This window comes from Oculina patagonica, chromosome 12, assembly GCF_052425735.1.
Source record: "Oculina patagonica isolate OP01 chromosome 12, crgOcupat, whole genome shotgun sequence".
Classification (NCBI taxonomy): Eukaryota; Metazoa; Cnidaria; class Anthozoa; order Scleractinia; family Oculinidae; genus Oculina; species Oculina patagonica.
In genome coordinates, this window is record NC_135769.1 from 4319545 (window position 1) to 4390463 (window position 70919).

Below are 70919 nucleotides of genomic sequence, written 5' to 3' on the forward strand. Positions count from 1 at the left end.
TTGCCGAATAATAACAACTCAATTCACAATTCACCTGGCACGAGAGAAATATATTCAACTTATTTTCTCTTTTTATACAATTTGTACATTGTTGACATAATTGGCGTCACGTTGTCAAGCAAACTACATATCAATCGAAGCGATTGTCCGAGAAAATTTACTAATAGAAGCCTTTTACCCGTGTTATTTGAACAAATTTCACGGTGTTCGGTAGAAAATCGTAAAATATTAACACAGTTATTACAAATTTGGCTTTCGTTTCTATGCAGATTTCGGTCATTGCACCTGCTATATAAGAACGTGAGATTGATATATTTTTGATGGTAAGCCTTAGCCAATCGGTTCGAACCTCCTACGCAAAATTTAAATGCAGACATGATGCTTAATAATTAGAGCCTTTGCAGTCAAAGTGAAATTAAACACAAGACATATTCAGTGTATTGGTGATAATTATTGAAATGATACGCAGCATAAATTCCGCATGGTTTTAAAGAACGACACATCAAAACGACGACAGCAAAACATTCAAGTTTGCTTTTTACAATTTGGCTTTTGAACAAAAAAAAATTGACAAAAAATTCAGCTTTTTGGATATGTAATTAACATTTGATCATTCTTTAACTAAACACCAAATGGTGTGTTTGTAATCCCTTGAGATCCTTTTAAATTTCAATTGTGAGTAACTAAGATACCTTTTAGTCAAAACATAACGTGGCTTCTTTGACAATATATGTGATAAAACCCATGCCCCTCGGGCCATATCTTTTGTGTTCAGATGAGTAGCCTGCGAATACAGCCGTCTCTCATTCGCGTCCCGCGTCTCTTCGTTGCGGGACGCGAATGAGAGACGGCTGTATTCGCAGGCTATCAGATGAGTAGATAAGATAATTTTCAAAATTTCGTGTTTAGAGATAAGTTTATTTTGTCCTATTTTGGCGCGTAAAACCAGTTTATGCCAGTTATTTTTTTAAATACACGTAAACTTACGCATCAGTCCATATCCACCTCATGCCGTAGAATCCCGAATGTAGCGATAGTCGTCACTTGGGCTTTTCCAGCTTCTCAGGAGCTTTCGAAATTACTTAAATTCCTTACTTTCGAATATATTAAAGGATATTCAAGTCTTGTTAACAATTAGCCCTGGTTGCTCAAAGGGTGGAAAACGCTATCCTTGGAAAGCGATTTAGCTTTGCAGTAAAGTTCTGTTATAAAGTTTATATTTTCCTTAGACAAATTATCAAAAGCAACATTATTGCCCATTTTGCCCTTCTTTTAAGAGACAAACTGAAGGTGGAAGAACTTTTGCAGTTCAAACATGCCAAGCATGGAACAGCCTGCCACTTGAGCTAAGAAAAAACCTTCACTTAACAGTTTTCAAAATAGTTTTTGCAGTTCAATTTTAAGAAAACAACATTTTATTGACCATTTTTTAATGTAAGATCTTATTTCGAATACAGAATTATTTTTTTTTTAAATTAGTTTTTAATAAGAAGTTTTTATTTGGTAATTCGTTTCTTATATATTATTTTATATCGTAGGTTTTTAAATGTGTATCTTAGATTTTTTTTTAATACTTGTAAATAGAAGGGCCACGAGTTTGTTAGCTTTATAGCTATTAAGTGCTACCCTCTATAAATAAAGACGTTACTTACTTACTTACTTACTTACTTACTTACTTACTTACTTACTTACTTACTATTGAAAAGATAAACTACAAGATAAAAGTGCGAAGGCGCCGCAGGTTTGAAGGTATTCTGTAAACTAGGCGTTGGGGTGATTTTTGGCAACTGAAGTAATACCTTTAAGTTACAAAAGCAACGACCCTGTTGGTTAGCAAAAACGTGTACCATTTGTGTGCCGATCCTTCTACAGTGGAACCTCGATTGTTGTAGCAACCATATTTTGTCAGTCCTCTGGCCCTTCGTTGTATCGAGGTTCTACTGTAATAAAAATAAAATTGTTTTGATTAAATCTCTGCGAAAGTAGACAGCGCAATGGTCGTTTTTTAACTCGGAAAATTCCGAGTTGTAGTGAGCGGAGTCTATTTTACTCATTTGACCCGGGAGGGGGGGGGGGGGGTACTCCCATAAATTTCGGATAGGGATGTGCCGCGAAGGTTCTTAAACCCTGACCCTATTTAAGGATAAAGAAAGCGAAAATTGATACCCTTTTTAAGGCCCAAAACTGAAAAATGACACCCTATTTAAAGGGAGGAGAACTGTTCCGTGACGACGCAAATAACGGCTAACCAAAGGGAAAACACAAATCTTTATAAAATCAAAATCGCTTTACTAACACTTGAACGGATGCCTTTTTACGTTTAGCTGGGCGTTTATTTTAGCTGATAGAATTAAGGTACCCTATCTAAGGATCACACCGTGGACACATTGCCCAAAGGAGCAAAAATGATACCCTATTTAAGGACTGAGAACCTCAAAAACCATACCCTAGCGGGCGGCACATACCTATATAGCCCATTTATTATTCAACAAATGCGCGCGCTGCCCATATATGGTCAAAATGTTAACGTTGTCTGTCATCTGTACATAACAGATATCCTGCGATATACGTAGATTGCAAAGATTCGTCCGAATTCTTGTAAAGCGCTGCATAATTACAGTTTTTCTTTCTGCAGAATGTGTTTCATTGACAATTTGTTGAATAATAAAACAATAATCCTGCTCAATCTTGCGAAATATCGTCTGATTTTAGCCAACTCGGCCTACGGCCTCGTCGGCTAAGTATCAAGCGATATTCCGCGCGATTTCGCAGGATAATTGTTAAATATGGGAGTACCCCCCCCCCCCCCCGGGTCCTTTGACTCCTGTTAGACATGCACGCAATGCGTGCAAGTTGTAAGGCCTCTACAGAATCAGACCTGTTTCTCTGATTACCTACATTTGTAGTTATATTAAGCAATTATTGGATGAGGCTAAGTATGATATGAAGAATTATGCAGATCGAGGAGGGTGCTATCCGCTGAAGCCGAAGGCTGAGATAATTCTTCAGAGGTCTGCCTAATTCTTCATATCATACGAAAGTCGAATTCAATAATTGTTTTATTATTCATTCAAAATATTTCCAAGAGCTCTAAAAACACAAAATGAATTAAAATGGCTACTAACTTTGACGTAGAATTTTCGCTTACAGTGGCCAATTCCTCCGGTGTCGCTGGTATTTTGATGTTTCTCTCCTGAAGATAAGCTTTAAAAATCAAGTAACTTCCCTTCGAAGCTTTTTTGATGTTTTTGCTATCTTTATCATCTAATATTTTGGCCATTTTTTCGTCACAATGTTGAAATTTAGCGACCATTTTCACCTTCGGCTGAGCTCTATACAAAGCCGTTGTTTCGTGACGTCAATCGTCCAATAATTTTTCTATTATTGGACGATTGACGTCAATCGTCTAATAATTATTACGTCATTTGTCCAATAATAGAAGCGTCTTCCAAATTTGGTCGGTGCTAGCCGGTTAGTTGGAATTAGCTGGGGATTGAAAGCCAATCAGAAACGAAGAAATATTTTGAATGAATAATAATGCTTAATATTAACATACCTAATAACCTAAGATATTTAAGTTGCCTTCTTGCAAATTATCAATACGTGACTATGACTCTGTAATAGAGCCGAAATATTTTTTGTATCAGTTTTCTTGAAATAGACCAAAACTTTTTTGTTTTGCCTTGCCTTCTTAAAAAAACAAAACAGAAAAAAATAGACAAAAATATAGACCAAAACTTAGTTTTTAAAATGATACTTTTTTTTTTGTCTTGCCTTCTTTAGAAAAACAAAAAGGAAAAAGAAAGAAAACAATTTACAACGGACGGGATCACGGACTAGATCCCACGGCCTTCGGCCTGCTCTTGATTAGCAGCTAAATGAGTAAGTTCTGGGTACAAAGTCGTGACAAGTTGACAACTTTTCACTGAAATGTTGAAGCTTCTTTCCCTTTTTTTGGAAGTATTAAACTGAATGAGGTGAACTGAGGTGTGGAAAATTTTCTTTCAACCAAGGTCTATAAATGGTACCAGAGGCCTATTCTGGGACCCAAAGTCGCCGTAACTTTGGGCGACTTAAGGCGACTTTAGGCGATTTTAGCTTATTTTGTCCAAAATTACGGGCGATTTTGAGCGATTTAAGGCGATTTTGGGCGACTTTAGGGACTGGTCAATAAGTATCAGGGGGGGTGGGCCGGAGCAATTGGAAAAGTGGTGGCTCAAAAATTTGTGACCCACCCCTTCCGTCTGGCTCAAAACCGACTAACCCACCCCTGACAGGGGGTTGAAAATTACATGACCCACCCCCTTTGCTAAAAAAAATCAAGGGACCTATCATTTCTTTATCATCTGTTAGGGGTTGGAGATTTTTTATTTGACTTCAGCTTTTTAAGTGAAATTCCCTATATAGACATTTTCCCTGATGAACACTGCTGTTCCATGTACGTCTTTTTCCATTTCTTGACACACCAAAGAAGGATGAATTTATCACTTCTCATACTAGCCTTTTGTAAGTTTTCCACATATTTGTGTGTAAAGTCCATGGGGAAATTTAGACACAAACATATGCAAAAAAACTGAATCAGTATATGATATTAATTCATAATCAATTATATATTGAAGAGTTCATATTTTTATACAGAAATTAATAACATAAATAAAATACAACCACTGTCCATCATTCATATTTGCAAATTGTTTGAGAAATATATCTTATTAACCACGCGCGAGGGCCGTACTGGGCGAATATTAGCCCGAGGTCTTGACAGTACGGTCCCGAGCAAGCTTGGTTAATAAGAGATTTATTACACGACTAGAAACTTTGTGTAGTGGGAATTGCTACCCGGTAGATGTCCTGGAAAACAATGTGCGGCAGAACTTTTACGCTCGCTATTTATTTCTGTGTTTAAGGTCATTTCATTTTCAAAGCAATAAAAACTCCGAAAAAATCTTGCAAAAAAATCTAGCAAAAATCTTGCGCTAAATCGCGAAGGAATTAGCGCGGGATCATCCGGGACAAAACCCGGTCCGATACTTGGAAAATATCGGCCCTCGCGGGACCGGAAATTAAGTAATCTGATTGACTGATTTAGTTATTAGCCCTCGGACCACCTTAGTTGTGTAATAAAAGAGTTTACTGGTATTTAAAGGCCTAAAGCCCAGCGTGAATCTATGCAGGTTGAAGAGAGTCAGGTAAAACTAATGATATGATTACAAGCCATCTAGGGGGGTCAGGGGGTATGCTCCCCCGGGAAAATTTTATATTTGGGCCTTTTGAAATCGCTAGAAATTCATTTAAAACTGCTTACATGGAGAAATTTATCAATTTTATATACTGATGAATACAACTTTTCTTGGAACTATAACAGTTAAAAGTAAGTGAATAAATAAGATGACCCACCCCCTACGTGTAGATCAAAATTACATAACCCACCCCTTTTCGAGGGCTCAAAAACTGATGACCCACCCCCTTTCTGCTCCGGTCCACCCCCCCCCCCCCCCCCTGTACTTATTGACCAGTCCCTTAGGCGACTTTGGGCGACTTTAGGCAATGTTAGGTGACCTTTTAGGCAATTTTAGGTTACCGACCTAAGTACAGTTTTAGTTTTACATAGTTTACTATTAATATATAAACTATATACAACGGATTTACAGCGACTTAGAGCGACTTTAGGTGATTTTAGGCGACTTTAGGCGACTTTAGGCGATTTTGGGCGACTTTGGGCGATTTTGGGTCCCAGAGTAGGCCTTACCAGCGACCTAAGTGCTGGTGTAGAAATACTTCAATGCTCTGTATGCCTCGGAAAACCGAGATTAACACCTGATAGACCATTACGCTCGAAAGCAGACTTTACTTTAGCCTGCGAGCAGGTTCACCTTGGGGCACGCGCGAGAGCGACACAAGAGTGGCGTATCGCTTTGCCGTGTCGCATCACTCGCCAGTCGCGCGTTCCCTAGAGGTATATTCACGCGTGCCCTAAGGTGAGCCTGCTCGCAGCCTTACTTTACTTTACCTTTATCCGGTGAAAACAAGCTACAACGTGGAATTAGTGGACAGCATAGACAGATAAATGAGCTAATAAAAAGCTCATTTCCAGTCCTTCATAAAAGAAAGAAAGGTCTATTCGCAGTGAAAATTTGTGAAAGTGTTTGTTGTAGTTAGTGCTTCAAGGTGTCCCAATCATTGGAACTTGTCACATGTGGCTGACAATCAAAATTTTGGTTTTTGTACTTGTGCGAAAAACTGAAAAAAGGAAGGCAAATTGTTTCTTTTCCTTAACTGTAAACTGAAATATTTTCTGCAAATGCTTAGCGGCCGGAAGAAGAGAACGGGCCGTTTCTGTAATTGTCATTTTTGGGTCAAGTTTTGTTTCTACAATTCATCAAAAAATAAGAACAATAAATTAAATATTTACCCACCGCGCTGCAAACACTAGTGCACCTTAGTTTAAGTTTATAAAGTAATCGAATTTCTCTCATAAATTCACTCTCGCGTTTTCAGTGGCACACGCGCGCGCTTCTATTTTACAGAATCGAACAAGAGGTTTTATGTCAACTTAAATTTTAAACTGAACCTTTTTTCGCAGTTTTTTTCGCTCCGTGATAAAACTTTATTTCTATTTTTCTCTTCATTACCCGGTGTTTACGGAACTTGAGCAGACGAGCAGGATGTTGTTCGGCGGTCAAATATCTTGTATTCTTTTAATCATAGTTTGTCTTGTTAAATTCACGATAAATTGGTGGGGTTGTTTTTCAATAACTTCATAGGAGATATTTCTGTCCCTTTTTGTGATTAACCTTTGTTTCTAACTGCGCTCTGTCGTTCGCCAAATCTTTAATTTTAGTCGTTGGTTGACATGCCAGCTATTGAAGTAAAAAATAGTATTTTAATTTATATCCTGGCGTTTTATTACTGTTCAAGCAAGCAATTTACTCTATCGGGCCGGTCTTGTGCAATAACCTCTTTGCAGCTGGTCGATTTCGCTTCATCATTTTCCTTTTTTACGCTCAAGTATCTTAAGAATATAGAATTTCACAGAGACAAATTAAAAGTAAACGAGACAGCTTTTTCCACTTCAGACACTCCAGTTCTTTCACTTAACTCCGCTTTTTGTTCCTTTTCATTTGTCTCTATTCTTTACCTCGTTCTGTATGTATTATGTAAAATTAACCGTGTGAAAACGTGTTATTGAATTTGAAAAAGATAAGGATTCGCTATCAACATAACAAAAGCAAAATTTCACTGGTTGCCAAAGACCTGCTCTTAGGATCGCCTGTACATATGCAAGATAAATAAAGTCGATTTTCTCAAACTTTGTCAGGATAAAGGCTTTTACTAACTTGTTTCAAAAATGTATCTTTGAGATTGTTTCGATTTTTATTTTTTTCGTCGAGACGACTCTTCGGATTTGGCCGCTCGAAGCGCCAAATTCGGCTCTAAATTACCACTTTTTTCGAAGGCGAGCATAAAAAAATATGATCCGTAGCAGCAAAGGCTGGTACATAGTATTAAAATATCATCTTTCAACAGATATTTAACGCTCTCAGATCCGAATAAAATTTAAATCTGAATTTTTATCAAATTTTCAAAATTATACGCTTCGGCCATGTTGCATCACGCTTAAATTTAGGTTAACTTCGTGAGCCAAAAAGTCAATCTGGTACATAGATTAGGCTGTCAAAACTATTTTTCTGAATAAAGGTATCACTTCATCTTCGATTTTATCCAAACACTAGATTAGGTAAATAAAACGGAAAAAATTGAGAGCGGCTTGAAAATATGATACTTGAGCTAATTACTTGGCGGTTTGACCTTTCATGTTGCGATTGTTATCGCACGCATTGATCTAAAAAAGTTCGAATTTGGGTCTTACCCCCGTCAAATAGTATTTTTAGTCTCCCAAATAGCCGAGAGAATTCATTTATTATATTTTACAGTAAAAAAAGGCCTCAAATGAATATTCTTAGCACGTTTATTTTGAGTTACAAATTCTGCAAATTACGGACGACACACGGCAAGCTATACTTGAACAAGTGCAGTTGCGGCATCCAATCGTGTATGACAACCTTGATATTTGTGCCATGTACAGGGAAAAGCGGCTGAAGCAACTCAGTATTGCAATGCTCAATACAGTGTGCATTTATTTTGACATTTCTACAGAGGGATTTAATTCCAAGCGCAAAGTAGAGTACATTGCTGTTTTAAGTGAGGTTGCCCTCGCTTGTGACTGTTGTAAGTGAATTAATATGTGAAACTGACCTGTCCCCAGGCCCCTGTGTGTAAGGCGAAAAAATCTTTTATTGAACGAAGCATGAAAAATTTCCAGTACTAAAAAAGGTTGTGCTTCTGATGTTAGTGAAAGTAAGAATAATCAGTTACTGCCTTCAAAAGACTAGACAAAGAAATGCGTGTTTGAAATTACAAGAGGACAAACATGCTTCCTTGATTTTAGGATATCTATCATATTGAAGAGAAAAAATGCATTTACGGAGAACGCGCATGTAAAATTCCCAATACCGGCGGTATTTTTCCTACAGTTTGTTAGGTATCTATTTGCCCAAGATGCGAATTAATTTATTGAAGGCAAAGATAACACAATCGTGTCAGGTGGAAAGAAAAAAGGAAAACTAAACTAAGGATGATTATCATTATAAATATTATCCTGTGTCGCACCTTTTTAGAGTAAAGAACTGGGGACAAGAAAAGTAAACCGAAAGCAAAGAGTTTTTTCATTGTTAAAGCAAAATGTCCACTATAACTTGCTTTATAGCCTTTAAATTTAGCCTTTTCTTTTTTTGAGTCGTTTTTCTTTACACATTGTACAAAACCCATCCCCCACTTCCCGGCCCAGTCTTCAAGGGGTGCTTGGGTACCCTGTGTCTGTGGTTAATATGTAACTTGAGAACATTCGCCGACAGTTTATGGATTCGTAGAATGGACGCATTTACGTTACCACTTCTCGTCAAAATAGGCTCGATAAAGGTAGGAAAATGTGTTATTAATTTAGTTTACTATCTATTCTTCGATTTTTACAGTCAAAACACCTGAAGCGTCAAGGTTGGATTATCCAATCAACAATCAACAATCCAATCAACATTCATGTCGCCGTTTAAACATTGCAATATTCAATTCAAGAATGGAATATTGAAACGAATAATAAAATCAAATTTGCAATAATGGAATCATTAATCCAACCTTGACAGGAACGCTTGAGGTGTTTTGACTGTAAGGAAGATTTATCTCGGTGGTGATTTATAAACTGATATTTTCATTGCGTGCATTGTCGGACCTCGCCAAACCGCCAGATGTAATTTGCAGAATTTGTAACTCAAAATAAACGTGCTAAGAATGTTCATGTTGAGGCTTATTTTTACTGTAAAATATAATAAATGATTTCGCTCGGTTATTTGGGAGACTAAAAATACTATTTGACGGGGAATAAGACCCAAAGTCGAACTTTCTAGATCAATCTGTGCGATAAACAATCGCAACATGAAAGGTCAAAATGTCAAGTAATTAGCTCAAGTGTCAAGTTTTCCAGCCGCTCTCGATTTTTTCCGTTTTATTTACCCAGGCTAGTTTTTGGATAAAATCGAAGATGAAGTGATACCTATATTCAGAAAAATAGTTTTGACAGCCTTATCCATGTACCAGATTGACTTTTTGGCTCACGAAGTTGACCTAAATTTAAGCGTGATGCAACATGGCCGAAGCATATAATTTTGAAAATTTGATAAAAATTCAGATTTAAATTTTATTCGGATCTGAGAGCGTTAAATAACTGTTGAAAGATGATATTTTAATACTATGTACCAGCTTTTGCTGCTACGGATTATTTTTTTTATGCTCGCCTTCGAAAAAAGTGGTAATTTAGAGCCGAATTTGGCGCTTCGAGCGGCCAAATCCGAAGAGTCGTCTCGACGAAAAAAATAAAAATCGAAACAATCTCAAAGATACATTTTTGAAACAAGTTAGTAAAAGAGTTTATCCTGACAAAGTATGAGAAAATCGATTTTATTTATCTTGCATATGTACAGGTGATCCTAAGAGCAGGTCCCTCTTAAAAAGAACATTTTATTGTGAGAGGCAAAAGTTTAAGTAATATGCCTTTAAAAATTCAAATAATTATGAGTGTTTGCATAGCTTTTGGGATACGGTAAAAGGTCCATGGATCCACTAACAAAACTTTCCGTGCACTCGTAAATATTTCACTCCTTTTGAGTATAAAAGTACTTTTTTTAAAAGGGCTGAAAGGTGTTCTCGCGTCTGCCGACTAAACGCCATCGAAGTACGTATGGAACATCGCTCCAAAACATCTGAATAACAGCGTTTTAAGATCGAGGGAGCCAGAATGATGCGACATTTAAGTCCAATTATACGAGTCCTGACTCCATCCTTCCCATGCACTCTTTATTATATCGTGCCTTTTGAGTACGAGTATAAGGATACCTTAAGACTATAAAAGTTGTTCTCGCGACTGCCAACTAAACGCAACCGAAATACATATGGCAGTTCGCTCCAAATCAGCGATTAAAGCGGATCGAGGGAGCCGGAAAGATGCAACATTGAAGTCCGATTATGCGAGTCTAAAATTGTTCATATTTTACCAGGCGAATTATTCGCCAAACTGTTAGCGATATCATAGCGCTTTTCATAATTAAAGCCCTCCCTAATGTAAAGCTATATTTAGAACTCAAATAAGCCCTGGTTAATTGTTACACATGGCTGACTAAACAAGATTGACAGGTGTCTGTAATACTATTGGCTTAGCCAGTCATCTTTTAATCGTAACGACATAACCAGTCTACGTCGAATAAACGCAGGTATAACAAGCAGTTTGCAGCCGGATTATTTTAATAAGTGTTTATAACTGAGCTACTGGATGACTTACTTGAGCTCTGCACGGAACACTCATGTTCAACCCAATCGAATCCCGCATTAGTTTGTTGTAATTGAGACGGCAACGGCCTTCTTACGAAACTTCATCTTAATGTTGCAGGATGTTGTTAGGCGCAGAGGACGGTTTTAGACGCTTTTACCCTGAAGAACACAGTCTACCTGAATTAACATCTACTGAATTTGACAAAGATTGGCGTAATTATTGACATGGCATCTCTGAACCGCTTTAGCAATGCTTCTTCTACAACGGACAATGAATATACCTGTGACAAGGCACAAGAAATAACGTTTTTGGTGTCTTATGCAGTTGTTGGTGTCTTGATGTTTTTTGGCAATTGCTTCGTTTGCGTGGTTTTCCTAGCCTCCAAGAAACTGCGGCGCAACTTTATGAATATTTTTCTCTTGAGCTTGTCAATTTCTGACATGTTAATGGCGGTACTTATCGTCCCTTTTTACACCGTGCACTGTTTTCGAGACTGCACGCATTTTCTAACCCCGTACTGCTGGCTTGTGAGAAAAGCGCGGGACTTTGTGTTGACCGCTACGACGCTAAACGTTTGCGCCATAACGTACGATCGTTACGTCGCCATCCTGCGCCCGCTACAATATGGCGCGCGGATGACGCGGCTTAGGGTTGGAGCCATCTTAGCAGCCGTATGGGTCATTCCAGTCGTGGTAGCCGCGACGCGAAACTTGTGGTACCATTCAGCGGAAGACGAGGAGCGCCGGCATCTTACGGTGAAGCTGTACGATATAGCCGTGATGATTGTACCGGTTATTCTCTTCCAGACCATAATGTTAGCGGTTAACATTCAGATTATCCGCAAAATACACCAACACAAACACAAAAAAGCCGCCGAGATGTCTGATGTCAACTCGTCACAGAGCCAGCTGAATCGAGATCTCAAAGAAATTTCTCGACTTCGTAAAGGAACCACATCGTGTGTTGTGGTCGTTTTGACATTTGTTATATGTTGGCTGCCAAAAACTGTGCATAATTTCAGCTATGTGGTCGATCCTCCAGATCCTATCTTATCGAGTCCGTTGTTCTTTCGAATCTGTTTTCTTTTCTTATTTATACAATCTTCTTTTAACCCATTTATTTACACGGTCTATAGGTCTCAATTTAGAAAAGCCGCTCGAAGTATTATTGCGAAGTTGTGTGGTTAAGCCGAATAGATCCAACTTCATTCGATGTATTTGACAATAGGTTGTGTTTCCCGCCCTTTCTCAAGCTTTGTACATATAATACTAAGAATTTTGCCACGAGCAAACGTTTTTACAACGAGGTTTGTTTCTACCGATAGCAGACACAACCGGCTAAGCCAATGCAGAGCGCGACCGGCCTCTTGGCTAACAAGTGCACAGCTAAAAATATTCCTTATTTAATGATTTCTTAGCTAGTGTATATCCATTTAATTTAAAAGAACTGTGTTCTATGTTGCTAAATTTTAATTTTAACTACCGCAGTGAGTGTTTTAACAGAAACGAGTCATATAGGTATTATTAAAAACAACGAACGAAGCAAAATTATCTTGCTTCGTTTGTAAATCAAATAAACAGAATGCAAAATTACTGAGTTAATTATCGTGTGGTTTGTGTTATCTTTTGTTCGTTGCTCGGTGCTGTACATGATTTCGTGTTAAAGTAATACAGTAGTGCAATGGTCAATAAATAGCCAAATGAGAACAGTAGCTTGAAGACAAATAAAAATCCGAAATGCTGTGAGCACTTTTAAATTAGGTCAGTACAGTGACCTTTATGAGGTGTCTGCCTGAAGCGTTTTTCACATTTCTTTTATTGAAATATGAGACTTTCCGTTTGTGGCTACATTTGTAATTTGTTTTACAAACACTTCGTCCCCCCCCCCCCAAAAGGAAATAATTGATTATTTCATCCAAGCAGAAATGTTAAAGCAAAAGAAGTTTTCACAAAGGTGTTCCTTCAATCTGGTTGCCATGGCGGTCTAGTTCCCCTATTGCGATAAAGATCATTTTTTGTTCCCGTTTGATTTTTTCGATTGACGTAAAATCGTTAAATATCTCGAATGTATATGTAAATTGTCTACAATGTTTAAATACTGCAGGCTAACTGTCAGTTTCGCAGTCATGATAGGGGAATTAAGGCTACCTAATTAATTTAGCCCTTCGCAGGTGATTTTTTTATTGGCCGCGAAGCTCGTTGCAGCGTAATGCACACGAGAGATCAAAGTTTGGCTCACTTGATAATATCCTGAATTTGAACCATCTTCCCTGGCCGCGCTTACTCCCAAGAAAGACGACTTCTCTTTCTGGAGTTAGCGACCAGAGAAGGTTGAAATGTATCCTTGACAACCTCTTTCCTCGGTAAAATTTAATCATACATGTGAGGCAACCCCGCACCTTAAAGGAGTCAAAACCGGTTTCCATGACAAATTTTTCACTTGAAAAACTTTAAATCTTGTTGCTTCTTTGAAACAAACTTCCATTGAATGAACAGGCTAATTTTCTTGTGTGTGTTGCGGAACGAGGGAAGTCTTTCCTCATCACGTCACCGTGTAAGAAAACTGCCATGTGACTGTCAGTTTGAACAATACAAAGAAAATGCTTGTGAAAGCGTACGTGTGTACAGTTTTCAACTGGCAAGTACCTTGTGTACACAATTATTACTTTTAACTGGCATAAGCATGAAAAACTCGTCAAGTACCCAGAAATGCTCGTCCTTGCGTGTACAGCTTTTAACCCGACAAGGAGACTTACCAACCAAAAAATTAAAACGCGCCTCGTGTTTTTTGAGTACACGAGCAACTGAAATAAAACCAAGAGATATTCAAACTTTCATTGCCCTACAAGGCTTGACAACCCTAAATGATATATTCAGAAACGAAAGCCTATTGTCGTGCATTATATAAAAAACAGTTTACCAACGAAATTACGTGCTTTTAACGCCTTAGCTATTCGTCAATTTACTGTACACTGAAAAGCTTATACACTGGCGTTCAGATTAAGTTGCCATCTTGAATTTGATTGCCGGAGAAGACCCTGAGACCAAGGCTGCTTTTGGTTTCAGGAGTCTGGGAACCTGTCTTGCCGACGTGGCGACTTGGCGACGTCTTGGCGAGTTTGGGATGACGAGGATCGTGTGATGCACGCGCTTGGGTTGTTAAGTGGTGGTAGAGGCTAACATTTGGGCTGTGCATGGTTTCACAACCAAATATTATAGAGCTAACACTCATACGTGGATGCAGAAACCCGGCGCAAGGTTAGGTGCAAGGTTAGGAGTTTTCAGTCGACCTTGGAATGAATAAATGTCTCCTCAGGCGCTACAAATGTTTGGTAGTTGGTAATGAAAATAGCCAAGTCTTCGTGCTTGCAATTAAAGGAGGCCTGCATGGCTTTTTTTTTTTTCATTTCAAAAACCAAACTATCTAGAATTTTTGTTTTTCAAAATTTAACTGCAAGTTCCCACGCCAAAATTCGGACGCAGAGTACAAGTTCTCGACCTTGTACTCGGGCACTTAATCAATCAATCAATCTTTATTTCGCTCTACAATTAAGCCTAATTACATGTCGTTGATACATTTATTATTATTAAATATGATGGAGTAGAGCAGGAACTCTCGACAAACCCTTGTGGGCTTAACAAGGAGAGCCCTCTTATATGTTTAAGGGTATAAAACAATTAATATATAATCAACATGTAAACGGCTTGTACAACTATTATACTTATATACCTACAAAGGCTATATAGATAAATTAAGGTAGTAAATCAAGATAATATTTTCTAATTTTTTTCTTAAAAATAACAAATGATTTAGCGTTTTTGATTAATATAGGAAGGTTGTTCCAAATTTCACACCCTTTAAATTTAATAGAATATTTCTTATAGTTTGTACGTGCCTGTTCTTTGTGGATTTTTGAAGATGATCTTGTATTATGGCTATGGAAATGATTATTTGGCTTGAAAAAATGGCTGAATGTTGCTGGAAGTGCTTGCGTAAAATATTTAAAAACAAATAAAGCTATGGCTTCATTGTTCAAATCATCAATTGGTAAAATAGATAGATTTTTAAAGAGTGGACGAGTATGATCTCTAAAATCTGAAAATGAAATAATTCGGATAATCTTTTTTTGTAATTTTCTTATTGATTCTAATCTCGAGGGGTATGTATTTCCCCATATTATATTACCATAATTAAGATAAGGATAGATTAACGAGTAGTAAAGAGTTCTCAGCGTATGGGAAGGAAGGAAGTGCCTTGCTTTATACAAAATACCGATTGTTTTAGCTATTTTGGTTACAATATGGTTGATATGTACTTTCCATGTTAAGTTAGAATCAATATATATTCCTAAAAATTTGGTTGATTCTACATGTTTTATTTCAGTCTCATCTATTTTGACTGTTATGTTTTCCGCTTTTTTCCTTCTAGTTTTAAAAATAATAACGTGGGTTTTCTTTATATTTAATGAGAGCTTATTTGCTTGTAGCCATAGGTTAACTTTTTTTAATTCATTGTTAAGAGTTTCCATTATAACTTTGATATCTTTATGTTGGTAAAATATGTTGGTATCATCGGCAAAGAGGATAAATGATAATTTTTCAGAACTTTTAAAAATATCATTTACATACAACAGAAATAAAAGTGGGCCCAAAACTGACCCTTGAGGTACACCACATTTGATCATTTGTTTCTCAGATTGACTATTCTTAAATTTGACGATTTGATATCTGTTTAATAGGTAGTCTTTAAACCACTCAAGTGCAATTCCTCTTATCCCATAATGTTCTAATTTTGAGATTATAATTGAGTGATCAACAGTATCAAAAGCTTTTGATAAGTCTAAGAAAATCCCTGCTGTTAATTTGCCTTCATCTATTGCATCGGTTAATTTGTTTGTTAGTTCAATTATGGCCATCTCTGTTGAGCGTTTTTTCCTAAATCCATATTGTTTATCATAAAAAATGTTGTGTCTTTCTATGTAGTCCATCAATCTTTTATACATTATTTTTTCTAGTATTTTTGAGAAACATGGTAAGACAGCCACAGGTCTGTAGTTTGAAAACAGAGACTTATCTTCATTTTTAAATACTGGTGTAATTAGAGAAATTTTTAGGTCATCCGGAAAGATACCAGTTGTAAACGATTTATTAAAAATACTTGTTAGAAGCTGCTTGATATAGGGTGCTATTTCTCGTATAACTTTTGGATTGAATGAATCATAGCCAACTGATTTACTTGGATTTAAGCCCAGCAATTCTTTTTCTACTTCTTCCTCTGTAACAGGATCGATGAAGAAACTTTCATGATAGTTAGTTTTGCTCATAAAAGCTTTGAATGATGGATTTACGGTTGGTATTTTACTAGCAAGATTTGGTCCTACATTTGTAAAATATTCATTAAATTTATTTGCTATTTCAACTGGATCTGTTATTTCTTCATTATTATGATTGAAAGCATCAGGCAAGATGCTTGCTGACTTTTTTTTGTTTATTACCTCGTTAATAAGAGCCCATGTTTGACGTGTGTTGGTCTTTACTGCCTCAAATTTTGTTTTGTAATACCTTTTCTTGGCTATTCTAAGTAGGTGATTCAGTTTATTTCTATATCGTCTAAACTTAAATTTGTTTTCCGCTGTTGGAATTTTGATTGATTTTTTGTACAATTTGTCTTTTGTTTTTAGAGATTTGAGTAATCCCTTTGTTAGCCAGGGTTTAGTTTTCAGTTTGTTCTCTTTTATTGTAGAAAGTTTTAGCGGAAAGGCCTTTTCATAATATTCATTTAATTTTTGGTGGAAAAATGAATATGATTCATTGGGATCATGTAACACGTCAATTTCCTCCCAGCTTTCTTGGCTAAGATCGTCTATCATCAAAGTTATGTTTTCAGGTGTGATTTGCCTTTTTTTAACTTTTTCAAACTTTTGATTCAATTTTCTATCTCGTTTTATGGTAAAGATGGGTAAATGATCTGAAAGATCAGTGTAAAGAATTCCACTTAAGTCGTCTTCACTTAGCCTGTTTGCTAAGATATTGTCTATTAAAGTCGCACTTTTGCAGGTTATTCTTGTTGGTTTTGTTATTTGTGGATAAAAGAACGAGGAGATGAATTGATTAAGAATATTCTGAATTGTTGCATTTTGGTTAACTTTTAGTAAATCTATATTTAGGTCACCCATTAGATAACATTCTTTCCTTTCCTTATTAATCTTATAAAGTAATTCTTTAACGAATTCTTCAAATTCTGTTAAATTACTATCCGGGGGACGATATAATACACCTATTATAATAGGAACTGTTTTGTTACTTGTTTTAAATTCAATAAATAGAGTTTCTACCACATCCTCCTTGGCTGTTGAAAGATCTTCTCTAACTTTAAATTGAATATGGTCTTTAATATACATCCCCACGCCTCCCCCAAGTTTGTTTTTACGGTTAACGTTTAAAAATTTATATCCAGGAATGTCGTATAGATTAGCGCTATTATCTGTTATCCATGTTTCTGATATACCAATTATGGAGAAGTTTAATTTAAGTAAATGTAAATATGTGTAGAAATTATCAAATTTGTTTTTAATGCTTCTAACATTTAGATGGAGAAGGGTCAATTCATTTTGTATCTGTTTTTCTTTTAAGAGATTATTGAAAGATTCTTCAGTGTAATAATGGCATCTGTCATTACTTGAGGTTTGTCTAGTTAGATAATTATTGTCTGGATCGATATCATCATCGTTGCAGTTGTCGCTAAGAATGAAAGGATTGGATTTTAAATCGTTTACTTTTGTCAGTAACGTCAGGTCATTAATTATAAGGTTGCCATTAGTATTAACTTCCTCATAGAAATCAGGATCTTGCAGGTTATTAAGAGGTAATGAAAGACATTTAGCGCAATACCATGTCTCATCTGCCTGTTCACTGCAGGGATTCTCGTTGCTTGAGTTATTTACGCAATTTAAATGAAATGACTGATGGCAGATGCTACAAGATATTTCGTTGGCGTACGTTTCGTCTACATTAATTCCCTTTAAACAAATCTGACAAATCATATAACTTCTTTAAATTTTCAATAATCATTAAATTCATTAATCATGAATGTTTTGTAAGTCCATCCAACCTTTCAGTTCCCGGATCCTCGAGTCATTTCTCAGCTTGAATTTAATCTTCCCATTACTAAACCAAGATGATTCTACGGACCTCTTTTCCTTTAGATTCTTTAATCTTTTCGCTATATCATGCGCCATATCTTCCTGGATGACCAGCTTCTTTCCTTTTAGTTCCCTTCGCTTGTGAAGAAGACGCATTTTCGTCTTGTTTGAAAGGAACTTCACAATAATTGGTCTCGGTTTGATTGACCTTTGACCACTCGCGATGCTCGCCCGCTCACTCTCTGCTGTTGGTTTGCCAACTCTATGAATGATCTCGATATCATCGGCTTTAATATCCTCTTGGAGGTGCTCCTTGGCAAAACTGACTAGAGTGATACTTAATGATACTTGGGTACTTTGGTTTTCTGTGTGTGAACTGGACGCTATTTTTTGCTGGTGCCCAGGTTCCAGTGCTCGGGCACTAAGTGTGAACACAGTCTTAGATAACTTTCTTACCTCACCCATAAAACGAAATGAAAAACTCATCACTTAATAACACTTTATTGAGCTTCGCGGAAGTAATACTTTTAAATTTAGCCATTAGGTGATGTTTTTCTAGAAATGCGCGCAAATAACATTCATTTATTTTTTTCTCAGCGCGTGAGCGGGCAAGATGAACCGAATCCTGCAATCTGATTGGTTCCGGGAGCGGGCGGAATTTTCCGATCTTGACCGCGGTCAACGGAACGGGATGCAGTTCCGTATGGCGTACGATCCCCGCCAAAATTCATTGTTTGGATTTTAACTTCATCATTTAAATTTTCAACTTCAACAATTGAATTTTACATCTCAATTAAAATTTTTTTACACCCTTCTTTCAGATTTCACATTATTGGAGATGTGTTGTACACGTATCTTTCCGTTTTCTAACTCAATGTTTGCACTTGACCTTGCTCGCTGTACATTTTTAACAAACGTAAAAACATAGGCACGCTAAGCGTGCAGGAGTTATTTTTTCAATTTATGGGGTGGCTTGGGGTGAAACTGGGTGATTGTCCTGTTGGGATGGTTTATGCCATGAGCTATTTGTGTATGGCGGCCCACGAAGTCACTTTTTGCACAAAATTTGCTTGCAAACAAAATAACTTTTACGTGCATTTTGATACATCAGAACTGTTTTATTCAATACGTAAATTGTCATCATTTAATTGAAAAACAAAAACTAATTCAATTATCAAAATGTCACAAAATGGCACGTTCTTATCCTGTTTAAGCGGTTATTTTGTTGCTAGCTTTGTTGCAACCGTTACGTGTTACTTTTGTTTGTTACGGAATACTTTTGGCTTTTTGCCAAACACTGAAACATGATATTGTTGTTTTTCTCACTTTTGTAACATGAGACCTCTGTTTTTTAAAAACGAACGTAACACGATACCCTTGTTTTTCTCGAAAAAGCCACGATTCCATATAGCATTGAACGAAAAGTACTATAATAAACGAAGTAATAAACGCATCAAATCAAAAACCACTTTCTTCGGGAAAGTTCTTTAAAGCGCAATACACCTGGAGTATTTGTTTTCTGTCAGAACTGTTCGACAAAGATTTTCGTTCATTCACAACCTAAATTCTATTCAACAAACAAGAACTAATTGAGTTATCGAATTGTCACGGAATGGCACGCTCGTATTCTGTTTTTGCTCTCGATCGTAGTTGCTTTTAACAGCAAAGTTAATACTTGTACCGGTTCATTAAATGTTTGAACGAGATGTTTTACAGTTGATTTCAGTTTACTTTGGCCGCCCGCTTTGCGAAGTTTGTTGGGAAATTGGAAACTTTGTTATGAAGTTGCCAATTACGTTGCGAGTTTGCGAATCAAATTGCGAACTTCGATAAGTTCCCAACTTCGGCCCGACTGAACTTTCGAAGTTTTGGTTGTTGAGGAGAAACAAGACATGTTGCTCGAAAGTCATGGCGATTTCTGAACTCGAAGATTTTAGAGCTTGTCAAGGAAAGTTGAAGTAGCATGAAGTGCAAGACAACGTTTCGCATCAGCGATCACGCAAGTGATTTGGCGATAAATAAATCTTATGCAGGTAGAAATTTGGTCAAATTTTAACCTTTTTGTATGAAAACACATATTTAACGATTTCTGTGAGGCATAATCTTCACTGTCTTCAATTTCAAGTCTTCTGCGTTTGTAAACCGGATGAAACTGGATGGTTTATTGATTTTAATCGAAGCCGACGCGACGCCGACAGACTAATTTGTTCGAGACAACGTGTTTACGGCTCGCTGAACATAAAAGTTTTTTATTTTTATGACATTTGTTTCCAACAGTTTAGCGTAGAAAGCTCTTTTTGATAACATAATTATAGAAGGTTTTATTAATTTCGGGCCGAAGTTGGGAACTTTGTATCGAAGCTCACAATTTGATTCAAAAACTCGCAACCTATTTGGCAACTTCAAAACAAACTTTCCAATTTCCCAACGAACTTCACAAAGCGGACGGCAAAAGTAATGACCACATTATTCTTCAAATCTGCTTTGTGCAAATGGAAAGCTAGCCTCTCCAAACGTACGCTCGAATAAGACGAATAACAAGTTATTGTTGGGCCTTTTGCTCACGGCGTGTGCGTTGTAAGCAGGCGGGCGTTACGAAAAACGTTTTTAATCCAGGGTTAAATCACAACTCACCGATTCCGCCTCCTTCTAATCTAAAAACTTAGAACGAAATTGCTGACTACGTCAGATTGCTTCCCCTTTATAAACTGCAATTTTATTGGTTCTGATAGTACCTGAAATCTGATTGGTGTGACAAACACACATACTTCACTGACCCACCGACTGATTACAAGGACACGACGACTAAAGAGCTATTTTTGAAAAAATAACTCAAAAATTTCAACTCGACTTTTTAATTTTTGTTTACGCTTCAGTGATCATTGGTCTAGACAATAAGCCTTTGTAGGGGAGGGAGGGGAGGGGATAGACCTCCTCCCCAGGCTCTTTCGGTTAGATTCCTGCCAGGACGGTGATAAAAGTGGAATGTTGCTTCGATTGGAGCATTTAAATCGTACTCTTATAAATTGTGGGGAATTGCCTGATTCCTGATCAGGATATCAGGTGAGCTATTAGGTTCTTGGTCTTGTCACAGTTTTCACTAGTTTGACAGAAAAAAAATTGTTTTTTTTTGTGATATTTGTAGCCTCCAAAGACTTTAAATACTCTGTTCCAGCAGGTTTACCTTTGACATCTTTAACATAAAGACTACATCACAATTTATTTCTTTGTTATGGTATGAAAGCGTAATAAATGATGATCAAATTAGTCCTTTTTTATGAATAGAGTGCACTAACAACTACAACATCTTGCACCATGGATGTTTATCACATATACATGTACCTTATAGTAATTTTTCTGGATTCAATTGTTTCCGATGAGTTTTTCTACTACATTTTAATTTACACTTTGATGTCCACCATGCTGGTCTTGCAAAGGTACGACAGCGACGGATATAAAATGGCCGCTGCAAAAACATATTCAACAAACTACAGACGCCACAAGTCGCTAGTTGGGGAACAAACAAATTAAACAACTGAGGAGCGGAAACGTAGACTAACGGAATCAACCTAGTGAAAACTGTGACAAGACCAAGAACCTAATAGCTCACCTAAAATCATGATTCCAGACATAGGTATCCTCCTTTCCACCGTCCATTTTTAAAATTTCCAATAGCTCACTGATTTTAGGTACTGTAAACCCATTATCTACTAGGAATATCAGTTGATCCTCTGATACATTAAAAGGAGGGCGACCTTTGCGCCCAGTGAATGAACGGTCTGTCCTGTATGTTGGAACGCTCGATTGCTGTGCACTCGATAAACATGCTATGGCGGATCCTATACCAGCCACGATGGAATCAGGCAATTCCCAGAATTTATAGGAGTACGATTTAAATGCTCCAATCGAAGCAACATTCTACTATAATCACCGTCTTGGCAGGAATCTAACCGAACGAGCCTGGGGAGGAGGTCTATCCCCTCCCCTCCCTCCCCGAGAAAGACTTATTGTCTCGACCAATGATCACTGAAGCGTAAACAAAAAATTAAAAAGTCGAGTTGAAATTTTTTTTACGTGAGTTAAAAATGTACAGTGAGCAAGGTCAAATACAAACGTTGAGTTAGAAAAAGATAAGTGTACAACCGATAAGCGTGCAACACATCTCCAACAATGTGAAAGAAGGGTGTAAAATTTTGAATTGTGATGTAAAATTTAATTGTTGAAGTTGAAAATTTAAATGATGAAGTTAAAATCCAAACAATGAATTTTGGCGAGGATCGTACGCCATAGTTCCGCGCGAAATCGAAATCAGTTTGAAGTGAGACGAACAAACACATGAAAGTTTTGCTCTCCAAAATCGAAATAACTGTTCACCAACCGTTGTAAATTTGAAAGGACTAGAAAAGCAGTGGAATTAAAGGCCTCAAAGTTCTTCAAAAGGCGAGTATTTATTTATTTCTCAGCAAAATTGAGTTATAGTTTGCCGTTCGTAGTTTGCCCGTGTTGTTTGTGCATTTTGCAATGATTTTCACGCCATTGCGGTAAACTTCACCGCGCGGTTTTTAGACTCTATCTATGAGTTTAATTGCCATGTTTATCTGTCAAGTTTTGCTAAAACAGAAACTATTTGTCATCATTCAAGGAAATGAGATTCTTTGATTAAAAATGGACAATTTAATTATCACAATATTGTGCCGTACGTAGACACTACGCATTTCATTCAGCTTGGCACTGTTTATCAGAATAAAATTCTGCTGGGAAAAGTGCAGGGATTATTAATTTGTTAAATACAAGTGTGAATAGCTTAAAATACTGTTTTCGAGTCAAAGAGTATTTTTGAGTCAGAGAAATAGGCTTAACACCCTGCGAGCAAAGATTATTTCAAGTCGTTTCAAAACATTTATCGAGAATTGTTCGGGAAGCCGACTGAAATCGATTTAAATGTGTTAAGTTTTGCGGTATATTCGTTCAATATTTATGACTTCATTTGCTTTCCTTGATTCTCTGCAGTGTAAATTAAATATGCTGAACCTTTTTTTAGTACGGTTCATTTTAAGTGAAGCTATTTTATTCCGAATTAAATAGCAAACAGTATTCTTCACTCTTGCTCGTCGATCGAGTCGGACTCAAATCAAATCAAATCAAATCCGCGCGTATACAAACAAAGATTTTGCGACACATTTTTCCTTGGTTAGTTTTCCAAATAAATTAAAGTAGAAAAAGATAAAAACGTTATTTGCCGGCCTAGGTCGGTCCGTATTGGGAAAAACTGTACCCTCGGTCTTGAGTCTTAGACTGTTCAAGGGCCCCGAGGGTCGTGAAATATATGTTATTTGCCGGCCGGGAGGTCCGTATTGGGAAAAACTGTACCCTCGGTCTTGTACGGACCTCCCGGCCGGCAAATAACATATATTTCACGACCCTCGGGGCCCTTGAACAGTCAAATTTAAAATCTGCTAATAGAAATAAAACATTTTGCGACAAGCTATCATTTTTGACAAAAATGAATTTCATAGATTGCCGGTATATTTTTATAACTGGTTATTTGTGAACAAACTCAACTTGGGTAGTTTGAAATTGCTTTAGAGCTAAAACTCGTTATCTTAATACCATCAGGCTGCTTAGGAAGGGGGGGGGGGGGAATTAATACATTTTTAAAAACTCTCATGCCTACCTTGATGTTAAAGCCTGAGATAACAACAAAGCTTGCTGAATGCATGTTGTTGTCTTGATTTGAGACATTCATGAATCAATTTGAATCATAAAAACGTAGTTTCCTGTGCTAAGCTTGTAAAGCACGCCTTGAATTGGTAAAATCTTCCGTGCTTTAAAATCAGTTATCATTCTAACCTTTTTTTCTTCTTTTTGATTGGTTTAGAGACCTGGTTATCCGCATTTATGCACTGTTTTTAGCTGTAAATATATTCATGTATAGTTTATTTATTTTCCGTGAGCATGAAAACAAAATTATCGCACATGGTATATATTTTTTTTAAAACAGCGCACATAAGTCGAATGATAATCAATTATTGATTACGGATATATCGCAAATATCGTGATTTGTCAACGTCTCACACATCAAATATCTGCCTCCACTTTCGTCATTGACAGTAAATTGATTGCTCGCGGTTGACAAATCACGATATTTTGCCCAACGTCGTTGGATAATTGCTAATTATTGAATGCAAACTTTCGTGATCAATTTTTCAGTTTTTGAAATAAAACAAAATTGTTTGAAAACCTTATTCTATATTTGCCACTGACTGTTTACTAAATTTCGATTTAATGTTTACGTGCCCTAATTTGTGCAATAGTAATAGAGGTTATTGAATTGGCTCTTGCCTTACGTAAATTGTTACAGACCAAGATAATAAATATTAGCTAGTAAATTCGAGTGGCGATCCTTTTTCTCTTTAATACAATGCCGTTTTAATGCCTCTGAGTTTTGTTTTTTTAGAAATACATTCTGCGTATACAGATTTTTTTGTATCTACTTTCAGTATTTAAAATGTACTTATGCTGCAAGCGAAAAGCGGAAAAAAGCGTTTACTTTCTTTCATTAGCGTGCTTTCTGCATATATTTTTATTTATATTTGATGAAGATGCGATAATTCACTCGTGCTTGTTTTCACAATAACATTAACCGTGCTTCTTTCGATTTTGGCTTTAATTCTTTTCGTGGAGTGAAAATATATTTTCTTCATTGAATTTTGACTAATAGGTTTTTAACTAGTGAATATAGTTTTTGCAACAAATGCTGAATGCTATTTGCCGCATTTAAGCAGTCGTTTGGCGGCTTGTCGAAAATCCGCCCTGTAAAATGAATATATGAATGGATTTACACACGACTGCAGAAGGAGAAAAAACATTGACAGTTTCACCAAAAGTGGTGTGACTAGGTCAGCTCGTCCAAACACATAGGCAAAGTTGTAGACGGAACGAGGTATCCATGACAACACAAATACCAAGACAACCGCAGCGCAAGCGATACTTCCTCTTCTTTTCCGTGAGGTTTCGGCTCGCGTTTCCTCGCAAGAAATTTCTTGATTTACAGAGCTAATTTCCCTCAAGGGAAACGTTTTTCGTCTCTGCGTTTGAATGGCACGAACGATCATGACGTTTACAAGAGCCATGATCACTGCCGGTAGCATGACAAGGAGAAAAACTAAAATAACGTTGTAAACTTTGTTGATAGCTTTGGCCTTTTCCTCTGACTGAGTGTGCCACCATATGTTGCGCGCTGTCGCAATAAGGGCAGGAAAAACCCAAGTTAAGATGACCATGCAGGTCACCTTGTTCCTCGTCATTTTACTACTGTACTGTAAAGGACACAGAACAGCCAGGTATCTGTCATACGTGATGGCCAACAAGCTGAAAAACGACGAACTGAAAACCAAGTCTTTAGTCTGTGCTAAGATCCAACACGTGTCGGAAGAGAGGTATGGCTTACACCCCGCGCAAAATGAGGTGTAACCCGGTACTACCATGACTGCCATCAAAATGTCGCTCACTGCCAAGCTGACAAGAAAAATGTTCATGTATTGCTGTCGAAGCTGCTTTGTTGAGAGAAAGATCACACAAGTAAGCGTGTTTCCTGCCAAAATAATCAAAGCTAGGACCCCGTTGACAAACCAGAAGATTTTTTGTAATGTCTCATCACAATATGCTGTTTCGGTGCCAGTTGAGTTGGTATCCATGGAAGTGTCGTTTGACGAGAGATCCTTCATGTTTTATCTGGTTGAAGAGAAGCTTCCGTTGATGTAGTTTAGAAGGTTGATGTAGATATTGACCGTGACTGTGGTTCGAGCTTCTTTTATATTTTCCTTGTTGTATAATTACCAGCTGTGTAGCCTTTGACGTTAGCGGATTTTCTTAATGGCCAATACCTGTCAAAATACATACAAATTCGGATAATTTCCCTTTATTCGGATTTTTAATGAGATATCTACGTCGCCCTAGGGGAGCCAAATCATGGTTATTATCTCATGCACATTGTTCAATAATAAACGAGATTTTTATTCTCCTTTGTACAGAGTTGATCCTAGACGTGGCGGATCTGTGTATCCCCCCTTTTGCTATTGTTCCAAGCTGAAGTTAATCTTGTTTGTTAGGAAACCCCAGAGAATTGCTTGCCTGCGTAGGTAGTTGTTTGGCCTTCAGAAATGCGCACGCTAGCTAGCAAACTCTTTAAGGGAATTCCCTAAAAAATAGAGCAATTTTAGATTTTGTTATGGATTTACCCAAAGAAACCATACAGACAGACCCACTGAAAAGCTCAGTAAACCACGAATTTCTTTTCGTCGTGTTGCGTGAATTCCTTTTTAGTTTGTATACCTCATGTTAAACTGACTAATTTCCCTGCTGTGTTCGGACGCCAGATTTGACTGGGCAATTCAATAACTGAAATTTATATTGGACTTTTATTTAAACGAAGGAAAAATTATTTTCTTAATATTGGTCACGCGAAAAGAACTGTTTGAAACTGATTTATAGTTATGGAAATCAGCAATCATTGTTGCGTTGAAATAAATGGCGTTCTAGAAAATACGTTTCATTGGCGCTTTTTTTTTTGTACGCTGAAAGATACAGGTTGCTTATCTTATAAGCGTCAAAAAAATCACCTACTGACTTTCCCGTAATGAGAATTAACGTCTTCATGGCATGGAACTAAATTACCAAATGAGAACCAATATATCATTCAAAACAAAGGTCAAGGATAATCTTTTTACATATTCTTGCCTGCAGGAATAAAACCTTATGGTAATTTTTGCCCCTGAAAGGTCAAAGCGGTGAAATACACTTAATCCTTTGTGATTTCTTGGCTGTAAATAGATCATACATTTTTTGTATCTGTTTCGATACCCGTCTCATTTTGTCATTCTAGAAAAGAAACCGTTTTCGAGGGTAAACTGTCATTCAGTTTCGGCTTGTCTATTTAAAAATCGATTTCTGCTTGAAGTTCATACATAGAGATTTATTTCAGTTTTTATTATATTCTGGCCAAGAACTTCTAGAGATTTCTAGAAATTTCTAGAGCCGTGTTTTCCCATAAATATTGCTCAACATGTACAACTAAATAAAACTTCTGCTATCCAGAGAAAGCGTTTTTATTTTTAGTTTTTGACGCAAAAATAAAGATGAAAATGACAGGCTAAATTGTCCTGACAATTGTGCATTGTGGACTTTACCGTGCGTCAGATCGGAATTACGATTAATATTTACTCACAGGAAAAGAAGTCTAATTTTGGAATTCATGAACTGCATTCGATCTTTTAAGCTCTTTAACATTAACTTTGGGATATATTTACTCACCTAAAATAAAGCCCGTGGGTGTTTTTGCAATTTTGAAATTCGTGTTAACGAGTTAACTCTTTGAAGTTTCTTGAAGTAGTCTCACTGACTATAACGAATCTGAGCTACTCTTTATATTTTTTCGCGGTTGCTTAGGACTGAGCCAAGTCTGAGTGCAAGAAATCTACTAAAACGTCCTCTTTCCTGATGATAAAAAGGCATATTTGCTTAAGAATGATAAACAAGAACAGTTGAATAGATGGTTGACAGGAAAACGTAGCCGAAACAGGAAATTATAAACGCCGCTAATTGGACATGACGTTAGTAATGTTTTGATTTGAATCAATGGAGGTGGCACAACTTGAAAACGGAATTTGTTGCGTGGGCTCCGGTCTTAAACATAATTTGGTTATTTAAATTAAAATATCACGTTTTCAAAGAGTTGTTTCTTAATTCTGTCACGACATTGTACAAAGCACAACAAAGAAATTGAACGCCCGATTCAGCAACTCTACGATTCAGTTCTGACGAAATTTGTCGAGTTTGGCATTAAGGTTTGAATAATTATTGTGCAGTTTTTAATATTGAAATAAAATTAAGAAACAAGGATTTCTTTTTGAACAAATAATTCTATTTTCGTTCTAATTATACACGCTAAAAACTCCAAGGAAGCATTCTGTATGATAGCGAGATAAGTGCTTTATTTTTTTTGCCACGATAAGTTATTAAATAAAATTCTGTATTTTGAAAGCGTAAATGACGTCATTCGTTCTTTTATTAAAGTCAACTGAATGTGTGTAAGTAAGTGGAAATATTGAAAAAAGATGACAGAAACTCAACATGAAATTGTACAATGTGCGCTTTGATGACGTCTGATGTGAAAGGTTTTTTACATTTCTAAGTATTACCTTTTATAGTACTCGATGAAAACGGGTTTATAGTTCAAATATGATTTTTAAACGTAAATAAGAATTCTCGATCGCCACAAGGTCTGAATTTAAAGCAAACGAAGCTTTCGATCCTCTATATCTCACCTTGAGACGAGAATTACTATTATTAAAATCAACCAAAGGTCAAGAATAAATATACATAGTCGTAAACTGAGGCTGTATTTTGACTCTTGCTAATTCCTAGAAAAATTATCCTTCAGATTGTTCCATGGCAGGGCCGTAACCAGACCTTTGCCATGGACGAGGCAAGATCTTGCTAGTGGGTTCTGGGGGCATGCCCTCCAGAAAATTTTGAAATCTAGAAGCTATAAATCTCTTTTAGAGACATTTTTCATGCAGTATTTTTTGATAAAAATCAATCTTGTTCAAATGAAGATTGATTTTTGGGTAAAAACTTAGACGAGGCAAGTGCCTCGTCTTGCCTCTTGCTTGTTACGGCCCTTCATGGAATTGCAATTTTTGTTTTTATTTCGATCAGTCTTTAAGCAGCTAGACCACATTGAAATTTTGGTAGCCTTCAAATTCAAAATGTTATAAGCTGCTGATGTTAAAACAGGTCTAAAACAGGTGTTGAAACAAGTATAACACAGTAATTTTTGGCGATGACAAATTTTGGCGGGAGGAAACCTCGACAAGAAGCACGTATTCCTTATTATATTATTATATCTTATCGCTGTTTCTATTTCTGAACAACAAATATCTTAATTTTGCAGCCTTAAGTTTGGAATAGGCCTAATAATTGATGCTATTACTTTCGGCCAATGAAAAGTTGGATCACTTGGGATTGACCGACGTCACCGTCACGTGATCATCGATCTCAACTGAAGTGATTGATGTTTTCAGCAATACAATAAAACGTTTAAGCAATACTATGACGAAAACGCATCTAAAACGTCAATAAAACGACCAATCATGGCTTACGTTTTGAAAATATTACGTTAGGCTGTGATTACTTAAAAATGTTCAGAACATTTATTTCAAAACTAACATCTTCAATGTATGTAATAAGCAGTGCGGTATTAAATAGTCACTGAAATCTGGTGAAAACGTACAATTGATGACCGTCAATAACTTCATGCGATAATACGGTATTGAAAATGGAAAAAGTGTGGATTAATGACACCAAGTTGGCAAATCTCGTTGACTTTGGCGAAGATGATTCAAACACAAAGACAGATGGTCACTGCATCAGGACAATCGAACTCGCTTTTTGGATCTTGTATTCTTTAGTCGGAATCACGATTTTTATTGGAAATAGCTTCACTTGTATCGTTTTTCTAACATCGAAACGCCTTCGAAAGAACTTTATGAATGTTTTCCTGGTCAGCTTAGCGTTCTGGGACGTCCTAATGGCGATTTTTGTTGTTCCTTTTTATGCTACATACTGTAGCCGCGGTTGCAAATATTCCCTTACTAAATACTGTTGGCTGTTTAGAAAAGCAAAAGATTGTGTTCTTATTGCGGTGACTTTTAACATCTGTGCAATCACATACGACCGGTATTTAGCAGTGGTTCAACCGCTTCACTATGGCGCGAAAATGACCAAGCGGCGTGTCACCGCTATTTTGGCCGGAGTTTGGACGCTGCCCGCTGTGGTGGCGGGAATCAGGAGCGCTTGGCATCACACAAAGAAAAACGATGACTTGCGTTACGCCAACAAACTGTACGACACTATACTGGTGGTAGTTTTCGTCATGTTTGCGATTTTTGTGCTGTTAGTTGTAAACGTGAAGATTATGAGAGCTATTAAGAAGCACAACGAAAGAGAACTCACTGAGCAAAGTAGAAGAACGGCTTGGAAATCCCGTATGGAGAAAACCAAGCGAAGAAAGGGCACAAGGGCCTGTATCTTAGTGGTCTTTGTTTTTATGATTTGCTGGCTTCCGAGGATTGTCTATAACTTTAGCTATATAATCAAACCTCCTGGATTAGCTAGCCCTTTGTTTCTTAGGCTTGCTTTCTTTTGCCTTTTCTTGCAGTCTTCTGCAAATCCTTTTATTTACTCATTCTACAGATCTGAGTTTAGGAGAGCGGCCTTGAGGCTTGTAAGATGGCGCAAATCCGGAAGTAGGATTTACCCATTTGCCGAATTACAACTAAGTAAATCCAAAGAAACAAATGACCTCGCTCAATCCGAGGCTGAGTTAACGAAAATGTGACGTTGAATTCATCGATTTAGAGAAGCGCCATAAATTTTACAGTCTGTGCTTATAGTGTTTTTTTTTTTTTCAGAAAAACAAATGTGAATTTGCAATGTAAATGTTTTGTCAAAAGGTTAACATTTAAAAGCATGCAAAATGTGACAGATATTTGTTGAAATATTTCATACAGTGAATGAATGATGTATGTATATGTCAGTAATAAATAACGGACTAATCTTTACAAAATCGCTTGCATGTGTTGTTGTTTTAACATTTTCACAAAATTAAAGGAAGCCTCTCTTTCAGTATTTTAAAGGGGCCAACTGTCAACTAGTATACAGGGCTCCTCCGTAAAATATATATTTAATGCATTTAATGGATGGATGAAAGATTAAAAGTGATCCCCCATTTTTTTTCTCTTTTCTCTTTTGTTTTTTTGCTTTTTGGCACGGTCAACCGATGCTACCACCCTCTCCTATCTATTTTCTGTCAAAATTAGCTTTAAAATTTTCAAAGCAATGTGTTCCTTAGTCAAGTTCCCTTTTGACGAGAATACAAATCACCCTCGAGATATGTAAACTGAGAAGAACTCTATATATAGATTACCTGCTATTCTTAAAGAGTTTTCCAGAGAAAATGTGGATTTTTAATGTGAATGTTCTGCCAAAGAGTTAAAATTAAACAGAGCTTGCATTGCAAAACATGACAAATATTTGTCGACATGGCGGCAATCTATGAATGTTTGTACATATATTTACAAAGAAGTAAGAAAATGATCTTGACGAAATAGCTTGTGTTCTCGTTTTAACTTTTTCGCAGAAGAAAGCCTTAATTCGTGATCAAGGGTTTTTATTAAATGTAGCCACGTATTAACTCCGTATGTTTAATTAACGGATGGGTGAAGGTGAAAAAATTCACTGAAACACAATACCTTTTTTGGCACGATCCTGGCCTGTTTGTTGCTTTTCAGAATCAACTTTAAAATTTTCACGGCAATATGCTCCTTAACCAAGTTTCTACTGGATGAGAAATAAGCTAAATGACCATCGGTGGTATAAAGCCAATTTGCAACTGACAGGTTGACACTGATGCGAGAGAGTTCTTAACTGCGGGGGTTTTTTGTTTATCTCCTTCCCGCGCGGTCCAGATGTTGAGTGAACTAAATCGCGCAATCTGATTGGTGAATCGAACGCTCCAGGTTATTTCATCTGGACCGCTCGCTCACACAGGCTATTTTTGGGCAGCCTTTTTCCTTGTTTCTTTTTATTTTATTTTAACCACAAAATAACTCGGTCAATGCGTCCACTTTTAGACCTCACGCTCGCTCAATATCAGTCATTTTTCCCAACTGCATAACCGGTGGTTAATGGGTTTTGGCCGGTTTTGGTTGGCATTTATTCATCCGCGAAATTAATGCCTGTTTGAAGTTTTCCGGAGCGGAAGAGAACAAAAACAAGTAAACAAATAATGCTGTACGAGATGGCATAAATGTATCAAATAGGTTGTGCCGGCGAAGACAACTGAAAATTTTTTCAAATGCCCATTTATGAGTTCACCAAGTGTTTTATATCTAAAACGTGATGGTTAATTTCTTACTGTGTTAAAACAGAATTGAACGAGCTTAGTCAATTTCACCTGCCATCTGTATTTACATACGATTATGGAAATGCCTGACTTTTGCTATGGGTATTAGTTAAGAGAAAGAAAGCTGTCAAAATATAATTTAAAAACAATATTTCTTTTTGATCACGAAAACGTTTTAATGCACTCTATTTATTTACTCCTGGTCGGTTTTGTGGACCCGTATGTAAGATTTAACGCTTCGTTTAGCCATAGAACTTGCTGGAAGACATTATTTTGGAGTTTGGTTGCTTTAATAAAAAGATTCAGTGCCCTATTGTTGGGTGGTTATTTGGTTTATGAATAATACAAAATTTGTCAGTATAACTAACATGGCTCATAAAATACGTCCTAACTAGCAAAAGCTTATCTTTGCCTCAGTAAAGAAAAAATAAAGGTCCTATCTGTTAAAAATACATTAAATGATGTTTTTTGGTGTAGGCTTAAATAAAGCGTAGCTATTGCCTCGTTTATTTCATTTGAACCCTTTCAAAGGAAAAGCCGATGAAAATTAAAGTATATGATATAAGGCAGCGCAAAAAATTAAAATTCTATTTTTGCACAGTTTTGTACGAGGTCAGAAGAATATTTGGCTTGGCGTGGGTTTTCTCCGATCTTTCCACGGTTCCGGCATCAGCTTGGATTTGAGCATTTTCTGAAAGAAAGGACAAAGTTCGAAGAGCCGATAACATTGACTCTGCTCTCTCGACGACAAGATGACATCTTAATAAACGATATGCCGCTCGTCTGAACTCCGATCTGTAAAACCAATAAATCAACGGATTAACCGCGGATTGCACAAATAAAAACAGGAAGCATATTCGGAAGAACAACGGACTTGCCAGCCCCGGGGGTTCAACAATAAAACTGAAATTGTAAACAGCGCGCGGAAGCCAGCAAATTACAAACACGAGAACTACTGTAACACATGCAATGGTCCCTTTGCGTCCCTGAGACGACATTACCGTTACATTGTTTTGTAAGTCGCGTTTTTCTCGTTCAGCTTGTTTTCTTATCGCTCTCAAAATCTTCAAATTTGTTCTCAGCATTAGAACAACCAGTAAAACAACAAAACCGAGCACAATTATGCTGTCGTAGAGTTTATTTGCAAAGCGAGGGTCTGCTCCACTGTGTTGCCAAAAGTTGCGAATTCCCGCCAAAATCATCGGCAAACACCACACGACAGCTAGCATGGCGGTAACTCTTTTCGAAGTTATTTTGGAGCTGTATTGAAGCGGTTTTAATACTGCAATGTAACGGTCGTAGGTGATGGCGTACAGATTTAGGGTTGTGCCGATTTTGACGCAGTCCTTCGCTCCTCTCATGAGCCAACAGTAACTACGAAAAGAGTACTCGCACCCACGGCCACAGTAAATGGCATAAAATGGAACAACGAGCACGGACATAAGTATGTCCCACACGGCGAGGCTGACGAGAAGGACATTCATCTTGCTTTGGCGAAGTTTCTCGGTGGTCAAAAACACAACACATGCGAAAAGATTACCAGTGAAGATTACAACGCCAATAACGCCGTATAAAATGAAAAACAAGGTTTCTGTTGACGTATCGCAGGTGGTGTTTCCCATGTGTACTGTGTTGTGCCAACGCTGTTTTTTTCTCAGTTCGGTGTAATGCGGAAAATATCACAAATACGCGCGAGGTGTTGCTAAGGAGCTTGTCTTCCTTCGCCAAAAAGGTGAAGAAACTACCCGCAAAGGTCGCGCAAAACACTTGAAGGTTTTTCACCGCCTTCTTGATGTTGGATTCTGCCAAAACACACAGTAATTGTCCTACAGTTTTGAATTAATCATGTCATGTCGAACACTTCTGAGACATCTTCTGTTCTCACACAAAGCCAGTTTGACATTAGTACTTGTGACAAGTTTGTCACCAGCCTTCATAAATACTAAACGTACGCATTTATCAATGACAACCTAATGGATCAAACTTACATCTTTGAAATAAAATTATAAAAATAAAAGTAACTGTGGTTTTATTCGAACAATTAATCTTCCTTTTTTCTGAGCTTAACTTTTGTAAATATAAGTCAATCGTTTGTTTAACATATGTTATCAACTGAGGACATCAAAACCAAGGATTAATAAATAGAAAATCGTTATGAGTCTCTCTACCTTTCATTAAGTTTTCATTGGCTTGTCTGTGTACACATTGCTTTCAAGTCACTTTCCTGTATTGTGAAATCATTTTATTTGACCTAAGTCCTAATATACATATTGCCTCTTTGGAGGGACAACATTTTGCTCCGAAAAACACGCACAGTTGTGCAGGATTCTGATAAAAAATTTAGACAGGTTTTTGGAGTTCTTTGTCAATCTAATTCATTCTAAAGGTCGTTTCAGTTCTGTTGTCGTGTAATTTTTTTACGAATAAATTGACAGCCATAAAGTGAAAAATATGAAGAAGTACGGACGGCTTGCGTCTGCAAAAAACTGAGTTATGCCACGTCTCACTCACTCTCGCATGTTCTCAGCGAAAAACAGTTGCTTTTTGTCAATATTTTGTGCATGAGGCAAGCGCTCAAACGCGCACGTTTACATAGCGGTTAGACCCATTTTGCACAAATGTAGGTTTGAGTCACGAAGTCCATAACTAATTTATCTTTTTTAAGAGACGAATATGCCCAGGTCACGTTTAGGTGGCAATTTATATAGAGAAGAATTATTAAGTGCTCATGTAACATGAATAATGACCATAGTTTATCCGACAGCTTAATTATCCAATGTGTGATGATGCATATGCACAACTTTTATACATGCGACCTGAAAGGCAGCTGAAACATTCAAATGTTTTTTTTTTTCTGGCAAAATGTCATATTCCTTATTCTAAAAAAACTTATTTAATCCATTGGTATCTGTTGAAGTATCTTTTCTTAAATAAAAAAGGTTAAAAATTATGATCATACTTCTTCTAAAATTGTCTTGACGCAAGTCTGATGTATATTTCGCGGGATTTTCAATATCAGTTGTTTTTACCGACTGTATTTAGTTTCAGTTCACCTTATGTGATGTGATGGATAAGATTTTAACTCTGACGTTTGATCATGAAAACGAAACCGCTTCCATAACCATTCGAATGGAAGCTCTTGAGCAGTACTTTCATGTGGTCAGTCTTAATTTATACGTTCATGTGGTGCGGTTAATTATGTTGCACAAAGAGGTTTTAACTTTTAATCCTCTTGAGCCTTTAAAATCTATTGAGCAGTACTTTTATGTTCTTTCTATGCTGTACAAGGTGGCTTTATACTTAACTTAAGCATGGTGCCTTTTTCTCTTTAGTATGTGGTTTAAAATCAAGAGAAGCGTATAATATAACCGTTAATTTCGTTTGAACTGTGTATTTTTCAAGGGGGGCCAGTTTTACGTAATTCGAGCTTAATATAAAGGACATTTATGGTTGCTAAACTTTAATTTTTTTCATGTTTTCCAAACTTTGCTAACACAAAATTGATTCTTAACAAAATATAAATCTCACCTTGAATGGCACTTCTCTGAACAGTTAATCCTTTGGAAACACTTTCTTATCTCTCAATACGTGAGGTGCTTAGCTTTTAAAACTCGTGTTGACCATAAGGATCCAGATGTTTTCTTGGGTTCCTTGGGTAACCAATCAAATGGTGAAACGGTTCGAACTCATTTTCTAATATAGTGTTTTAGTATGACGTCTTCGAAATGCCGAAATGTAAACTAATTAGCCTAAAAAGCCTCTCTCTTAATATGTTTCCGATATAAGTTATGGTCATGTTCATAAAAAGTTTGTTATTCAAAACCACTTTGAATAATTTACAAATACGTGCGGTTTGAGTTCACTTTTATTAATAGAACATTTAATTTTTTTAGTAACTACAAAAATATTTCGGGACAGTTAGCTGTATTTTGGAGAACTTCTTACTTAGACTTCTACGAGGGTCTGGATGAGGTTTTTATTTAACAATTAGACTACGAGCCCAAGTTTTCTATGAGCAATTATAGTTCACCACTAAATTTTCTCCGATTCTGATTGGTTTAAATTGAACACGTGACGCGATAGTGCCCGCGCGCCGGAGGGCACTATCAGCCCATAGTGCCCTCCCGTGAAAAATGCCCGGATCGATAGTGCCCGCCCGAGCGCACCCGTGCCATTTTTTGTAAACAAACGTGCCTGCAGACAAAAAAACCCAACCAAATTCACTGCATTTGGTGAGTTTCTCGTCTGGTTTTGTTTCGTTTGTCAAATGTCGGCTTTCAATTGAGTTTTTTACCCCCAAAAGTAAAAATTATTCACGATGCTTGTTTTTGTATGTGCGCGCGGAAGATAATTTAGTGGTGAACAATAAAGACAATAGAGTGTTTCTGTCTCGGAACTATCGGTCTGATATTTGCCCCTTGGAAATTTGATGTTCTTAAAACTAGCATATTTGCCCTCGAAGCTTCGCTTCTCGGGCTAATATTTGTTTTACATACATACATACATACATACATACATAAAACTTTATTTATCAGCCGTTAGCATAACCACACTGACCTACTATCGGTAATCGCGCAATCTGATTGGCTACACAGGTGCCTACTATCGATCCGTACAAGGCTCTCGGAGCGCGCGCTTAGTTTTCGCATAATTTTATCAATCAAAACCTTCAATAAATCAATTCTAGTGATATTCTGAGTTTAATAGATCGGTCAGTGGGTTATGCTAACACAATTAGACGGCTCGCTCTCGGTTTCTACCGGCTTTTGATAGTTGACTCGGGGCTTCGCTCCTCGCCAACTATCAGCCGATAGAAACCTCGAGCTTGCCGTCTAATTGTTAAATAGTTCCTCGACAGAAACACTCTATTGTTAAAATAGTCAACGAGGCGCAGCCGAGTTGACTATCGCTCATAGAAAACGAGGGCGAGTAGTCTAATTGTTTTAGTAGAAACTCTAACGGATTGCAGTCCAAAACATACATATTGTGCACTTTGAAGACAAAAATCAAGAAAATTTACCGCTTAAAGAGCTACGCGAGCGCGCGACTGTTTTCTATCGGCGAATAGAAATCAGTGGGAGAACCAATCAGATTCACGGATTTCCAATAGAACACAGCTGAGTTTCTACTAATAATTGATAGCTGGGATATGGTCGAAATTGTAACTGTCAACTGGGAAACGAAGCGTTTTTTAACCGATAGCTGAGATCTAAGTACGCAAAATTTATTGATAGCTGAGAAATTGGTTAAATTTTAACTGATGGCTGAGAAATCGCCGAGAGTTTAAGTGATACCACCTGTTGGTATCTTTATTTTACGCATAAATTATACCATCTGAAAACAAATTCCAAGATAATTCAAAATTCCTCTTGTAGATTTCGATGAAACTCCGCAGAGCTGAAGGCAAACACCCAAGGTATACGTAGCCTGGAGGATCTCGAGAGAAAATGCGGTTAAGGGCTGAAATTCGATTCAGAGCAAAAACCTGTGTGACGTCATGGTCACGTGATATTCATTCCGATCTCCCAAAAATTTATATCATATTGTAGTTCAGTCTATGTGTAATCCATGTGATATAGTAGATATGTCATTGACATCAATCCCTTTAAGTATGAGGGTTTCAAAGTTGTTAGGTATCGCTAGAAAAAAAACTGGGTCGAGCCACCTTAATTCGAAATGTTCTTTCTGCAAATGTCCAGTTAATGAGACCACGTTTACATAGGAGGAAACTTTGCCTGATTTGAAACGAATCGGGAACATTTCGCTGCATTAATATTCGTTGCGCCGTTTTCACAATTGTGGACGAATCCGGCGCTGCTATTATACTTAAAAGGCTTTGTCACGGTTTTTACGAGACTTTTGAGCAGCCAAAATTTATATTTTTCCGCAGGAAACCTAAAAATAATAGTCCATTTTTATTACAAATTGCTATATTAGAGCACTGAAACTGTTAACAAGCGTCTTTGGCTGCGGATGGCTAGGATGGAAATGGGTTGCAACTTGAAAAATTAAAGCTTAACTTTTCAAGTTGTTTCCGCGCGTCTTTAAAAAATCGATATTTATAGCCGTAGCTTGATTTCTATTCGCAAATTAAGGTTATACAGTATCTTCCTTAAGATGTTCAAAGACAGTGTTTTTCATGGGTTAAGTTGCCTACCACTAATTTCAGAGCAATACCGTATTTACTCGAATAAATTTTTCGTCCCTCAAGTGCGGCGCTTATTCGAGGGAGCCGCTTATTTAAAATTTGGACGCCACAAAATTTTTTATCTTTTACAGTAACTGAAAAGAGCGTTTTTTGTTGTCAGTATTCGTCTCTTGCTGTGACATAAGAAGCGCTAGCTATCCTGACAAAGTTTGCAGCGTTCATAACATTTACAGAACTACGTATTGTAAGAATGTTGAATAGAAAAACTAATGAGCAAGAGGTAAATCAATCACTTTGAACTGCAAAACGTCGCTCTTGATGAAAAGAAATGTTGAAGCTTGTTTTAGAGTTGCTTTGTAGTGCCACTTATAGTTAAACGAAATTCATCAAATAAGCGCCGCATCGGGACTGCGGCGCTTACTCGGGGGCGACGCTTATTGACTTTTTTGTCCCAAATGCGGCGCTTATTCGAGGGCGGCGGTTATTCGGGGGCGGCGCTTATTCGAGTAAATACGGTATAGACAAAAAATCTGTGAAATCTCCGTGACGTGCTCATTTAACGACTTCTCCCGGGTGAAGGTTGCAGACATTAGGGTTTTTTCTTTTCATCTTGCAGTTGATACAAGCTCAGTTTCTGATGCCATAGTACTGTGATTGCTTTTGAAACTCCTCCGTGATGCTTTCGGGAATCAGACTAGTTAACAACTATTCACCGAAGTGGAGATGGCTAGTGGTGGATATTTACCGAGCCACGAAGCGGCAAGGTGAATATCCACCACTAGCCACCGACACTGAGGTGAATAGTTAGTATACACTTAAGCAGTGAGGTAATATATCCCAAAAGGATGACTTTTGATCAGGTTATTCTGTTAACGAGTGTAGTTTTCGCGCGCGAGTTGCTCGGAGGTGAATGGCAAAGGATATTCGGAGTTTGAGTAGCCAATCAGCGCGCGCCACTAAAAGCAAATATCCACTTTTCGGAAGTACTTCTTTTTCATCCTTCATCCCAACTTCTGTGTAGTAGTATCTGAATTTGTTCTATACCCATCTTTGGGTGGCATTTGTTGTCTTTCGGGGTTTAAAAGTCGAATACAATTAGTGGAAACGCTTATAAACACCCCTCTGTAACAGACCCAGTGGAATCTGAAAAGGTCACTGGGTTGGCCAATTTCCCACTGGGTCGGCTTATTTGGGCTCGTTCTGTATAGGTTTATTCGACATAAGTCACAACGCACAGTCACTGGGGAAGCACAAAAATAGGCGGGTAAAATCGAAAAATTCGCTGGGTACCGGGGAGACTAAATTTTCACTGGGTAGATGGAAATAATCCACTGGGTCGGGTTTCACTGGGTCTGTTACAGAGGGGTGTTTATAAATTTATTGACTGCCTTAAATGGGCAGTATGACGAGAATTCTTATAAGTTTTTGTGTAAAATATGATTGAATTATGAGGGTGCACTCAGTGATCAACGAAATAACCTTTGAACAACAAAGAAAGGCATATATTTATTCTACAACATGGGTGTGAATAAATGTAATCAATGGTTTATAAGTGATTTTCCCTCATGTAGCACTGTCAAACTTGTTAACGTCGGCCCGACTTTTTCAAAGTTGAGGCCACTACTGCCTATCCGTGCATAGCCAAACCACCTTTTTACAATTTTCCTGACTAGTAAAGTACATTTTAGCAATGTCAGGCCACTATAAGTGGATTTCTAATTAATACCAACACCTTTTGGCATTTTCAAGTACCATTAAATTATGGTGACACTGTCCCTTTATAGGTCGGTGAATCCAGAATGATTTGTGAATCAGGAAACATTTCCTCTAGTGCAATGTCAGGCCACTATTAGTGCTTTTTTCAATTAATACCAACACGTTTATGGCATTTTCAAGTAACGCTAAATCATATGGTGACACCACTGTCCCCGCTTTAAATGTCGGTGAATTCAGAAAGATAAATGAATCCGAAAACATTTCCTCCAGTGCAAACGTCGTTTCAGCAGGTGTTAGCTATTGCTAATTAAATATTGAGATCATTAAGCGACGTAGTGGCGACTCTTCTAGATCCTGTAAATTTACAACAAATTAAGGCAAGCCCAGCTTGCCTGAAATCCGATCTGCAAAACGAATAAATAAACGGGTTGGCAGAAGATTGCATAAATAGCAACAACCATGCAATCTTCACTAAAACATCACTGACTAAATCAGGCCTGCCGAGCACGAAACTAAAATTGACAAAAGCTAATGGCAGCCAGCTAACGAGAAAAACGAACACGACTAAAACGCACGATATTGTTCCCTTCCTGGCTTTTGTTCTTTCAAATCTAGTGTCCTGTTCTGTTCTCGCTTCGCTCACGCTATTTCTTTCTTGGCGCACACGTTGATTTTGCCGTCGTATCGCTTTGATTATCTTTACATTAATCACAAGAATGACAAGAATAGGCAACAAGGCAAAGGCGAAGATCAATGTACTGTTGTAAATCTTGTCTATTTTTCGCGCCTCCTCTTCGGACTCTGTGTGAAGCCATACGTTACGTAAAAGAGCAACAATAGAACTTAAAACCCAGACCCCAACCAAAATAAAGCTGACGGTTCTCTTTGTCATATAGTTGTGGTAGTGTAAAGGACGTAGCACCGCCAGGAATCTGTCAAAAGATATCGCAGCTAAATTAAACACTGTTCCTCCAAAGGCAATGTCTTTTAGTCCAGCCATCAACCAGCAGTGCTTGGACAGATCATATTTGCAGCCGTTACAGAAAACGGCATATCCAGGAACAACAAAAACCGCCATCATAATATCAGCTACTGCCAAGCTAACTAAGAAAATGTTCATGTAGCTTCGTCGAAGCCTTTTCGTTGTGACGAAGACCAGGAAAGTAAAGAGGTTTCCCGCCAATATAACAATGCCCGCGCTGCCATACAGAATCCAGAAAACCATTTCCAAAGTCTCGTTGCAGAGAGGGGTGATTTGAGTTGGTTTACTAGTTTTAACCGCTTCCATTCCGTTCAGAGTAATGACTTTTCGGCTCCTTTTGGCTGAGCGAAGATACTGAATGTGTTCTATCAATTAAGCTAGGTAAATAATGGACTCAGTGGTATTACATGTCAGTGTATAATATCAGAAGACTGCTGAAATATCTCACTTTTTAAGCCAATGAAATGTCCCGATATTCTACTTAATTTTGATGTATGCGTTTGCCTAATTATTGGAGAAAATTACCGCCTTCACATCTTAACTACATCGCCGCCAGATATTTAGATAAAACGATATGGGACATGGTTGAAATGTTACGGTGACAAGAACTTTCCACGGAGAGTAACTGAAGTCAAGTTTAAAAAATTAGGAGTGAGTTGATCGCGTATTTCGGTCGTTCTTCTATGAATTAAATTTAATTTTAGCAATGACTCATAGTGAATCATCAAGAAAAAAGACGGAAATTAATTGCAGCTGGCCACGGAAATGCACTCAGAATTTGCCTTTTTTAACTTTAGACGGGGAAAAAGATAAAAGCCCATATTGTAGTGAGAATGTTTTCCGTCTTGTTTCGGAAGCCTTTTTTTAGCTAATTTTTACTTTTATTAACTAGAATTTGCAATTGCACCAAGAAGTATTTTAGGATGTTAAGTACTTTTTTAAGTTTTTTTTAGTTGTTTTAATGTTTTGCAGACATTGTAATGCGCAGGTGAAAATCTCCTATTTATACTTGCGCAATATAAGTTAATTTTTATTATTATTTTTCATTGTCTTGTAAACGTGGTTTTGACTAAAAAGAAGAGAAAAAGGTGGTACTAAACAGAATAATAATGATGTTATTTAATTTAGATTAAGAAACCCACCGCCGGTGTTTTGTGCTCTTAGAAACTTCGAAAGATAAGTACTGCGAATTTAATCATCTTTGTTTAAAAAGTATTAAATTTAAGCGTGTAGTATGTGTTTTAAGTTTCTTTTCAAAAGGAAACGTTTAACAGTGTTAATTGTAATCTTTATTCATATACGGTACCTGAATAACTTATTTCTTTTCCATATTATTCAAGCTCGTAATGGTCTACAACTTAGCTATGATTATAAACATTTCTTTATAATTTAGAAAGTTTTACTGTATACACGATAATAAACAACGTTTATATCCTTTACTCTTGCATGTGTACTTTGTTGATAAAAATGGAAATACTTCGAAAATTACATAACTCTTGCTCTATTTATAATTAAATGTGATTTTAGATTCTATTTTGTCTAACCTCCAGATGTAAGCATGCACCGTTCCATATCATCCTGTATTTGTCATGTTCTGAAACAGTATCTACAATGATGTTGTGTAATTTTGAAATTGTCTGTCAATAGAGATGGCTATATTCGACCAATAGTGATCAGTATAGTCATCCCTTTTTTGGTTAACAGCATAAGAAGCGCTTGCGTCATGACAAACAAACCTAAGATAAGAGACCTACACATGACGCAAATTCACGCAGTCATTTCACCGCCATAGCCTGGGTGAAACGGACGATTAATTAACTACGGCGACGCTGATGCATGTGTATAGGTGTCAGAACTATCTTCCAGCTTAAAGCGTAAACACTTCGGACCCGGCATTGTTGGATTTAAACTGAGATATGAAAACTTTGCCGTCGCTGTCCACACTCTCCAAACTACGTATTGTATTTGCAGACCATTGCACACTGTTCGTTAAATCTTTTGTTTAACACCGTTCTCGTTGTTATTGCTCTAGGTCTGTGGTGGTTTTCAAGCTCATATCTGCTTCATATGGGTATCGGAGGGGGAGGGGGTTATCTTGGAATAATTGTTTTGCTGTTTGTAAAGTTGTATCGACCTATCATCTTGAAAAGGAGGGATGTGCTTACATTTGGGCTTAGAAGAGCAGTTTTGTTTGAGTTTCTACGGGTAATACTTTATCACCGCACGCGCGCGCAAAGGATACGTTCAACATTTGAAATTAATTATCTTACAACCCATTATCATGTTTCCAAATTATAAAAGACTTCAACAGACCATTTCTCAGTAACCGTCAAATCAATTAAGATTCAACCGCAAACCGTTAAAATCAATGTTTAAAGTGCGCCGACGAAAGTGCCCCTCTTACCCCCCCCCCCCCTCGTTTATAAAAAGCAAATAAACTGTTTGTTTCCATCTCACCAAAAGTAGAAATTCGGGTTTTTAATACAAGGACGTGCGCATTTTCAAAATCGCCAATTTTCAATGTGCAGGTGTTTACAGCAATTTCCCGCCAAATTTATAGCCAATCGCATTATTCTAACTGAACAAACGGAAATTTGAAGGCGATACAATGAAGTTTTCAATTGTAATGCAAAACCCGACACTTGGAAGCTATTGAGACTAAATGCTCGACTTATAGTACTTTGCACTCTAGGCTATTGGTTTAAGAATTGTAAGCAATTTGATGGTTAGTACATCGTGCTTTTGAAAAGACGGTAAATAATATGTGTCAAAGGTGAAGCCGAAAAAAACCCATAATGTTTTGGATATTTTCCCACCAACACTGATAATTTATGGATCAGACAAAATAAGATAGCCCTATGTAAAACCATAGTTAGTTGAGGGGACCCTTCTACTAACTATGGCAACACCTGCTTTGCTCCAAGCTAGGAAAAGTACCCACTAAAGCAAGCATGCACACGGTCCCACAATTTAAATTTGATTTATTAACGTTTTGGTCAATTAATTGGAATTTATCTTAAAAACTCCGAAGACAAATTTTAACGCTATCGGCGCAGTGTCGGTCGACCATGTTTGCTAGCTCGGCCTTAAATCGTTATCATTTGTGTGAGAATAATGAATAATTATTTTACATAGTTTATTATTATCATTATTAGTTTTACTTCGTAAGGTTTACGTCAGTTTATTTACAGCTTCAAAGCATTATATCGTCTTGACAAGTCCATTATTTTGTTTTTCGGGATGAAACCATAATTACAGATATATTATCATCCGATGAGTTTTGACATCGCAGTAAACGAATGGCAGCTTGCCGAAACTCTACTCTGTAAAATGAGTAAATAAATGGGTTTAAAGACGATTGAAGAAACAGGAAAAACAAGGATAACTGGATTAGTATTGGACTGACTAAATCTGCACGGCGAAACAGAAAGCAAAAATTGTAATAAATACGAGGAAGCCAGCATAAGATGTAAACTAACACTACTACAACACACGCTAAAGTGCCTTTCAGTTTTTTAACATTGTTTACTGCTATACGGCTGTTTCTTCTTGAAAAACTTAAACGCATATTGGTAGAATTGGCGGCCTGGATTCTTTGAACTTGTTTTTTGATAACGTACAGGATCCTGAAGTTAATCACCAGTAATAAAAAGAAAGGGAATATGACAAAAATAAAGATAAGGATATTTGAGTAAATTCTGTCAATGTGCAATGCTTCGTCTTTAAATTTACTGTGCTGCCAGATATTTCTTACGCCGGTAACAAGAACTGGTATTCCCCAAACTGCTGTCAAAATTAAAGTCATTTTCTTCTTTGTCATACTAGAGGCATAACGTAGAGGGCTGAAGAAGGCTTCGTGTCGGTCGAGTGAAATAGTCAGCAAATTGAGTATATTTGCTCCAAATGTGACTCCCTTGAGCGCTCTGATCAGCCAGCAGTGCTGAGTCAGCGAATATTTACATCCCTGGCAAAATACGGAGTAAAAAGGCATAACCAGTGCACCCATACATATGTCTGAAATGGCCAAGCTCACTAGATAGATGTTCATGTAGCTGCGACGTAGATGGCGCGTTTTCAGGAACACCGCGCAAGCCAGGCTATTTCCCGCCAAAATGAGGGCAGCAAGGACGCCGTTTACGACCCAGAAGATCATATCTAATGTCAGGTTGCATGGCAGGCCCAAAAATCCTTTTGTTGCGTGAAATGATACGTTGGTAGCCGTCCCAACATGAGAGGTGTTCATGTTTATGTGACTGCTCATCTCTATGTAATACGCCTCTTTGTAGAATGTTTGCTTGAACGTGTTTGCTCAGATCGGAATATGACAACATACTGATTTACGGACGTGATAACTACAGCTTATAGTGAGGTTAATAATCTTTGGTATTACAATTGACATGATATCGGCTATCAATCAGATAAATCCCTCAAAGAGCCTACTTTTCAGACTTTTATTCGTAGCATCTTAAGTTACGAGCCATCCTTTATCTTTTTTTTTTCAATACTAAATGAACTCCATTGTTGGCAAAAATAACATCCGGCCTTATTAAATTCGAAATGACCGATGTGCTAGGAAAATGCACTTTTTATTGCGCCAAACCTGATCTTCTTTTGATATATTTGATGTAGTTTTTCCTCAACGGTATCTCTTTAACGTTTGGGAACCTTTTGTACAGTAAAAAAAGCTGAAAAGTACACAGTTGTGCATTCAATGAAGCTTCGCCGCTTTTTGTGTATTTTTTCCCCTTTTGTAACACAATTAAGACTGTGGAACATTTCTCCCGCACTGTAATATAAAGGCAAATTAAAAGTCACAATAATAAAAGGGGGAACAGAGATTACATCCCTAATTATTTCTTCTTTGGTGAGATAACAATGCGCGTATATTTATTACATTTGAGCCTTTTTAAAATTCAATTTTAATCTCGGACAGTTAATATCAGGTAAAGCTACAACTACCAATGTAAATAGTACATTTATTAATTTTATCCAGCGGGGAAAATCAAATAGAAGCGAACATGGAGGGGTCTTTTTTATCTTGTCCGTTCAGGAAATGTGTAACGATATCATTTTCTCAATCGACACTTGAAAATTGCTTGTTATTTCGCTTTTTATTTCAATGTATTTAGCGCTTTAATGAACTCGCACTTGATTAAACAATATATGGATCAAGAGTACCACACTGCTTGAAAGGCATGAATAGGACACAAAAGGTTGTATTATCATTATTCTAAAGTTCTGTCGTAGATTTTGAAGCCTACGCAATCAAAAGTTAAAAGGAGTTAGGATTATTAACATAACAAAATCTTTTGATCCTGAGGACCAGATTTGACTGTTTTAAATGTGGGAAGGAAACTGGAAAAGCCCGAAAATTTCAAACAATCTAATGCAAATTCTGCATTTTAAACAGCAGTTGAATTACTGATTCGTGAGTTTTCGAATTCATCTAAGTTAAGTGCTGTTTTTCCTGTTTAATGATGCACTCTGTCATACAGTTTCACATGAAGTAACCCTACGTGAGGCTCTCTTGTGATTATTATAGCCTCTGCAGCCGCTTGAAAAATCGAAAGTTTTAAGTGTAGCTATCATTGTTACTTGTCAGATTGTATAGAACATGAATTATGAATATCAACAATGCTGCATGAGTTTGTCAGTTGCAGCTGTTAAAGTTTGCCAGTGAAACTCTAATATTCTGTTCACCTTGAAATTTGTCTTTGTCTCTTTCCGCCAAAAAGTATTTCACAAGGAGCAAAATCAAACGTTTCGCAAATACAGTGGAGACCTCCTTAATCAACCGATCGTCTGAATTTACCAAGAACCAAGAAAGTGGCTGAACATTTATTTTCGTGCCAAAAGAAAGTTTCAATACAAACGTGTCGTAAGGAAGGGTTTTACTGTATTGAGGGTAGACCAAGGAAGGATCCTCTCTTGGTTTAGAACCCATATTTAATATTTTGGAACATCAATTGTATACATTGGTTGCAAATAAATTAATTGTCTACGACTAATACTCAGGGCGAGTGAGTGGTACGTTGGGTCGCGAATAGCAACGAAGCAACCCAAAGATTAAGCAAAGCCGTTGTAAAAATTCAAGTTGCTTTATATTCCCTGTGCATCACAGTTCAAAAGAAGCGATCTGGGATAGAGAGAGCACTGGGAAGGGGAATAAGCTTGAGTGGGATTGAGGAAGGGTTAGTGGGACGGTCCCTCCTTCGATGACTTTCCTTCTCCGCGCCAATGCTGTCTGTACCACCCACCCCCCCCCCCCCCCGGCCAAAAAAAAGGTTCTTTGAGCTACGTTGTCTGCAAGGAAAAGGATTTACTTTTTACTTAACCTTTTCACTCCCAAACGCACATTTGGCGTTATTTGAAGGCGCGGTCATTGAACCACTTGTGACGTCATCAATAAGCCACGTAAGTGGATTTTTGTGATAAGCAGCTGATAGAGCTAGGATTAACCTTTCTATAGGACTGTTCATTTTGAATATCGGTTGCAATCTGACAGAGCTAAGAAAAACACGATCCGTTTTTGGTGCAAAATCGGTGCCTAAACAGGCCAATACACCTGTATTTTTTCAAGGTCCCTTTTCAAGGTTTTCCAATGATTACGTCAAAACTTTTTTCGGCCAGAAGTAAGGATATGAAGCGTAGAAAGTAACAAGAATAAGAAACCCGTAAAAACGAAAGGAAAGGAACGGTTCCGCAAAAAAGTCCATATTTTGGCTTATGTGCATGCACCAAAGTGAAATATTGTACATTTTTACATGGAATCTTTATCAAAATGTTGCTGCAGTGAGAAAAAGTGCTTTTCTAGCAAAGTTTAGGATCATAGATCCTAAAAACTCGCTTTAACGGTTAAAAAACGCGTTTTTGGGGGAAAATTCGCGAATGAAAGGGTTAAGGCATGCTGAGTACCTTTCTCTACCTTCAGGCTTGATTTGCATTCCTGTTGCGCGATTCAACTGTTGTAAAATGTTTGTGTTTACATAACTTACACCGAACATTTTCGATTATTTACTCATCTTCATGAATAATTAAAGATATTTCATGTGGAAATAGTTTAATTTGCAATGTAACAATGGACTTTATTTTTTAAAAGAAGGCTATTTTTGGCTGATTTTATCTTACGTTGAAAGTGTCAATGGCTGATATGATCATACTCTGGAAAAGGTGTGACAAGGGTTTTGTTTTGAGTTTGTAGCTCAAAAATTAATTTTTAATTTTTAAATATTTTATTACTTTTAAGCGTTTTATATTTTTTCGTTCAAAAATCTTTAACGTTTCTGCATTGGAACCTCACTCTTCGGAACCCGTCGAATAACATGGGCACTTTTGCGTGTCCCTTTGGTGTTTGTATAAACCAGGTTGCAATATGTTTTTTAATAATACATATTGGTATAAACCTTTTAAAGAAAGGCACGGTGTTGCGTAGCCTTACTGGTTGCAGAAACATTAATGTTCCCTTTAAGATGTTATTATTTTTTTAGGAATAACATAAACAATATGAAAAAAGAACTACCAAAACCTATATTACATACGTATTGAAACGGTTTGAATTCACTAATATGCTTTATTCACACAGAGCCAGGTGGAAATTTTCCATTTTTAATTTGTTTTGTTCGTTTGCTAACGAATAGTCATTAACACTTCGCTTCTTTTTTGAGAAACACCCAATGCAATAAAAATAATATTAATATGTCATTTTTCGCTATCGCTAAAATTAGAATCTTTCATGGTCATTTCAGTTTCCAATGATATACAGCACAGCGTCCACGAAATCATTAACTGGGTAAAACTTCTTTTGTATCGAGCTAGTTTTTTTGAAAACAAACAGAGGCGTTCATTTAAACGACACTCGTTACAAAGCCAAAGAGAGTTAACATCGGAGTTAGATTAAATTCAGTAATGCACGCCAACTGGATTTGTCTAATTTTTGCTGTTTAAAGTCAAATAAGATGACAATTTAATGTAAATATAGTTTAAGCTTATACCATTGGCTGCTTGATCAGTAGAGACGTAAATGAATTAATAAAGACTTGTTTTAACTCCCTGTTAGAGTCGTGGCCAAAACAAATATGCTTCATTCCGCAAAGCAAACCACCTGTCTTTTCATTACAGAGCGGCACTGAACTCATCTCGATTGCTGCCAGCTTTTCTTCAAAGGAAAAAAAACACGAAGGTCAAATTCACTTTTTACAACGATCAGGTACAGCAGTTTTCATTTTCATTGGTTGAAATGAAGACTTTGGAGGAGGCAAACTCTTCTGATCGACTTACAGATAGTAGCAAAAACTATCACTGCAGCAAAGCATTAGACGAAGCATTTTTAATCGTTTATGCTGTTTTAGGACTCGCCATTCTCGTTGGAAATACGTTTTGCTGTGTAGTGTTCTTGGCTACGCCAAAGCTTCGAAGGTGCTTCATGAACATATTTTTGGTGAGTCTCGGATTTGCTGATATTTTTGTCGCGACCTTCGTGATTCCAGGCCATTGTGCTTTCTGTACAAGCTGCTCCAAGGATTTTAGTTTGCATAACGTGGACAGTGGAACTTGTGGATTCTTAGACGCTGTGAAGGACTACGTTTGGCTAGCGTCCGTTTTGAGTCTGCTTGGGATTACTTATGATAGATATGTAGCGGTGATTCAACCACTACGCTATCAGTGCAAGATAAACCAGCGCACAGTCCTCAATATTTTGTCGGCAATTTGGCTATTACCCATTCCATTTTCCTTCATAAAACCGATATTGAACGCTGCAAATGTGGACTTTCTTAAAGACGAATCTCGCAGTGAATCTATCTTTGACATAGTCGTGGTATCAGTAATGATTATTCTACCGATGGCGATTTTATTCATCGTAAATATTATGATTACAAAAGCCATAAGAAATCAGCATCGAAAAGTGCAATGCGAAAGAAGTCAAAGCAAGGGGGACTTGAAACCGAAGGAAAGCCGCAGAAAAACAATTTCCTGCCTAATCGTTGTCCTTATATTTCTAGTTTGTTGGTTTCCCCGTTGTTTGCTTAATTTTCTGTTTTTATTTCAAATTCTCGATGCTAAGGGCTTGCGCCTTCTCGAGAAGATCTCATTGGTTTTTCTTTTTGTGCAATCTTCTGCAAACCCTTTCCTGTATTCTTTATACAGAAGAGACTTTTGCCAAGCTGCTAAGAGATTACTTCGACAAATGGTTCCTTTTGGATCAAGAATTTCTCCTTTTTTCAACCAAGTGAGACCTTATCTTGACAGCGAAGCCACGAGTCGAGTGGAACCCGTGTTTTTAAATTGTCAATCTCGACGTCAATCGACTGAAATTAAACTGCAGGAAATGTAAAAGGTTCTTTCAACATACACTAGAGTGATTTGCTCTTGAAACGGTAGAGTTAAGGACCTTTAAAATTAATTTCAGTATTTGTATATAATTCTTGATAATAATCGTCACGAAAACGCTGTACATGTATATAAATGATTCATTCTGTTGAGTAACTCAAACTATAGTAAAAACATAATTTTTGCCATAGTTTTTTATTGCGAAATACATCTGAAGTCTAAAGTCACAATAAAATATTATAATTATAAATATGCAGTAAAATTGTTGTTTCCTTTAGAAAACAAAATGTTGTCTGGTTTGGCATGTGCCAATTCGCCAGTCATCGCTGTTCACTTTTCATTTCAGCAGGAGACAAAAACAATAATTAAATTTTAACTTCTGAACATTTTTGCCTATAGAGTTTTATTCCGATGCATTTACAAAAGCATGCTGTACTCTCATTCCAAAAAGCAAAAAGCACTTCATCGGTAATAAAATTAAAAATAACATACACTTTTTTGAAAACTGACATTCTATTAAGGAGAGTAATTAACTTCAAGAATAGGTTTGCTCACCTTTACATTAAAGTGTTGTACCAGCTGCTACGGCATGACAGGTCATTTGCGCTTATTCTAACAACTTCACAAAAAGGAACTTTGAGAAAACTTAGAATGACGTTGCAAAATGGGGTATCGCGTGAGGAGACTTTTCCGTTTGACGCGCGAAAAATGACACGTTTGTGCAACAATGTAAATTTGCCCAAAGTGCAGTTTTTTATCACACAGAGAGAGCATTGTGAGAAGTGTTCAATTTAATTAAAATTGGAAAACATCAAGAACGTTGACATAGTAGAACTGTGGTCAGGTGGCAGCATGGATCCATATGAATATATAATGTCATGTGACTGACAGCCTTCTATCGTGAATCCCACTGTAACAGATCTGGTGAAACATTGATATGCCGCAAAAATTCGATACAAAACTCTCAGAAGGACAGCCAAAAAGCCACCAGAGTTTTTCTCGAGCCCGAAAAACGGACGACAACAAAAAGAGCTCGTCCTACGGTTTAAGCAATAACAAATTCCCCGAATTCGGCCAAAATGACCTTTAAAAACACATTATCGAACATCAATATTTCCTTCCGTATGGTAAAGGTATAAGCCTTTAATTTCTTGGGTTCGGCGTATTTTCGCTGCGACATAATCCCTATCACAGGGAGAAAAAAATATTCCACAGGGGATTTGTTAAAATCATTTAGAGGGCCTTTTATAGTTAGTGAGGAAAACTGGACCGAGCATCCTCGGGCAATTAAAATGCACGAGAACGAGGTCAGTCGCAGTCTAGCCTCGTTCTTATGCAACTCAGCCTCAGTGCACGACCATTTATAGGATTGGAATAAAGTAACTAATCGTTTCATTAGGTTTTATTGGGTTGTAGCGTTAAGCGAACAGACGTGGCTTTACGATGGGAGAAGGTAATCAAAGCTAATCAAAGATGCCCAACTGAATCTCATAAACTACATAAAAAGCTTTAGTCCATTATGCTTTTGAGCAAGTTCGTGGACAGTGGAACTACACTTGGCCGTCTTGGTGCAGTCTACATAAATTGCAAAGAGACTGGGAACCAGTTAACTGCATGTGGGATCGAGCAAACGTTTTCGCTGTAAAACAAGATGGCGGAAGAAACTTGCGGCTAAAATTTCTGTAATTCTGGCAAATTAGAGAAAGCGTTAGGGTTTGACGTCACTTATGTTTTTGAAGGGTTGGATGACTCGGGGAGGTAGCTGAAACCTTTTCAAACATCAAATTTGGCCAAGTGCAGAGAGAACAACGTGAAACAGTGTTATCAACGAACGCAATAGAAAGGTGAAATATAACTGATGAATATAAAATTGCTATTGAGAGTATCTCCAGGCAGTAAACACGGCTATGCGAGTCAAACAGAAGGGTTGCAAACATTACGTGTGGCCTGCTTTTAAAATTCTGAGCCCGGTTATTGGGATCGTTAATATCGTTTTGATCTTTTAGATCGTTTGGGATCTTTGGGATCGTGTGGATCTTTTGGATCGTTTGAATCGTTTGGAATCTTTGGGAACTTTTGGATCGTTTGGGATCTTTTGGATCGTGTGGGATCTTTTGGATCTTTTGAATCGTTTGGATCGATCTTTTGGATCTTTCGGAACGTGTGGGATCTTTTTTATCTTTAAGATCGTTTGGGATCTTTGGGATCTTTGGATCTTTTGGATCTTTTGGGATCTTTTTTATCTTTTTGATCGTTTGGGATCTTTGGGATCGTGTAGATCTTTTGGATCGTTTGAGATCTTTTGGATCGTGTGGGATTTTTTTGATCTTTTGGATCTTTTGGATCGTGTGGGATCTTTTTGATCTTTTGGATCTTTTCGATCGTTCGAATCGTTGTGGGATCTTTTGGATCGTGTGGGATCTTTTGGATCTTTTGGATCGTGTGGGATCTTTTGGATCGTGTGGGATCTTTTAGATCGTTTGGAGGAGAGTACAACAGACTTTTTATTTGCTCGATCCAAAATATGCACCGGAAAAAACACCTATACGCAAAAATGTTCAGAAGTCAAAAATTAATTACAGTTTTGGTATCCTACTGAAATGAAAAGTGAACAGCTATGCCTGATGAATGGCACATGCCAACCAACGCAACATTTTGTTTTCTGAAGGAAACTACAATTTTACTGCATGTTTATAATATTTTATTTTGACTTTAGACTTCAGATGTATTTCGCAATAAAATACTATGGCGAAAATTATGCTTTTACTAGCTTGAGTTACAGAACAAAACGAATCATTATATACATGCATATACAGCGTTTTACATGAAGATTGTAATCAAGAATTATATACAAATACTGAAATTAATTTTAAAGGCCCTTAACTCTACCGTTTCAAGAGCAAATCACCCTAGTGTATGTTAAAAGAACCTTTTACATTTCCTGTAGTTTAATCTCTTTCGATTGACGTCGAGGTTCCACTTGGCTCGTGGATTTGGTCAACGACTTTTTCAACGCCTGTCGATAAGCCGGCAATCGCCAAGCATAAATAAAAACATCCAGTGCCACCTTGAGTAACAGTAACAGATCTCTAATCCGTAGAGCCATAAATATATAATACACTCCCTCTAGGGGAAGGTCTGCATACAGCCACACAAACTGGGTGGTCACGGTTGCAATTGATTGTCCCACATCGTACAGACGAGAAATCAATGCGAGATGTTTTTGGGTCCGCGCAGAAAACGCATGATGTAAAATACTGCGAAAATTCGTTCGGTTGTTGCGCCGGTCAAAAGGTCCGCTATTCCAAGCCCAATTATGAAATACGTAGTTGGCGAGCGAAAGCTTTTCTCGGGGTCTTTCCATATTGCTATCAGGAGTAAAATGTTGGCGGATACAGTTAACACTGACATGATGGAAAGACAGACTCCCTCGGCGAGTTCAAACTTCATGTACAACGAGCGAAGATTTTCCACATGGGCGGAGCTATCCGTACTTCCATTCACAGCCATATTCCGGTCTCGACAGGCTGGCTAACAAGATTTCTTTCCTTTCCAGTTAAATCGACTCCTTCTTTTTTCCTCTCTTCTCGGGAGCTAGCAGTGTTAATGTAATAAAATCTAAGATTGTCCTTTCCTATCAGGTTGAGCTTGCGTGTAAGTTTGTTTTCCTATTGCTGTTGTTAATTTTGACACACCAAGACCCACTGACCTCCCCCCCCCCCCCCCAGCGATAAAGAGACCCTGGCTGAGTTATTCGATGAGTCGAGATAAAACAACGTTTGAAGGCTGTTTTTCCTGGCAGCCTTATATCCGTTGTTGCTTGTATGCCCACGGCGATATCTCCTTAGGATACTTCCCTCCAGTTGAATAATTTTTCAGCTCATTTGAAAAACAAAGCAATCAATATTCAAACATTTTCCTTGATCCTTATATGCTAAAGAGGAGTGCAATGTGGCCCACCGAGATTCCTCGAAGACTTTTTCCCGTCTTGTCAACCGCGTGTGTTTTTGTGATATACGCCGACGAAAATGTAAAAACCAGATACCTTTTCCTTGTGTAACCGCAGTTATGAGGCGCTCTGCACAAACTTAATACATAGAAGCGAAACTTTGTCCTCCCAATAGGTCTTCAGAGAGTCGCTTATGGCTGCGTGCTCTTTTCTAAGGACAAACGACCATCACTTCACACCATATAGGAAATCCTTTGATCCACTTTAAGATTCCTCGAATTAAACTGTAGAAAGATCTAGTTACTGTTGCGTACTGTTAAAAGATTTTCTCAGGTTCTTAACTGTCCGGCAACAGTTTCATATACACTTGACTGAATTTCGCCGGGTAACAGCGAACTGCTTCAAAACACGATTTATATCCATTTAAATGTCCAAGTTTACGAAAACAATCGTGATGGGAGAGATGATACTGCACATCTGGCTAGCTATAATATTTTAAATTAAAAGATTTTTACTTTTTCCCCACTTCTGTCGATAATAGTAATAAATAAATCCCAATGTTACCGGATTTCATGGGATTGCAACCCAGTTGAGCAACTGCTGACCATTAAACTAGTAGCAAAATAACTTCTTTTAATGGTTTTCCAAGAGGCAGCGAGAGTACTTAACTTCAAGAATAATTTTGCTCGCATTTACATTAAAGTGTTGTACCAGTTGCTACAACATGACAGGCCATATGCGCTTACTCTAACAACTTCTCAAAAATTAAGGAACTTTGAGAAAACTTAGAATGACGTTGCAAATGGGATATCGCGTGAGAAGACTTTTCCGTTTGACGCGCCAAAAATGACACGTACGTTCAACAATGTAAATTTGCCCAAAGTGCAGTTTTCATCACACATGCTCACATGAATTAAGGAATGACTCTTACTAGTATTTATGCGATGTTTTGGTCATTTCTACTATATGCGGTCTTTTTCTCAAAAACTTGGCTTCTAGTAGTGTGTTTAGATGGGAAACCAAACTTTCTGATGATTGGCTCAGCTCTAAGTGGTCACGTGACTGACCACGCCCTAAAATGTAAGTATTGTGACCAGTTAAGTTAATAGATGTAAACGTACTAGAAATCTATCGGTTTTTCTCTCAAAACCTTTACATCACCTGGCCATACTTCGTTCTAAACGGGGATTCTGAAAAACGTTTATTGTTTCTTCGTTATTTCCTATTTTTACCTAGTCCCAGTCCCTCTCCAAAGGAAAGACGTTGTAATTAAGACAAAAGAAATAAATTTGTAAATCCCCGTTTAGATCACTAAACTTAATGGTTACAGCCATTCGTAAAAATTAAAATTAGTCAAACATAATATCTGCAAGATCTCGTAAATTTGGATTCAAATTTATATCAATAATTGGGTGTGGTATGTCAGGTGACCAAGCAGCAAAGTTCATTAATCCGAAAAATGAAATATTTCATAAAAATACTTCGTCCTATGCAAGTTGTTAAGCAATAGCTCCAATATATTTTACATAAGACCACCCCCTCCAAAAACAATAAATTAGTGGGACTCTTTCCTTAATTCACTATCGCAGAGAACATTGTTAGAAGTGTTGAATTTAATTAAAATTGGAAAACATGAAGAAAGTTGACACTGAGTACAACTGTAGTCAGGTGGCAGTATAGATCCATACGAATATATAATGATATGTGACTGACAGCTTTACATTCATTTCTACCGTGGATCTCACTGTAACAGAACTGGTGAAACCTTGAAGGACAGATAAGAAAAACACGGGTGTTCGTCGAGCCCGAAAAAGGACGACCACAAAAAAGCTCCTCCTACGATTCAATCAATAATACAATCCTCGAAGAAATCGGCCAAAATGACCATTAAACAAAGTTTACAATTCCTTTCGTAGCTGGAACCCGTATTCCTAAGGTAAACTTTTTTTATTTTCATGGGTTTGGCGTGTTTTCGCGACGACATACAGAAAGAAAAACACTCATCAGGGAATTTGTTAAAGTCAATAGAGGAAACTGGCCGAGCATCCCTCGGCAAAACGCACAAGAACGAGATCAGTCGCAGTCTAGCTTGGTCCTGGGCAACCTTGGTCCGACTGCACATCCATTAACATGGAAGGGAATAAAATAACTGATACATACATACATCACTTTTGTTTACCCTCCGATTTGTAGAGTAGCTTATACAGCTAATATCTCCGAGTATTTCACAGTACGCAGCACCATGGGCAAAGACCAGACCACAACACCGGCAACTCCATGCCGTTCTCTTTACGATAAGTGTGTGGGTTCTTTTACGTCCCCTGCTAGTCGTGACACTGTAGATGAGGAGACGGAGCCACAGTTTATCGTCCTTATCCGAGAAGACAGAATATCAAACCATTTGCAGATGCCATTGAAAAGGCAGCATATTTTCCTCAATCATTTTAAGACCCTGGTCCGGTCGGGACTCGAACCCGACACCTCTCGCACGGTATACGTAGTCCGTCGCTCTACCAACTGAGCTAACCGGTCGCGGTTCGGACAGCCCGAAATATGTGGTTTTACGTGGGAGAGTAATCAAGATGTCCACTGAAACCATGTGGAGCAGCAGGACAGGTTTAAAGAACCGGTGGAAGTGGCACCAGGAGGGGAGCACCGCAACGTTAGGGTAAGAAATAACCCTAGGGGGAGTTCGCCAATGAGAGGCTGTGGAAGAAAAACACCTGCCATCAACTATTCCCATGGTAAACGTCTAAGGTCTACGCAAATTTTCCGGAACTGGGCACGCTCAGCGTTGGGGTTGCGTTTCTCATCCATACGATCCAGAGTCAACCTACGATCCAGACACAGCCAAACGATCAGAGCAGCCAAACGATCCAGAGTCAACCATACGATCCAGACACAGCCATGCAATCCAGACACAGCCAAACGATCCAGAGTCAGCAATACGATCCAGACACGGCCATGCGATCCAGAGTAACAGCCATACGATCCAAAAACATCCATACGACCCAGAGTCAGCCATAAGATCCAAAAACATCCAAACGATGCAAAAACATTTAAAGGATACAAAACTATTGATACGATCCAAACGATCCAAACGATCCAAAATCATCTATATGAACCAAAAACATCGAAACGATCCATAAAATATTTAAAGGATACAAAACTATCCATACGATCCAGAAACATCCATACCATCGAAAAACATTTAAAGGATCCAAAACTATTCACACGATCCAAAACCCAAACGATCCAAAATCGTCCATATGTACCAAAAACATCCAAACGATCGAAACACATCCAAAGTCCGTTAGAGACTGAAACTACCGATAACTAATAAGATTGTCGAGAAGACAGCTGACACCTCAGACTACCAAAGTACACGGCTCACTATGATCTAAAAGATTAAAAAGGTCCAAATGATTCAAAAGATCTCAAACGATGTGAAAGTTGCAAACGATCCGGGAGATCCCAAACGATCTAAAAGATCCCAAACGATCTGAAAGTTCCGAACAATCCAAAAGATCCAAAACGATCCAATAGATTCAAACGATTCAAACCATCTAAACGATCCATAAGATTCCAATGGATCTTGACGATCTAAATGATTCACACGAATCTAAACGATCTAAAAGATCATAACTAAACAATATGTTGAAGAGATGTGCTTACGCTATCGTCTGGCTCTGATGGTGGTGACTTGCATCAACCCCACTTTCCTTAGCTAAACAGGGAGAAAGCGGACTAGCTTCAGTCCCCCTCCACATCAATTAAGGCTGTACCAGAGTTTATGTATGCCCGTTTCAACGCCCGCTGACGTCCTGCTCATTCATGTCCTCAGAGCCGGCCGCCTGCCCCTCTTAGCCGACAGAGCTCGGGGTAGAAAGAAAAAGTGGCTCTGGGAACACATGATCTGAATGGCTAGATGCTAACAAAGACAATTCAGATCTAGCCAATCAAGTCAAGTCCCTTTGTTGTTAGGGATGGCTTTCGTTTCGAAAACCGCCTGTCCCTCTTAGCCGACAGAGTCTGGGATAGGAAGAACAAGTGGCTATGCGAACACATGATCTAAAGGGCTAGATTTTTAAAAAAGATAAATAAAATCTAGCCAATCAATTCAAGTCCCTGTTGTTGTTAGGGATGGAGTTCGTTCCCAGAGCCACCTGTCCGTCTTAGCGGACAGAGCCTGAGGGGGTGGCCCCAAGAGCGCAGTGCTCGCACGCGCCGCAATGCTCGCAAATTAATGGGTGCCGTGCCGTGCCGCACCATACAAGTGCTCAATGCTCGGAGGGGGGGGAAGTGCTCGGCGCAAGGCTAACGTCGCTCGTGCCGCAAAGAAACGCGGCCGGGCCGCAAAGCTCGCAAAGACCATTCGATACCCCTAGCCTGGGGCAGGAAGAACAAGTGGCTCTAGGAACACATGATCTGAATGGCTAGATTTTTAAAAAAGATAAATAAAATCTAGCCAATCAATTCAAGTCCCTTTGTTGTTAGAGATGGAGTTCGTTCCCAGAGCCACCTGTCCGTCTTAGCCGACAGAGCCTGGGGCAGGAAGAACAAGTGGCTCTAGGAACACATGATCTGAATGGCTAGATTTTAACAAAGATAATTCAAATCTAGCCAATCAAGTCAGGTCCCTATGTTGTGAGGGATGGCTTTCGTTACCAGTGCCGCCTGTCCATCCTAGCCGACAGAGCCTGGTATAGGAAGAACAACTGGCTCTGGGAACACATGATCTGAATGGCTAGATGTTAACAAAGATAATTCAAATCTAGCCAATCAAGTCAAGTCCCTTTGTTGTTAGGGATGGATCTCGTCCCATGAACTGCCTGTCCGTCTTAGCCATCGGGGCCACATCGACCAGAACAATCACAACCGCCAACGCCAACAATGAAGGCAATTTGTCGAACCAGGTTTCCCTTGAAAATTTTAGATTTTACGATCCCACTGTATTTATGCAGATAACTATTTTTTTGATGTCGGACTAATTTTTCTACACAACTTCGCACCCTTTTGATTGTAAAGACACATTTGATACTAAACTTATACTAAACATGGTCAGCAAGTTTATCATGAATCGTTATTTTTTTTAATCATTCAAGATAAAAGTGAAGCTTATAATAAGTGCAAATCTACCTGACCTAGAAGACTCAACACTAATGGTCAAATAAATTGTTCTTCGTCTATGGTATTTAAACAATCGTAGCAGTCGTCTGGATCTGCATGCGATAACTCGAAGGAAAACCCAAACTGTTCCGTTTCCCCGTAATTGTTCGAGTCATCGGTTGTTGATCTACTGCATTTTCTTCAGTGGCATCATTACTAAATGCATGTTGAGAAATACCACATACATACTTTTTCACTACATCTGTTTATTTTTTTTTATTCCTTTGATCGAGGAAATATCACATACACACCAGTTAATCCCGACACGTTTCCAAGTAACTTTGATGAACGCTAAAAATTTTGATTGCGTCAATTTATTATCGGTGACTGAAGTATAATTATCTCCTTTACAAAAGATTTAATATAAAGTTAGTGTCATTTTTTCGTTACTAAATCGGCAGAAATGGTTACCTGAGAGAAACCTTCCATCTACTCTTTATTTTGAGGTAAAGGTCATTTTTCATTAACGAAAATCTTGAACAATACCCCCAAACTTGTAGGTTGTTTGTTTATTTTGAGTGCCCGTGAAAGCAAATTTAAATCATCAGAGAAACACATTATGCATAGATTAATGTAGATTTATGTTTTATATCGGCGGCGACACAAGGTTAAGCCTCGCACTGAACAAATGTCATCAAGTTAAAATGACTTTTTTAACTAGCAGTTTGTATTTATCTCTATGCCTCAGTGGTGGTAAAAACAACTTGCTCATTTCAGGCAATCTCGCCATTATTGAGCTTACTTTAATTTCTGAAAGTGCAATTACTGCGGAAAGAAATTAAATCGTTTTCGATGGCGGAATCATTAGTTTTAATGAAAAAGCTGAAGTTATCGGTTTCAGTATCAAGGAAAATTGGTCAACAGAAACAATAAGAAACAAAAAGTCTTTATTAAAAAAGCTGGTTTGCACAAAGGGAAAAAGAATCCCACTCGGAAAACATTATGGTTAGCGCAAACCGCTGCCAGTTGGAAAGACATTAAAAGAAGTTATTTTGCCACTAGCTATAGTTTAATGGACAACAGTTGCTCAACTGGGTTGCAATCCCATGAAAACCGGTAATGTAGGGTGTAATTTATCACTATTATCGACAGTATTGGGGAAAAAGTCGCAATCTTTTAAAACATTATTGGTTTCCTGCGGTGATTATATCTACGAGTTGTTTGCAAAACAGAGTAATAAAAATCCAGCCAGATGCTTAGTCTCATCTCTCCCATTATAATTGTTTGTGTGAACCTGAACATTAAGTTGAATATGAATCATTTTCAAGCAGTTCGCGGCGAGATTCAGTCTGGTAAATATGGGACTGTGGTCAGATTATAAAAAAAATGAGATATTCTTTCAACGCAAACGGAATGTTTCGTCGGTTTAATGCGAAGAATCTTAAAGTGGATCAAAGGATTTTCCAGATGGTGTAAAGTGGTGGCCTTTTGTCTTTTAAAAGCAGCGGACAGTTAAAAGCGACACCCTGTAGAGACATTACGAGGGCGAAGTTTCGCTTCTATATATTAAGTTTACGCAGCATATCTTATAATTGTGATTACACACGAGAAAGGTATCTGGTTTAAAGATTATCAGGGGTGTATATTGTGCACACGGTTGACAAGACAGAAAAAAAACTTTGAGGAATCTCGGCGAGCCACACTGAACTGTAGACCACCTAAGTTATCATGGAAAATGATTGAATATTGATTGTTTTGTTTTTCAAATGAGCTGAAAAATCCATAACAGGTTTCCCGGCAGGATATTCAATTAGGACGACAGCGGGGACCATATAAATGAAGTGACAAACCTGTCGAGCTGTCCTTGTGCTCTTGAAGAGGAAGACAACTTTGACATGCTTTTTTGGACAGGTGCGTACAAATAGAAAGTGAATAAACGGTCTGAGCGTTTGCACGGAAAAACAGTTCAATTGATTATTCAACGGGAGAGAGGTATCCTCAGGAGATATCGCCGTGGGGATAAGAGCATTCAAAGATATCAGTCTGCGAAGAAAAACGGGCCTTTAAGCGCTGTGTTATCTCGACTCATCGAATAACACAACCAGGCGCTCTTTCGCTGGGGAGGTGAACGTGTCGTGGTGTGTCAAAATTAACAACGGCAGCAAGAAAACAAACTTACACGCAAGCACAATAGGAAAAGGAGACAAGTTTCCTATTAAAAGGCGACAATCTTACATTTTATTAGGTTAACGCTGCTAGCTACCGCAGAGAGAAGGAAAACGAGAAAAGACGATTTAAAGAAAGAAAGGAAATCTTGTTAGCCAGCTTGTCAAAACCGGATTATGGCTGTGAATGAAAGCACGGATAGTTCCGCCCATCTGGAAAATCTTCGCTCGTTGTACATGAAGTTTGAACTCACCGAGGGAATCTGTCTTTCCATAATGTCGGTGTTAACTGTATCCGCGAACATTTTACTCTTAATAGCAATATGGAAAGACCCCGAGAAAAGCTTTCGTTCGCCAACAACATATTTCTTAATTGGGCTTGGAATAGCGGACCTTTTGACCGGCGCAACAACCGAACCATTTTTCGCAGTATTCTACATAATGCGTTATCTACGCGGACCCAAAAACATCCCTGCATTGATCTCTCGTCTGTACGACGTGGGACAATCAATTTCAACCGTGACCATAAGCTCCTCGTATTTGATAATCCTCGGTTTGTCGATATCGCAATATATTGCCATTAAGTGGCCTCATAAGTATAAAGTTTTCATCACGAGAAATCGTGTTATTGTCAGCGTCTTGCTTAGCTGGCTGTACTTCATATGTTTCATACTGGTGCTGTCTTTTACCCCGAACATCGATACAGTTTTATTCCTGAAGGTAGACTTGGCATTGCACCCTGTGCTAATTTCATCCGTTTTGCTCATAACTTTGATTTTACTGTACAGGGTCTTTACCAAGCAAGTGCAGCAGAGAAAATCTTTCCGAGACTCCGCGAAAACCGTAAAAGACGGCGCTAAAGGAAGAGCGGATAATCTTCAACGGCAGTTTACCATCGTTACGTTTTACTTAGCCGCGGTTCTTCTAATCTCAGCTCTGCCTCACATTGCTGTTCAGTTTGTGTGGCTGTACGCGGATCTTCCCCTAGAGGGAGTGTATTATATTTTTATGGCTCTGCGGATTAGAGATTTGTTACTGTTCCTCAAGGTGGCGCTGGATGCTTTTATTTACGCTTGGAGATTGCCTGCTTATCGACAGGCGTTGAAAAAGTCGTTGAATTGTTCAAATATCACAGGAAAACCGCGATCAGAAACGGAAGAAATACAGTTGTGATTGCGTTCAAGATCAAAATACGATATTGAGGTTTAAAAAATTAAAATTAATGCGGTAACACACCCTTTTAGAATGTAGTTGTTGCTGTTTCTAGAAAGAGTTCTTATGTAAACTATGATAAATTAGACCGGAAAGCCACGTCTTGTACAGACAGACTATTTGGAAACTAAACGAAAACGAAAGCAATGTTTAATCACATCGCTCCGCGTTGCTAGTTTAAAAAGAATCTGTAATATCTGTGACGACCAAATTTATTACGTCAAGAATTTACCGCCTTATCAGTTACGAGAAGAATATACCTTTACTTTCGACAGTTTTATCAGTAATCAATACCGCAAAGCAAAGAGATAGCCTATACGTTTGGAATAAGAGATTCTTAATAAATAATTCAGTAACAAAATAGGAAATAGATTATTATGAGAAAACCCAATGACATTGACACATTGACATGTGTCAAGAATCTTGGTCCAATCACATTGCTTATTGACCGAGACTGGTTTTATTGACCCGCTTTGACAAGTTTGATTCCGATATATTTTCCGCGTCGTTGGTAAATAAATGTCTGTTTTATTTTTTATCTTATTCTGGTTTGCATTATCTGTTTAAAAGCTTGAAAATTGCAGTGGGTGCATCTGCTGCGATGAGGGGATTTGCTGGGCGTGAAGTCAGAATACCAACTTGGTTGTTTGCATATAACACGTCTTCTAACAAAACCTAACAAGAAACTGACAGAAAACTCAAGGAATAGATTTTTGCGCGCACGAACAAGAAGGATTGGTAGTTTACCGCAAGGGGTACTTTAAAAGTACTATTACTGCGATTTGCTACACTTTTGGTCAAAATAATCTAAAACTATATCTGAGTACTTTCTTTTATACACAAAATATTCCTAGAGGTATTAAGTGAATAGCCGAAGGAAGAGCAAATTGTAAAGCGATTTTGGCTATTATTCCTAGACACAACGACAGAATTTGAGAAAGTTTGCCGGACTTTTTTAATTCGAAGACCAAAACCCTGTGCACGGGTAATTCACGATAACACCCCCTTTATAGCTTCAACTTACTAGTATAGTAATGTTTAACAAAACTACACCTATTTTTCAGCTTTCCATCAATGTAAGTGCGTTCTTTGGCTTTTGAATTTTCAATGTCATGCTCACGATATTTTTTTTTTATTTACAAAATGTCCCTGTCATAACTTTCCTTGACCGCCAAGGATAGCGCGACGTGACAAGAGTATTAATAAAGTTAGTTCAGTCTTCAACCGTGTTTAATTAAGACAATCAGTAGAAGTTTTTTCTTGGCACTATATGCATATTTTGACTTTGCTAAATTGGTTTTAGCGACATGTCTGTCAATTTACCTAACCAACTTATGGCGCGGAACGAAAACTGAAATAATTGGGGTCAATTTCCGGCACTCTAAGCAGCCCGGTTTTCGTTCTATCCCTCGTTTGAGCGCTGGCTTATTTTTCTCGGCACGGTTAACGTTTGGTACCATGTCTAAAAACCCCCAAAACACTGCATGTTATATAAAACGTGGGTTTCTAGCTATTGTTTGGCAAAACCATCAAAATGTTCCTTAACTTTATGCGTTGGGCTAATTACTCTCAGGTAAGAATAGAAAGCCTGGCCAACGGTGAATAATTATCATATCTGTGAGTCTTGCCTCTTGCTTGTTACGGCCCTGGAAGCAGAGAGAGTTTCTGGGTTCTCAACGTGGCATTTTTTCTGAGCCGGACCGTTATTGCTTTTGACAGCTAAATACAGTGTTCAAATCCAGTTTAGAAACGTTGAGCGACTTTAATCATAAAACTGTCGGCGATCTCTCATTTGTCAAACTAACTGAATTCAAAACATGAGTTTAAGGGGCCACGTTCCCACGATTTGAATAAATTAAGTTCGACGTTTGAAATGGAACTCGAGGCCGTGACAATGGCGCCCCAGGGTCGACCCTATTTAAATTGATTAACCCTATTCAGACCAGAATGCATGGGGAATCTGTATAAACCGACTCAGGCTAAATAGCTTTTTTAATATTTAAGAAAATGACACTAAACTTTTCTAACCTAACTTGAAGTTACCATGGCAACAATATTTTGACAGTCCTATTTTTCAAAATTTAACATGTCATCGCACGCGTGTCATTGCACGCGTGTCATTGCACGCGTGTCGTTGCACGCGTGTCCTTGCACGCGTGTCATCGCACGCGTGTCATGGCACGCGTGTCATCGCACGCCTGTCATCGCACGCGTGTCATGGCACGCGTGTCATCGCACGCGTGTCATCGCACGCGTGTCATGGCACGCGTGTCATGGCACGCGTGTCATGGCACGCGTGTCATCGCACGCGTGTCATGGCACGCGTGTCATCGCACGCGTGTCATCGCACGCGTGTCATGGCACGCGTGTCATCGCACGCGTGTCATGGCACGCGTGTCATGGCACGCGTGTCATGGCACGCGTGTCATGGCACGCGTGTCATCGCACGCGTGTCATGGCACGCGTGTCATCGCACGCGTGTCATCGCACGCGTGTCATCGCACGCGTGTCATGGCACGCGTGTCATCGCACGCGTGTCATCGCACGCGTGTCATGGCACGCGTGTCATGGCACGCGTGTCATGGCACGCGTGTCATGGCACGCGTGCGATGACACGCGTGCCATGACACGCGTGCCATGACACGCGTGCCATGACACGCGTGGATGACACGCGTGCCATGACACGCGTGCAATGACACGCGTGCCATGACAGCGTCGGTGACACGCGTGAATGACACGCGTGCGATGACACGCGTGTGATGACAGCGTGCCATGACACGCGTAAATGACACGCGTGCATGACACGCGTGCCATGACACGCGTGCGATGACACGCGTGCGATGACACGCGTGCCATGACACGCGTGCAATGACACGCGTGCGATGACACGCGTGCGATGACACGCGTGTCATCGCACGCGTGTCATTGCACGCGTGTCATCGCACGCGTGTCATCGCACGCGTGTCATCGCACGCGTGTCATCGCACGCGTGTCATCGCACGCGTGTCATGGCACGCGTGTCATTGCACGCGTGTCATGGCACGCGTGTCATTGTACGCGTGTCATGGCACGCGTGTCATGGCACGCGTGTCATCGCACGCGTGTCATTGCACGCGTGTCACCGCACGCGTGTCATGGCACGCGTGTCATTGCACGCGTGTCATGGCACGCGTGTCATGGCACGCGTGTCATCGCACGCATGTCATCGCACGCGTGTCATGGCACGTGTCATCGCACGCGTGTCATCGCACGCGTGTCATGGCACGCGTGTCATCGCACGCGTGTCATGGCACGCGTGTTATGGCACGCGTGTCATGGCACGCGTGTCATGGCACGCGTGTCATGGCACGCGTGTCATCGCACGCGTGTCATCGCACGCGTTTCATGGCACGCGTGTCATCGCACGCGTGTCATCGCACGCGTGTCGTGGCACGCGTGTCATGGCACGCGTGTCATCGCACGCGTGTCATGGCACGCGTGTCATCGCACGCGTGTCATTGCATGCGTCGTGTCATGGCACGTGTTTGAACAATTAAGAGGCAACATGTTAACTAGTGGTAACCACAGGTTAGAAAGTGCGGGCCTCGATGCAGTTAAGAGAAGTTACTGGGAGGGAAGTGTTTCAGACAGTGTCGATAAATCACTGGACAAAAGAAAATTTTTCCGAGTCAGGTCGAGTAACGCGTCACGCTTAAGTCACGAATGTTTTTTATCGTTTCCTATTGCCGCGAACCAATTAGAGTTGTTTTTTTGATTGACAGTTTTGCGAAATATAGTCGAGCACGCGGTGTGAATTGAGATGTGATTTTCGTCCGTCGGCAAACTCGCTTTGTTGTCAGTGTTATAAGGAATTTCTCGAGAATAACCGTTGGAATCATTCGCTTTGCCGTAGTTTATCTGTGATATAATCACAGCAGATCTTCTCAAAAGCAACACCTATAAAACAACGAACGTAAAACGTAATGTCTGCAAGACAGAAGCCTCGATCTAATGTGACAAACTGTTGATTTTTCGCATTCTTATCGCTCTTGGAGACAAGATTTTTCTCTTCCGGTATTACGACAAACTGTCGTGATTGACACATTTTTTGCATTCCGATCGTTCTTAGTGGAAGAACAAAATTTTCAACTTCAGGTTTGCAGATAGCCTTTATAAACGTGGCGCGCACGCGTAATACGCAATCCGCTGGTCACTGTCAAGATTAGGGTTGCGGGCCTCTCTTGGGCCCGCAACAACAAAATTGAAAGGTTTCGCCATTTAACCATGTGTAGATTTTTAATCCAACTCTTCCCTCTCTTTAGCTCTTTTCCAACTTAAACCTGCTTATGTGTTCCACCCCTCACCCTCCCATTCCACTATTTCCACTATCATGGGTAGTGCATCTGAACAGTGAGGATCCCATCCCTTCTACTGCCCTCTCCTACCCTAACCATTTTCCATCGCATTTTCCTCTCCTCGTCGCTTAGGTAGTGGTGTCGGCCGAGTGGAGGTGTGGGGGTGAGTAACTGTGCGGCAAAAACGAAAAAAAGAATTTGAACTAATTAAGAACTGTTATCGTAAAATAATATCGCGGAATAAGCTGTCTTAATCAAAGGCTCCTTGAGTTGTCTTGTGTACTGAACAGAGTCTTCATCTCTGCATTGTCTGCATGCGCCGCGCTTGGGTCTCTTGAGGCGTTAAAATAATAATTTAACTGCAGCACGTTAACCGCCCGCCAGAACATGAATCCTTTCGATTTGTAGTAAAAAGTATGGATACCTTAATAGAACTACCCCCTCTGTATTTTGTGGCAAATAAATGCTTGGTCGGTTGTTGTTAAATGCCCAGACATAAAGCATATAAAATGTATCAGAAGGTAAGAAATCTTGCTTCTTGTTTGCTTCTCGGTCTTACAACCTTTATTCATATTGATTAAGCACACAGAATAGGACTTGACGCGACTTAGCTGAGTGCTCTCATGACGTCATAAAATAGCTTCAGTGCACTCTTTCACGCACGTTCCCACGCTCCCTCTTTAACCCACGCGTCCACAAACACTCGCTCACTTGCCAATGCACGCACGCTTGCTCTCTCGCTCGCTCGCTCGCCTACTTATTCACCTGTTCAGTTTGTTACAATTACATAGGGGTATCAAATGGTCTTTGCGAGCATGCGAGCACAGCGTTTTTCTTTGCGAGCACGAGCATTGACAAAAATTAGCCTTGCGAGCAACGAGCACTTTTCAAAAACCTACCTCTACTAAAAACCGAGCATGCGAGCACTTGTAAAAATGTGCGAGCACGAGCAAACGAGCACCCATTAAAATTTTGCGAGCATTGCGAGCACTGCGACATTTTGAGGGACCTTTCTTGAGTCCTTTACATGATACATGAACGCATTAGGCAGTTTAGCAGTTGAGGCGAATTAGACATTATTTACAATTTAACCTTAATATACTCAACAGTTTTAAATGACGTTTTTATCAAGTCTGCATAGCCAATTAATCTCAGTGTTTCCACTCTAGTGAGTTCCCGTCGTCTTAAGTTCACCGTGAGCCGTCGTCTGCTACCTTTAGCTGTTGTCTCGCGCTAAGTGTTCAGCTTGGTAGAGAAGGGTAGCCAATTAAAGCTCCTGATTGACCACTGTGTCTATTCGTCGATCTGCATGACGACGCATCTCTTATCGGTGGCAGGATCGTGTCATGTGTTTTACATGAAGTGTCCTTTACACAAATGTTTTAGAATCTATTACATGACAGCAATTTAACAGCAGCACGTCGGAGGTCAGCTCTGTAAAACGAATAGATAAGTGGGTTAACAGATGACTGCACGATGAAGAGAAATATCGACATCTTCTGCAGTAGTATATTAACCCGTCCTCCGCTTATCAGATACTGGACGTTGAATGAGACTCGTGGAATCCACGACACCACAAACACTATCACAACAAGGGCGCAAGCCAATGTCCCCTTTCGTGTTCGAGCAACTTCTGCTTGAGTCTCTGGGTTTACAGCTTCGTCTGCCGCATTCTGAGGATGTCCGAGGGCGAAGACCTGACGCACCTGCTGTCGGATGGTCAATATGATCTTGATATTTACCACAGAAATTATCGTGGATGGTATCAGGAGAACTACCAGCAGAAGTATGTTATTGTACAGGCCATTAAGCGCGATTAATTCAGCTCCAGTTGTTGTGTGTTGCCAAAAATTGCGGATTGAAGCGATGGTTAAGGACGCGCTCCAGACCATGATCATGATAAAGAAAGCTCTACGTCTAGTCATTACGTCGGAGTAACGAAGGGGTCTGTAGACTGCCAAAGCGCGATCATAAGAAATTGTAAGCAAATTGTAGATACTCGAAGCGAGAGCGATGTCTTTCGAACCTTTGAAGAACCAACAGTGCTTGCTTAGCGCGTACTCGAAACAGCCAACGCAGAACAGCGAATAACCCGGAACGACGCACGAAGCCATTATGATGTCGGTGACAGCCAGCGACGCGATAAATAGGTTCATCGGTTGCTGTCGAAGTCGGGGACTCGTTGCTATGGACAGGAACACCAGAACGTTGCCAAGGAGGATGACGGCGCCTACGGTAAGGTTGAGAACCATGAATGTTGTCTCGATGGACTGATCGCAGGATGAGGGTTCGGTTATGTTTGTTGCCGGTACTGAATTGCTCGTTGACATCTTAGTATGCCGGTCTTGTGATCTTAACGCAATTTGTACTGGTGTGGCAAGATCGCGAAGATGGTTTCTGATGAAGAATTTTCAGAAACGTTTTTAGAACAGTTAGATTGTGTGATCTTATTTAACTTTTGTTCCTTTGAGGCCTGGGAAGGTCGCAAAGAACATGTTTGTTGGTAAATTGCCAGGAAATTGCTAAACAACACGCACCTGATTTAACGGCTGGCCAGCAAGATCGCGAAGATGGTTTTCTGATCTAACGATAAATTGTCGGAGAACCATTCAAAGATTAGTTTGTCGACTGTCTGTTCTGATCACAGTTGCTGTTCTGTCGTTAAAAGATGGTTAGTTTTCCCAGATGACCGTGTTTCCGCATTTATCGATGATTCCTCACTCGCGTAACATTAACCGAACTGATCTTTTTAAGTGTAGCTTCAATATTTAAGAAGCTCGATCTTAATGGATTTTTTTAATACAAATGAACTGATGCCAAATGGATTTAGCGCACAACAATGGACTGTACCAAAATAGAATAAAAAGAAAAGAATCCTCGATCATTTGGACATGTAGTGATGCATTCATTTGAAATATTTAAAAGAACTAAATATATTAAATTGCGAATAACTTTTATTGATTCTAATGCGCGGTTTATGTAAAACCTTTGATTTTTTCCGCCATAACATTGAAAATAATTATTTTCGCCAAGGTTTTTGTCAGTTTTAATACACAGTTTATTTGAAAGGTTTTGCTTCTTCTCGATAACATTTTTCGTGCATTACCAAGGATATAAAATATTATTAGATGAAAAATATTATTAGATGACAAATATTATTAGATGACAGCTTAATAGATTTTTTCGCTGGCTACTTATAAGGAGCACTAAAAATAGTTATTGAAAAACAAATTGCTGCAAAAGGCCACTTGAAGCTAAGTTAATTTGGTTTTATTGAAATCTCCTTTTTCAGCAGCTGTAAGACTTAAAAGTACTACTTTATACTTTTCCAAGTTGCAATATTATAGCAAAAAGGGTCAAAAAGTACAATGCAAAACACTGAGAATAGCCGTTACACTTTTAAGTTTCCGGTGGAAGAAGAATTATGGCAGGAAAAGTACAAAACACTTAGAAGAGTAATGGCTGGAATGAATTATTAAATATTTTTTATCGATTTGTCTCCTTGTTAAAAAAATATCAAAAGCAGAAAATTCGCATACATTTGTTTGCATTTAGTAATTGAAGGCATGTTGATAAATAATGTTTAAACTGCTGCGAATTCTAACAAATGTTTAACTTGGTCGATAGGCTTACATGTATGCAATGTAAGTTCTGACAACGTATGCACTGACCGAGAAATATTTGGCTAATGTTATTGAAGCAGATATCTTATCTAAAATTCTTATTTTGATTCTTGTAGCTCTCAGTGAAAAGAGTTTTTTTTCTTGTGGCGTTTCATATTGTGATAAAGCGTCGTAACATGAAACTTATTCTTAATCTAAGGCCATCGATGTTTTTCTAACGTTTTTCCTGTCGCGCGAAAATCTCTTTTGAATCACCAATTCATGTACGTGAGGCGAAGGGGCAGAAAAGTGCCTTTACTTGAATAGCCTTTTATTGCAGACAGAATTAAATTGATCCTTCGAAGAACATCTTTGTTAGCTTGGCCACT

General features: G+C 38.5%; 10 protein-coding genes across 11 annotated transcripts in view; 4 read left to right on the forward strand and 6 right to left on the reverse strand.

Annotated features, from left to right (window-relative positions):
- Positions 1-245, reverse strand: part of LOC144631841 (uncharacterized) — a 1759-nt gene extending 1514 nt beyond the window's left edge. Inside the window, exon 1 of the mRNA XM_078490417.1 lies at positions 1-245. This exon is cut by the window's left edge and continues 1514 nt beyond it. The gene's annotated coding sequence lies outside the window, so the exon portion shown is untranslated.
- Positions 246-8842: 8597 nt separating this feature from the next.
- Positions 8843-12514, forward strand: LOC144632596 (5-hydroxytryptamine receptor 4-like). 2 transcript variants are annotated; one of them, XM_078491275.1, is made up of 2 exons: positions 8843-8979; positions 11008-12514. In XM_078491275.1, exon 2 carries the CDS (start codon positions 11104-11106, stop codon positions 12064-12066), a length of 963 nt encoding a protein of 320 aa, XP_078347401.1. In that variant the 5' UTR covers positions 8843-8979; positions 11008-11103; the 3' UTR covers positions 12067-12514. The 2 variants fall into 2 exon arrangements, with proteins under 2 accessions (XP_078347401.1, XP_078347400.1); XM_078491274.1 differs by having other exon boundaries at positions 8870-8979; positions 10997-12514.
- A 10914-nt stretch (positions 12515-23428) lies between these two features.
- LOC144631829 (histamine H2 receptor-like) lies at positions 23429-35705 on the reverse strand. The gene is made up of 2 exons (XM_078490402.1): positions 35515-35705; positions 23429-25906 (listed from the first exon to the last, which is right to left on the reverse strand). The coding sequence occupies exon 2, from the start codon at positions 25745-25747 to the stop codon at positions 24785-24787; it is 963 nt and encodes a 320-aa protein (XP_078346528.1). The 5' UTR covers positions 25748-25906; positions 35515-35705; the 3' UTR covers positions 23429-24784.
- On the reverse strand, positions 25902-33655 carry LOC144631804 (histamine H2 receptor-like). The gene is made up of 2 exons (XM_078490368.1): positions 31334-33655; positions 25902-26220 (listed from the first exon to the last, which is right to left on the reverse strand). Exon 1 carries the CDS (start codon positions 33606-33608, stop codon positions 32574-32576), a length of 1035 nt encoding a protein of 344 aa, XP_078346494.1. The 5' UTR covers positions 33609-33655; the 3' UTR covers positions 25902-26220; positions 31334-32573.
- LOC144632868 (5-hydroxytryptamine receptor 4-like) lies at positions 29031-30897 on the forward strand. Its single transcript, XM_078491621.1, has one exon. It carries the CDS (start codon positions 29359-29361, stop codon positions 30418-30420), a length of 1062 nt encoding a protein of 353 aa, XP_078347747.1. The 5' UTR covers positions 29031-29358; the 3' UTR covers positions 30421-30897.
- Positions 35706-39629: 3924 nt separating the features above from the next.
- On the reverse strand, positions 39630-41382 carry LOC144632983 (histamine H2 receptor-like). Its single transcript, XM_078491740.1, has one exon. It carries the CDS (start codon positions 41136-41138, stop codon positions 40158-40160), a length of 981 nt encoding a protein of 326 aa, XP_078347866.1. The 5' UTR covers positions 41139-41382; the 3' UTR covers positions 39630-40157.
- Positions 41383-43901: 2519 nt separating this feature from the next.
- On the reverse strand, positions 43902-45059 carry LOC144633935 (D(1A) dopamine receptor-like). The gene has a single exon (XM_078492865.1). The coding sequence runs from the start codon at positions 44983-44985 to the stop codon at positions 44056-44058; it is 930 nt and encodes a 309-aa protein (XP_078348991.1). The 5' UTR covers positions 44986-45059; the 3' UTR covers positions 43902-44055.
- A 3798-nt stretch (positions 45060-48857) lies between these two features.
- Positions 48858-50494, forward strand: LOC144633078 (histamine H2 receptor-like). The gene has a single exon (XM_078491856.1). It carries the CDS (start codon positions 49069-49071, stop codon positions 50161-50163), a length of 1095 nt encoding a protein of 364 aa, XP_078347982.1. The 5' UTR covers positions 48858-49068; the 3' UTR covers positions 50164-50494.
- Positions 50495-60579: 10085 nt separating this feature from the next.
- On the forward strand, positions 60580-63125 carry LOC144633088 (uncharacterized). The gene has a single exon (XM_078491866.1). It carries the CDS (start codon positions 61560-61562, stop codon positions 62553-62555), a length of 996 nt encoding a protein of 331 aa, XP_078347992.1. The 5' UTR covers positions 60580-61559; the 3' UTR covers positions 62556-63125.
- Positions 63126-68242: 5117 nt separating this feature from the next.
- Positions 68243-69258, reverse strand: LOC144632915 (histamine H2 receptor-like). Its single transcript, XM_078491677.1, has one exon. The coding sequence runs from the start codon at positions 69256-69258 to the stop codon at positions 68311-68313; it is 948 nt and encodes a 315-aa protein (XP_078347803.1). The 3' UTR covers positions 68243-68310.
- Between the last annotated feature and the right edge of the window lie 1661 nt (positions 69259-70919).

Bases quoted from the DNA above. Each gene is read 5' to 3' on its own strand.
- LOC144633935 (XM_078492865.1), bottom strand. From the start codon at position 44,985: ATGATCTTCTGGGTCGTAAACGGCGTCCTTGCTGCCCTCATTTTGGCG.
- LOC144632868 (XM_078491621.1), top strand. From the start codon at position 29,359: ATGGAAAAAGTGTGGATTAATGACACCAAGTTGGCAAATCTCGTTGAC.
- LOC144633078 (XM_078491856.1), top strand. From the start codon at position 49,069: ATGAAGACTTTGGAGGAGGCAAACTCTTCTGATCGACTTACAGATAGT.
- LOC144632983 (XM_078491740.1), bottom strand. From the start codon at position 41,138: ATGGAAGCGGTTAAAACTAGTAAACCAACTCAAATCACCCCTCTCTGC.
- LOC144633088 (XM_078491866.1), top strand. From the start codon at position 61,560: ATGGCTGTGAATGAAAGCACGGATAGTTCCGCCCATCTGGAAAATCTT.
- LOC144631829 (XM_078490402.1), bottom strand. From the start codon at position 25,747: ATGAAGGATCTCTCGTCAAACGACACTTCCATGGATACCAACTCAACT.
- LOC144631804 (XM_078490368.1), bottom strand. From the start codon at position 33,608: ATGGGAAACACCACCTGCGATACGTCAACAGAAACCTTGTTTTTCATT.
- LOC144632596 (XM_078491275.1), top strand. From the start codon at position 11,104: ATGGCATCTCTGAACCGCTTTAGCAATGCTTCTTCTACAACGGACAAT.
- LOC144632915 (XM_078491677.1), bottom strand. From the start codon at position 69,258: ATGTCAACGAGCAATTCAGTACCGGCAACAAACATAACCGAACCCTCA.